General features: G+C 42.0%; 1 protein-coding gene and 2 long non-coding RNA genes across 4 annotated transcripts; all 3 read left to right on the forward strand.

Moving 5' to 3' along the window:
- Nucleotides 1-373: 373 nt before the first annotated feature.
- Nucleotides 374-1,591, forward strand: LOC113016609 (uncharacterized). Its single transcript, XR_003271270.1, has 3 exons — nt 374-405; nt 832-889; nt 1,446-1,591. It is a non-coding gene; the product is annotated as an uncharacterized LOC113016609 (long non-coding RNA).
- Nucleotides 1,592-16,310: 14,719 nt separating this feature from the next.
- LOC113016963 (NACHT, LRR and PYD domains-containing protein 12-like) lies at nt 16,311-59,427 on the forward strand (the record flags this gene model as incomplete). The annotated part of the gene is made up of 10 exons (XM_026160196.1): nt 16,311-16,343; nt 28,451-28,732; nt 37,867-39,637; nt 39,717-39,890; nt 42,267-42,443; nt 44,551-44,727; nt 50,551-50,730; nt 52,838-53,014; nt 55,122-55,298; nt 59,259-59,427. Coding segments are annotated over exons 2-10 (3,276 nt in total), but the record flags the coding sequence as incomplete, so codon positions are not given.
- LOC113016971 (uncharacterized) lies at nt 34,653-36,199 on the forward strand. 2 transcript variants are annotated; one of them, XR_003271341.1, is made up of 3 exons: nt 34,653-35,027; nt 35,112-35,933; nt 36,006-36,199. It is a non-coding gene; the product is annotated as an uncharacterized LOC113016971 (long non-coding RNA). The 2 variants fall into 2 exon arrangements; XR_003271342.1 differs by having other exon boundaries at nt 35,156-35,933.
- Nucleotides 59,428-72,089: the final 12,662 nt, after the last annotated feature.

Below are 72,089 nucleotides of genomic sequence, written 5' to 3' on the forward strand. Positions count from 1 at the left end.
TCAAAATGTATTTATAAAGAAACCTTTAAATAATAGTCATAATTATGCTTATTATAAGAAATATCAAACATTTAAGTGGATTTTCTGTTACACATATTGTGTTAGCCCTGCAATAAACTGGCAGCCTGTCTTTGTCCTGTATCAGCTGGGATAGGCTTCGTCCTCCCGCAACCCTGAATTGGATACATTGTATTCCAATTATGTAATCTGATCATTTACAAACTGAAGGTATCTAATCAAAATGTAAGTAATAATTATAAAATGGGAAAGCAGAAATAAGTGTGACATGAATGTAAATGTGTGAGCTGACAGAGAGGACAGCTACATGTAGTCTGAAAAACCTCCTGTTAAAGGAGGAACCAGTTAGAAGCTGTTTTCAAAGTAGCTGAGCAGATTTCATCTCAAGTAAGCGATTAAGTGTTTGTTCGTTTGTTCTGCCACTTAAAGAGCATTTAAGGACGTCGTTTGAGTGTCCAGTTGAATTAATTCTACTGGCTCTCATGGTCATTTGTTATTATAGACATATTTTTCATGTTCATCCAGCTATTTAGTAAATTCTATCTATTTAGTAATATCCATCAGCTATAAAATGTAATATAAACATAAAAATATCTAAATATCTCCTGTCCTTTATGTTTTAATGATGTAAGTCTGTTATCGTGTTACATTAGCATTCCTCACATATCAATGAGATGCTGTACAGTACAATCCTACTGACACAGCAGAGGGATAACGACGGCTATTCAACATTGTTACACGACACATTCGAGCTGCATGACACAGACAAAGTGACTAAATCATCTTTTTTGTGGTTTATTGTCTTCAAACCAGCAGACAAAGCTGATGGCAGAAGATGTCGGAGAAGAACTTCAGGCCGTGGACTGAAAAGGTATTTTTTTCTTGTTATCAAAAGACATTTGGAGTGGCAGCTTCTACAACTGGTTGTGCTGAAGTAAAGCTTACAGTCTAAGAAATCTCAGTGTTGATATTCAGCACAAAGAGAAAAGAGCCACCAAAAAGCTGTCAGCCACAGATGTGCTAGAAGAGTTAGAAACTCTACTTATGGAGAAACTTTCTAAGTCTAACAGGGGACAGGTACTCCTGCCCAAATAACATGATATAACCCCACATACAGCCCAGCCATAAAGTGAACCAAGTCATTTAGTTAAAGACAGCATGGGACCAAATGCATGTAACCAGCCTGCATCAACCTGGCATTTCTTCCTCCTGAATTAAATGAATGAATGGATGAAAGTTAAATGACTACAAACCTAAAGCCACTCGTTCCCACACTGGAGCTCCCTGACACTGTGTGTTAACCGTATTTAGCTTGTATCAACAGTTGTAACAGGCTAAGCCACCTGAGACACTGCATTGAATTTGTTCCTGTCTTAATGATTTCAGCTGACTGGTTTCAGCTCAGATGTTCTGCTTTTTCCTTTCAGTAGATCAAAGCAGCTCGTGCTCCTTCTGCTTCCAATTTAGAAGAAGAAGAAGAAGGCGAAGGCTTCAGCGAAGTGGCGTTCATGGTCTCAGTGAACAGTCACGGTCACACACTGCATGTGGTTTTAAAAGCAACATGTCTGTTCAGTACAACAATGGAGATGTGTAATATTAGTGCAGCTACGGTTTGTTCTTGAACATCAGTTCTGTTTTCTACTTTGATCACTTAGACCAAAAAAGTGTTGTTTTCAGATTCTTTCTTTTACATCTATAAACTACCTGTTCATTTTTTTTATTACAATTAGTTTCACATGAATGTTAGTGTTTCCTTTATGATCTTTTAATGCTTACACTACACTGTACACGTCTACATTAGAGACATTTCTGTTTCCTGTTTCTGTTGACTCAGAGTTGTGAAATGTTCTTTTATTTGATGCACAATATGAAGTTCATAATTTTCTTACAAATAAAACTCTAATGACAAACATGAACAGCTGTGCTTATTTCTGAGACATGAGTTTTTGAATGTGTTCATATTTAGACAGTGTGCATCTGTCTGCTGAAACTGTGATGGTGAACCTGAGGTGATGGTCAACAGAAGGCAAATATATATCAATATAAAACAATATTGAAGTAATGTCTTTACCCTCTGCAGCGTGTGGACGCTGTGCACTCAATCACCTTATTCACTGTAGTAAACATGCACCGCTAGCTCAAGTGACTGACTGTCTCCATGGTTACATCGTATATTATTAGCTATGTAAACAGCTTCCATAGATACCGCCATAGCTCTCTGCAGCTGTAACACTTTCACACTTTGCAAATCATTTCATGTTTTTGATAGTTATGAAGACAGAATGTGTTTTTAAGGTCATGCTAGGCGGTTGCTATGGTGGTTGCTGTGGACTTGGGTGGACCGCGTCCGATTCCTGTTATTAGCTGTCCGCCACAGGAAGGCTGCGTTCCATTTACAAGTAGTGACAGTCTGCCGCAACTCGAACTCAAACCCCACTTTGTTCTTTAATTATAGGCCTTTTATAGCCGTTCATGACACGCACACACACACATAAAGCACTTTGCCTCACCATGAGAATGCAACTTCACCTAACCTAACCTTAAAGTATCTGATATAGGATAGAAAAATGAAGCAACCAGAGATTTAATGATGAAGACTCTGGGTTCTGTAGTTCACGTTTTACAGTCCTGAATGACTCTTTGCATATGATTTATTGAAGAGGACTTTAGAATGCACTTTACATTTAGACTGTTGCTGTTTCATTTTTTACATTGTTGCCGTGTTATGTCATGAATAAGGTTCACCTGCTGGGGGTTTGATGGATCAGCTGGACAATACAGTCAAAGACAGATTTCATTCATCATATGCAAGAATCCTAGTTGGATTTTTGTTCCCTCAGGGCTCTATCCTGGCCATTTGTGGCCACTTTGCTTTTCGTTTTTCAACCATTTTTGTTCTGTTAATGCCAGTGGAATGAAACTTCCCAAAGGTGTGTATTTTTGTCAGATTTTTTAATTTTCAACATCAGCTCCTTAATAATGTCAATAATATTCACTATACACTAAATAGTTCCTCTTGGTTCTATCGTGGCCATTTGTGGCCAATTGAAACCCATTATAACCACCTTTTTTGATTCCTTGTTACTGACAGTACTATATCATGCAATTTAGGTAAAATTGCTTTCATTCTAAAGTCAACACATGAAAATTGTAGTTTTTAATGTTTTTTACCAAATGACATCATTTACCCATTTTTGGCCAAGCAAGCAATTTCATGTAATATTCTGAGTTTCTAGTAGCAGCCTTTGATGGCCTACCACACTCCAATGGACCAAAATAATGAAACAATTTTGACATAGGTTTGATCTTAAGGATCTAATAGTTTGTGTTTATGCATGACATTGCAGTACAAACATGTATTTGCAAGATAGACTGGAATAAATTCAAACATTACATAGGCTGCAGTGAATTTCTGTGGATGCAGGATATTGAGCTTTGAGGTTCCCAGTCAAACTCAGCTTTGAAGCACATGCTAAAAGCACTTTTACTCTTGTATTTTTCATCAAAAGATACCATACCCAAAATATCAACTCTAGAAATAAAAACAAAAACAAAAAAAAACCCCAATCACAGGACATTTTGCAGAGTTCAAACCTGCAGCTGCAGCTGGAGCGCAAACAACAACAAACACTGTTTGTTAACGTGTCCTGGAGTTTCTGCAGGTGCAGACAGAGCTACTGCTGTAAGTAAGCCTAACAGCTTCCAGATAATGTATTCTGTCAATATGGCAAGAAGGTCATCACTGCTTCAAGCACTGCCTATATGATCTGGTCAGAGAGCAAGGACAGCAGCAGTCATCTGTCCTTGAAGAAAATACATCTGCCCAAGATGAAGAAACCTGCTCTCCAGAAGATGAGGGGACAATCTTCAAAGAGGCTGGCTGCATCACCACTGATGAGTTCTAGCCAGTGCCCGAATCCTCTTCTTTGGGGGAGGATTGGGGTTGGGGGGCATGGAGGTGGAGCCCCCCCCCCCAATGATTGGAGGGCTCCACTCACTCCACTCCAGACCACTGGAGGGCTCCACTCACACCCAGTTCTCAGGAAGTGTTGTTGCTGTGTTTTGGAGTGAAAGTGTTGAGTTCTGTGGTGATGAGCAATAAACGAGCAGTGTTTATCGACAGCTCTCGTGTCGTCTGTGTTTACTTCCACATTGGTGGCGCCGACTCCGCTCTGGATGCATCAGCAGCCGCCAGCCCTCTGCCTCCGGCTGCAGCTACGTTTGCTGTGGCGCTCGAGCTGTCGGACTTTTGGCTTCACGATCCCCCGTCGTGGTTCGTGCACGTGGAGGCCCAGTTCGCCCTTCGTGGCATCTCGGCTGACGACACGAAATATCACCATGTGGTGGCTTCTCTCGACCCGCTAGCCACCCGTCGTGCGTTGATGCTCCTCCGGGATCCACCCACCCGAGAGAAGTACGCCGCCCCTAAAGAGCTGCTTCTTCGGCGCTATGCCCTCACCGACGCAGAGCGAGCCGAGAAGCTCCTCTCCCTCTCAGGCCTGGGTGGTGGTACGGCTCTCGAACTGATGGAGCACATGCTATCCTTTCTCGGACCGGACGACGGGGGATTCCTCTTCGCCCACATTTTCCTCAGACAGCTGCCGGCGGCCGTCTCGTTGGCGCAGTAGGCAGTGTGTCAGTCTCATAATCTGAAGGTGAGAGCCGGCCTCGCCAACTCTCCGCTTCTGGGCACGAAGGATTATCGCTCCCTGGCTGAGGACGCGGATCGTATTCTCTGGCTCAATATTGAGCTCTTTTATTTGGTCATTAAATTGCCTCACTGGCCACTAACACACCATGTGTGACATTGCTTTTGGCCATTCATCTCTTCCCCCCCCCAAAAAAGAAAGAATAAATAAATAAATAAAGTAAAAATAAAGCATTGTGACAGTTACTGTTACTGACCTGCAATGATGATAAAAAACATATTAGGTTTCACCATTTATATGCTAAAACATGTGAACTTTATTACTATTTTTACTATAATAATACATAACCTGACTGGTATTCAAAGGGTATAATATCAGAATTTGAATTATATTTTGGTTTTTATGACTAGAAGCGGTGCTAATTTAAAAAATCAAGTCAATGAAAGTAGAAAAATGTTTTAATATATGAATTTTATAGCATTTTGTAAATGTAAACAGGGGGTGGCCATTTTTGGCCACGAACAAACTGAGAGGGATTTTTTTTTGTTTTTCTCTCACTGCACAAAAAAACAAAGATGCATAAAACTCATTGATACTTTTAATTATTGCTATGCATCTAACCTTCATCATGGTTAGAAAATAAATCAGTTTGCATGTATTATTTAGAAAAAAATGGGGATTTTATGCTTTTATCCCTATGTAAATCATTACAATTATGTGATTTAACTGGTATTTAAAGGGTTAAAATTATGAATTTGATTGAAATTTTGATTTTCATGAACAGCCCTGATGCTAATCTAAAAAATCATGTAAAAAAACTGGACATTTATAGCATTTTGTAAATGTAAACAAGGGGTGGCCACTTTTGGCCACGAACAGTCTGAAAGGGTTTTTTTTATGTTTTTCTGCCACTGCAGAAAAAAACAATGTTGCATAAATGTCATTGATGGTGTTAATTATTACTATGCATCTAACCTTCATCATGGTTAGCAAATAAATCAGATGGCATGTATTATTTAGAAAAAAAACTGGGATTTTATGATTTTCTCTATTTATGAGTTGTTATGATTATGTGTTCTAACTGATATTTAAAGGGTTAAATTTCAGAATTTTAATGAAATTTTGATTTTGATGAACAGCCCTGATGCTAATCTAAAAAATCATGTAAAAAAACTGGACATTTTTCTTAATATATAATAATTTTATAGCATTTTGTAAATGTAAACAAGGGGTGGCCACTTTTGGCCACGAACAAGCTGAAAGGGGTTTTTTATGTTTTTGCTCTCTCTGCACTAAAATAACAATGCATTATAATCAATGTTGATGTGAATCAATTACATGCCCCAGACTCTACTATTAATAATACAAGAAATTTCAGTAGCAATGCAATTATATAAAATTGTGAGATTTGAGGTTGTCGTCCAGCTGGTGCAGTGGACAAACAAACTGGTGTTTAAAGGGTTAAAAAATAAAAAAGTAATAATTATTTTATATTTATGGAAAGAACTGAAGTTACTTAAAAGCTTTATGCAAAAAAAAATGGCAAAAAAACAAAAATAATAAAAAATTACAGACCTAATCTGTAGGTGGCCACTTGTGGCCATGAACAAGCTGAAAGGGTGGTGTTTTTGAACAAGGCCTGAGGGTTATGAAGACAGAATGTGTTTTTAAGGTCATGCTAGGCGGTTGCTATGGTGGTTGCTGTGGACTTGGGTGGACCGCGTCCGATTCCTGTTATTAGCTGTCCGCCACAGGAAGGCTGCGTTCCATTTACAAGTAGTGACAGTCTGCCGCAACTCGAACTCAAACCCCACTTTGTTCTTTAATTATAGGCCTTTTATAGCCGTTCATGACACGCACACACACACATAAAGCACTTTGCCTCACCATGAGAATGCAACTTCACCTAACCTAACCTTAAAGTATCTGATATAGGATAGAAAAATGAAGCAACCAGAGATTTAATGATGAAGACTCTGGGTTCTGTAGTTCACGTTTTACAGTCCTGAATGACTCTTTGCATATGATTTATTGAAGAGGACTTTAGAATGCACTTTACATTTAGACTGTTGCTGTTTCATTTTTTACATTGTTGCCGTGTTATGTCATGAATAAGGTTCACCTGCTGGGGGTTTGATGGATCAGCTGGACAATACAGTCAAAGACAGACTTCATTCATCATATGCAAGAATCCTAGTTGGATTTTTGTTGTCACTCATGTTTTTGAACCAAATATTGAAAACAATTCTGACAGACTGGATACCTGGTCAGGGTGTACATTACCTTGTACTCAAGCATCCCAGGACAGAGCCCTGCCCCACCATGAGCCTGGGTGGATACGTGGTTATAATATAAAAGGACCGATACTGAATATGAATATTTCATGAAAACTGAATTATAATACAAATTAGTAATAAGGGTTTCTCTGCGCCCTTATCTACCCCATACTCAAAGAGCTGCGGGCAGAGAGGGTGACAGGAGAGGATGGCACTGAAGAGAAGATGCTCGGTTTCTGGAGTCTCCTGGTCCTGTCAGTATTAGTAGGATGCATCTGCTGTCTTCTCGTGGATGCTCACCTACCTTGACTCCTTCCAGCCTGGTATGGATTTCCCAACACAGTGGCCCACGTCAGAGACGTTTAATATTGATTACATATGTCTGAATTGCTAACCCTAACCCTAACCCTAGCTCAACAGACCACGATGCCCTGGACTGTCAGTATTATTACATGCTGTGAACATAAGTAGCTTTGATCACAGTTTATGTTGTAAAAGAGAAGGAACATTGGAAAAAAGATCAACATTGTGATATTATTTCTTCCAAACTGACCAGAAACATGCTTGTCAGACTCTCACAGCAAAGGATCAGACTCACTGTGCATGACAGCTCAGGCCAATGATGTCTGTTAGAGTGTCAGTTGTTTAGTGCTTCTGTACAGTTAGGGTCACCGTCTCTATTTCAGAATAATTAATATGCGGAAAACACTAAAAGTTGATTGTCTTCCAATATTCTAGCATAATTAAAAAACTTTGACTTTGTAAGTACATATTATTAGTCCTAATGCCAGCATGATTCTTCATAACTCCTGCTTTGAAATACTGAACTTTGAAATTGACCTGATGAAAGATCATTTACAGTGGCACTCTGTCAGGATCATTCTGACTGTAAGATCACTGTATTAATCTGAATCCTTCTGAAATGTGCTGTGAATGAATGCTGATGCAACTCACTGTGGGAAAGCTGTTAATAAAAGGAATCTGTGACACATGCAACACATTCACAGAGGAAGAGGACACAAAGGGAGGACACGCAGAGGCTGTGTTGAAGTCAGAAATCCAAATCTTTATTAAAAAACAGGCGGCGGTAACAAACAGGAAGACAAGCAGTCCATCAAACAGTCTACAGGGTCAAACATACAGAGAATTCAAACAGCAGTAAAAAATAACTGGACACTGAAAAACTTAAAGCAATGTGTGACGCAATAGAAGGAAGCAGCGCAGTATATTCACTGAATTATCATCAATTACAAAAGAGAAAAACGACGATTTCTAAGGATTATTTTCTTAAATGCAGTTAGAGTGTGGCTGGTAAAGATGGAAACATACAGAATGTAAACTGTGTGAGTTTGTGAACTTTGTTAGTAACAAATGAGGTAAAAACCCAAAACAGACAAAACACAGAAAGAGGCTCTCAGTATTCATTCATAATTAGAAAGAAACATTCTGGTCGTGGATTTTTACAGTCTTAGTTCCGCTCGCTGTCATCATTATAATCATCATGATCAATGGCGAGGTCCTGAGGTGGGTGGGGCTGTCTCTGGTGATGTCACCATGAAGGAACAGCATCTGGCACGTGTTGGTGAAACATCCCAGTACACTGGTGTAGTTTCCTCTCCAGCTGTTTGACATGTGACACTTGAACATTAAGGGGAAGAAGAAGAAACAGTGTTAGGTCAGGTGACCACATGGTTTCTAAAGTAACTGACAGGAAGTAACCAGGCCGTTAGAAATGGATGGCATGTGTTTAGAAATACTGGAGTTGGGTAACTCTACTTACCAAAAGCAGAAGCACACAGATGAAGGATCAGATGCTGAATGTTGCAGGAACATGCTCGTGTGTGGTGGTCATTCAGTGCTGCTCCGGCAGGTTAGACAGTCCAAGACTGATATGCTGCTCCTCCTCCTTTATGCATTCCAAGGAAGAGGGAGGAAGTTACAAACTGATCCTACCACACTTCACGTGTCTCGCTATGAAACCTAACGGATCAATGGTTAAGCTGTTTTGTGCCCTTGGCCTTATCAGCACCTGTAAAGGGAGTTGTTTTCTCAAACTGCTGACGCTGAAGTAAGTTCATCTAGTTTTAGAAACTTTCACTGAACAGTAACAGTGTCACAACTAAGCATATGCATAAGCACTTAAATACTTTAAATGAGAATAACAGAACATTTCTTTTACAGAGGCTAGAGCCTGTCCCAGTAGTCATAGGTAGAGCACACCTGGACAGGTCACCAGTCTGTCAGAGGACTAACACAGAGACAGACATCAGAGTAACAAATCTATTTAAAATTAATGTAAGTTTGCTGCAGCTGTATGTATGAACATGTGTTTCTGTGCTCACAGTCCACCTCTCAGGAACCTGCAGTTCACTTTTAGTCTACTTTAAACAGACCTCACAAAAGGCTGATGTGGCTGGATCAGTAGTCTGATTTAAGTACGATACCTTTGGCCAGGGATTAATCTGGTGCATCGCTTCACTGCAGTCTTACGTATTTTCCCCACACCTGAATAAAAAATACTGATATATACAAATAACAGCTTCAGCTGATGCAGCCTGACTCAATCCTAAATGTTCAGCACACAGAGACACAGAGGTGCCGTTTAAAGTTTAGTGTTAACCTGAGTCACTGATCATTTGCAGTATTACAGAGTCTGGCAGTCTTTGCATGATGCACACTACACTGTAAGTTTCTAGCTGACTCTCAGGTGTGACAGGTGTGCCAGCAGGAAAGAGTAATAATAACCTGCATCCTGATGTTTGTCATGCAGGATTAAAGGAGCCAGGCTTTGTTCACACAGCTAGGATTGTATTTTACACTGACCCTGGGTCAGTATAAGTATCATACAGTTTAAACGAAGCACTGAAACTTTTGTGTTCATACTGGAGTGCAAAATTAAAACCAATGGAAGATGGACAAGAAAAGTTCAAAGCCATCAGGTGCTCAGTTTAGAAAAATTAGAAAAGAAGAGGAGGAGAAATGAGCCAAAGATACAGGTAAGCAGATGTGTGATTGGATAATGGCAGGTCATCCTGAAACAATCAGAATCAGAATACTTTATTAATCCCTAAGGAAATTATGTGGATTACAGTTGCGCCAAAAAGAAATGGTAAAAATAGTAACAGTAACAGACTAAACTCCAAACATTATGTTGCAAATTTTAATATATTTGTGGGGACCAAAATGCCCGTCCCCACAAGTTTGAAGACATTTGTGAGTCTCAGAATGTGGTTTTAGTGTCAGGGACAGTCAGGTCAGGGTTAGGCATTCAGTCTTAATGGTTAGAGTAAAAGGCTGAGGAGAGCATGATGTCAAATAGATGTCCCCACAAGGATATGAAAACACAACCGTGTGTGTGTTACTGTGAATTTGTGAGACAAGTGAAGATTTCAGAATCAGTGAGAAATGTTTCACTTCCTGTTGGTGAAGAAGAGCAGACTCCTCTTCAGCCACAGAAATGAAGAAGCTTTTATTTTGTCAGCCTGACAAACACGAGCTCAGCCACGAGCAGAGGCGACCCTGCAGAGGTGAAGGTCACAGTCAGAATCAGCGCCAGAGAACCGCACAAGGACGGCCTCATTGGTCACGGCTGAGTTCATTATGTGATGGTAACAAGCTGATTATTACAGAACAGGAAACACATGTCTGCTCATCAAACACCAGCTGCTGCTGCTTTTATCAGTCTGACAACAAAACCTCACAAGAAAGAAGTTTTTGTGAGTTTGCAGCGTTCCTCTAAACTGAAAACTAAAACAGCCTGAAAATGGGAACACGCACCCACACTCGAGTCAGGCAGCTTAAATGTGTTTGTCTTCATCTGTAGTTACGTTTCATTGGCTGGAAATGTGCTAACTGGAATCCTTCATGAGTCCAGATGAACAAAAACAAGTGTTTACTGCTCCACGCTGCACGAATCTGAATCAAAATCACTCAGACGCGCCCATGTAGGCATTCCACTAAAACCATGTGACCACCTTCACCTTTAAACCTGTCGTGAATATAATTTTAGATTCTTCACTTTATTTTGAAAGAACAGATTTGCAGGAAGTGCGGCTGCTGCAGAAACTCTTCACTTTTCACTGGCTTTAATCTTGAAGGTTTCTCCAGATGTGGAACATTCATGCTAAACATTCAACATCTGACGACCGTCTCCGTGTAAAACACTGACAAACTCAAACTTTATACGGTAACTGACAGATTTATTCCTCCATTTTCAGGCATTTCACAATGAACTTGGATTAGTTTGATGATTTTATTCACGTTGGTAAATAAAACCAGCCAAGAGGCTGATTCCTGCAGAGGAGGTGTCACGGCTGCCGAGGCGAGCCGTGTGGATATAGAAGGAGGACCCAAGATGCAGGCAGTGGATGAGATACCGGTGGTTTATTTACAGAGGTGTAGTGGCAAACAAACAGTGGGGCATAACAAACAACTAAAGACACCTAAACTGGGAGAACTAAAATAACAGACCTGGGAGCATATGACAACGGATGATGAATAGCAGAGAGACGCAGACGAGGAACAGGACACCGTGGAACACAGGGCAACAGACTGACACAGACTGACACAGACTGACACGGAGGAACACAGACGAACCGGCAACAGGCAGGAGAACACACAGGGCTTAAATACACACACCAGTAATCAGGGGATGAGAGACAGGAGGGCAACACAGCTGGGAGGAATCTGGGCTGACGGGACAGGGGAAACGTAAACTGATCACACTCACATATGACACAGACCTTCACAATAAAACAGGAAACTCAGATACATGGAACCAGACAAGACATTGAACTAAACAGACAGATTCACAAACAGATGGGGAGACACCATAGACAGACAGATACAGACGCAGACTCAGAGGCAGATCGAAAATAACACAGAACTTAAACAATCATCATCTAGAAAATGATAACAAACTAAAAGCGCTGGGTCACCGACCCAGGACCATGACAGGAGGAGGCGTTGTGGAGGAATCTGCAGGTTCTGTCTCTAACACACAACCAGAGCTTCAATCATAACGAGCACATAATAAAACCATGATCCCCCCTGATCGACTCTTTTAGCCTGTTTCCTCTGGATCGAACAGGATCTAACAAACCCCAGCTTCTGCTGGGACACTGGTCATCATGGGAGGAAAAAGATGGCTGCCGTGTTGCCGTTTCCTGTCTTACACCAGGGTTATACTTCCTGTATCAGTGGGTCTGAGTTTTTAATCAGAGGATGAACTTAAAGCTTTCAGTCTGCTCTACAACCCACCACCTATCCACACGTCTGCTAAGTGGACTGGAAATCAGTAAAACTTCTACCAGACTTTAGTAAATATTGCATTAAGATGAGCAGACAGATTTTAATCTCAGCATCGTGCACACAGATTTTTCAGGACACTGGAAGAGTTCCTGCCGTGGATTTAGATGTTAGTGTTGTGTGGATGATCCCATTCTGTCATCTTTGTGTTACTAACACTGATGCTTTTACACTTTAGGACCCTCGAGACCTCTGCTGCTCAGCCGTCCTGATCGCTGCCTCCACTTTAACCAGAGGCTGTAACCTCTGATCATTTCACCTGCACCGACAGTAAAACTCTTCTCCACAACCAAACGTGCCATAAACCCATCACAGCTTCATCATCAGCTCAGTCTCAGCAACATGCAGACGACCGAGCAGCAGAAACTCTGCAGGGAACGTCTGAAGTCTGTTCTTCACTTTTCCCAGCTCACTGTTTATTGAACATGAGACAGAAAAATAACTTCACCTTTAATGTGAAACTTTTATCGCCTGTGACATGTTTGCAGGAAGTTTTCATGCTGTGATTTAGTGTCACAGCCATAAATATCACACAAGGTAAAAACTACAAGTCCCAGCATCCTCTGTGTTTAGGGAGGAGCAGTGAAAGTGAAAGTGTTGATCCTCCATTCAGAGTAGTGATGGGATTTCCGGCTCTTTTTAGAGAACCGGCTCTTTCGGCTCCAAACCGGCTCTTCAGGTTGTTTTGTTGCTTTAATTAATTTATTATTAACAATAATATAAAATTATGCACAAAAGGAATTACTAACGTAAAAAAAAGTGGTTATGGTAGATATATGCGGTGGCCCCTAGAGACAAAACACGTACAAACTCCAAAACACATTTCTAACTGAACTTCCAAAGCAGAGCTACTAGATCACTTAAATTACACAATTGAAATTGTTTGTGTATTTATACATAGGCACTCATATATATTCAAATAATTAAAAAACATTTTCATTTACCTGTTACTACCACACACCAAATCCGGTCATTGGTACTTGCTGGCTTGTGTAGCCACTAGGTAACAAAAGCTCAACACTGCACCCAGCATCCTGGAGCACTTCTGTTGTCTTTTGTACGTGTTTTGAGTTTTTACGTGCTTCTGAGTTTGTACGTGTTTTTACATGTTTTGGAGTTTTTACGTGTTTTGGAGTTTGTACGTGATTTGAAGTTTGTATGTGCTTTGTCTCTAGGGGCCACCATCAATATACTTTTATTTATTCACTCCACATAAAATGTAATAAATAAATCATATAATACAAAAATCAACTATTCACATTTCAACTTTTAACTATTTAAATTTTCAGCTTTTTCCTTTTAAACAAATTTAAAGTGAAACAACACAAAACACTGCAAACCACAACACAATTAAATATAAATTAAAATATGAAAACAAAAAGAACATGCACATTCTCTGTCATATGGACCTGCATGAATAAACTTTCTGAATCCTTTATCATCTGCAACTGAAAATAGTTGTGGATGATTACTATACCTTTCTAATGTGACGTTGTTGGCCCTGGCTCTTTCTCTCTCTCTCCCTCTGGCTCTGTTCCTGTGCTGCTGAGTAGTGATGTGCGGATCGATCCTGAAATATCGATTCCTCCGATACCAGCCATTTATGTTCTAGAATCGATTCTCACATTAAATATCGATATTTTAGTAATTTAGAGTAAATTTGTAGTTTATCATTAACAGGAACACAGTGGAAAGAAACTATAACATTCGGATTGTCTACATTCAAAGGAACTACTTCCTCTTCCGCCTTTCATAGTCATGTGCGAAATACGGCTGTATAAATGTCTCGCAGCCCCTTGGCGTGCGCAGTGTTGCCAACTTAGCGACTTTGTCGCTATATTTAGCGAGTTTTCAGACCCCTTAGCGACTTTTTTTTTCTAAAAAGCAACTAGCGACAAATCTGGCGACTTTTTCTGGTGTTATTGGCGACTTATTTATGACGACTTTTTGACGTGAAAGGGCGTGTTGCTCTTACTCTCAACAAGCAGCGGTGCGGCCGTGGGCACCTCACCCGTGCTAAAGCGCTCACGGGCGGAGGATAGTCCTCCCCCAGCTGCAGGAGACGTTCACACCTGTGCGTCCAAACTGCAACCGCGCATGAGCGAAGCCGCTGCTCCCGCACTGACTGTAATGCAGTCAGTTCTTCTTTTACTGTTATGCTGTTTTGTGGATCACAAGATTTAAAACTACTTATACACACACACACACACACAGTAACTCCACCAGAGCGCCTATTTTGGGTCACTTTTGCCGGTCCAAGCCCGGATAAAGGAGCAGGGTTGGAATTGTGACATTAAAAAACAATAATTGCTAAAAGAAATTTAATTTGTAGTTCTAAATAAATTCTAAATGCATTTCGGACGTTTTTTGCTCACTTTATGTTTCTTCCACGATGTTATTTCTCTCTCCAACAGCGTAGGTTACAATTACATTAGCATGACCAATTATGCAAATTAGGCGATGGCGTAATTTAGCGACTTTTAGGACAACCAATGGCGATTTTCCTTACTGAGGAGTTGGCAACACTGGGCGTGCGCACTCACAACAATGGCTGAGCGTCATGTGCGGACGTATTTTACCTACACAAACAGCTGAGACGTGGTTTGCGATACATGTGGCAAAAAAGTGCTCCAAGAGTGAGGTGTTGTGGCCATATTAGGGAAAAGGGCTGTTGGGGGGGCTAAATACATTTTACAGGGTTTATTTATCGGATAAAATACGTTAAATGTCACCGTTATTATTGGCCGGTCCGGAAACAGCGGGGGTGTCCAAATTCAGAGGCTGCTTCCACCTGAGGACCCGGCCTTCGCGGTCTAAAGAAAGCCGGGTAGTACGTCACAGGCTCCCTCGGTGGAGTGAAACTCTGCTGTCTGCTCCTTGCTATCTAACATATAACCGGGCACTGATGTAATCTCTTGACCGTCTCACACTTCTGTTTAATCATTTTTTGTTTGACGTTTATTCATCTGTATGAAAACCCCGGAGGAACCCTCCTGAGGGATTAATCAATTTCAATTTAATTTAATCTAATCTAATAACTTCAATCTCAGCCAAACCGATTTACTCACGAACAAATAAAACACTGAAAAAGCCAAACAATAACATTTTTAAGTTATCAAAGTGACTTATATATCATGTTTAACCCGAGTAGCAAAAGACCACAGCGGTTTGAAGATGATGCGTCGGTCGGCTCAGATATTTGAAGTTTACACAGCTACATTCTCACCTGAAAATATGTTAAAAGTTTTTTTGCGACCCAGAAAGGGAAATAAGAGTAATATTAAAACTAAATCGCTGCCACCATTGTTGGAAACTGGAATTGGCTGGCCGCGCTATGAATTCTGCAATATGGTTTTGTTGTCCTGGAAAATCAGGAGAAATTCAGGAGAAGGGTGGCTCCGGGAGATTTTCGGGAGGGCACTGAAATTCGGTATTCTCCTGGAAAAATCGGGAGGGTTGGCATGTATGGTTGTGGCAACCTCACTAACCTTGTCAAACACGTCAGAGTAAATCATATCACAGAATATGACGAGCTTATGTTGAGACGAACTGAAGAGAAGGACAGGTGCTGCTAGGGCAAGACAGACGTCTCTCACGGAGTCCTTTAGTGCTGCAGGCAGGCAAGGTGTTCAAATAGCGCACAACTTCAGTTTTTTTATTTCTATATAATGAACCTTACATTATTAAGTGATAAGAACAAGTAATCTGATGTCCTGTAATCATTATGATGCTATAATTTGAGATACAATAAATAAAATACGTTTTTGTACAAAGTATCGGTATCGGATCAGTATCGTCGATACCACCCTGAATATTACTTGGTATCGGATCGGAAAGAAAATCAGTGGTATCGCACATCACTACTGCTGAGCGTAACTACCGCCCCTCCCCCCTCTGCCCAGCGTAGAGCACAAAGCTCGTGTGCAGAGTGAAGCAGAAAAAAAGTGCGAGAGAGAGAGAGAGGGGCTGAGAGAAAGAAAAAAAAACACGGGACGTCGTTCACGTCTAAGATCCGGCTCTAAGAGCCATTTTGTTCGCGAACGACCCATCACTGGTTCAGAGCAGCAGGAGGAGGAAGGTGGAGCTGAGGCAGGTGAGTGTTAACATGAATATGTTTCTTCTTATGACATAAAATAATTCCACGCTGTTCGTGTCTGTGGGTGAAACGTGAGGCCGCTCGGCTCCTCTGAGCGCTGGTTTCCTGTAAGTAGAGAGGAAGTGAGTTTAGCTGAGAGAGCAGGAAGAGAGTGAGAGCTGTGCTGAGGCAGGTGAGTGTTAACACCGCTCTGACATTACTGTGTCTCTGTGGCGGGAACAACAGGCTCCGTCAGTGGAGGCAAAAATAATCAGACTTTGGTTTTTCAAAGGAAACTACTTTATGTTGGGAGAAGCCGCGCGCTCATTTGATAACGGCTTGTCAATCTCAAGTTATTAGCCAATGAGGGTGCAGGTTCACAGTAAGACCCGCGTTATCACGACATTTTTAAAAACTAAAATGCGACAGAAACTCTGGTCGTGTCTGTCCCTACCCGATCAGTACCGGAAACCCGATTGGTACCCCGCATGCGCAAATCTTACATCACTTCCTCTCTTTGCCAACATTGCAACATTCAATATATTTGAATGACACGGTTAGCGCCCAGTTAGCTCTTAGCATTTCTCAACAGCTCTGCCTCCTTTTCAACTACCGGGACATATAAACAATGGATAATCCGTATCCGCAACAAATTTTTGCTTTTCTCCTCAACAGAGAGCGTCCCCCGATTGAACAACAGCGCCGTAAAATAAGAAGAATGGTGCCTAATGACAGAGTTAATAATACAGACTTTATAATTCGTCACGTGAAGATTCAGCAGCCAGATGAAGTGTTTACTGGCAATTGACAGTGATAGCGGACATTATCATCACTTTTCCAACAATCCTCTCCACACAGACAACCATAAACACACTCGATTATCACTAAATCAAATTTAACACACGTTTGTAATGACGCTAATTCAGTTTACAATAGGGTTCATTCTCTCAGCCAGCAGGTGGCGGTATCCTCGTACACTGGGGAGTACACTGCCATTAAACGAACAGAAGAAGAAGAAAACCCCTGCACATGCGCGGTACGGATCGGGTAGACCCGATTTGTACGGTCCGACTTTGCACATGCGCAGTAAGGATCGGGAGTCCCGATCTGTCACTATCTTTTTATTTTTTTGTTTTTGTCTACATTATCCGGTTGTTCAGTGATGACGCGACGAATCCTACTTCCGGGTCTAAAGTAGTCTGCGTTTAATATGGCATTTGTGTTGTTAACATGTTTAATGTTATGTATTTTCTTCTATTTGATCTCAAAAAGCTCCTAAAACAGTCAGCGATCACTGTTGACCTCCCTCGGCTTTTATTACCGCTAATCATTTATTTAAGCTCAGTTTTTAAAACCTTAGGATGTAACTACAGCCCAGCCCATGCAGCAGTATATGAATGACTAACCTCGTATTGTGGATGGATTATCTCAGTTGTTCTCCTGGCTGAAGTTTGGTCCGTTTACAGCATCCTGCCATGCGATTACATTTGTTCCTGACCACCGAGAACACTCACGGTAACTTTTATCAAGTGGAAAAAAAGTTAGATTGTTTATATTATGCTAACATAGCTGTGTCGCTAGCGGTCACGTAGCACATCATTATATACCAGCTAGCCAAACTTCAGTAACCCTACAAACGTCACTGCTGTTTAGCTTTCTGTCTTCATTTATGTTGGAAGTGATAACAGAGCTGTACGTTTTAATTTGTTTCCAAAACCCCGCAGTCAGGACATGCTATATTGTATATATTTAGATAGAAGCTAGCGAGCTAACTCCCTGCTAACTTCTAACTCTGTTAAATGTCATAAATTCCGTTTTCATGGATGCCTGGATGTTAAACTCAATTGTTACACCTGGTAGAGCAGAACGCTGATCATTTTTATTAAAGATGAAAGAATTTAGACAGTTTTTCAACTCTCAGTAATGCCATAGTGATCGTTTGATATATGGACCTGCAGCGGAGTTTAGACCCAGACACGGCTAGTGACGTCAGACTGAACAACCGGATATTAAATGTTTCATTATCGGAAACATTTTAAGAGATACTTGTTATTCTTAACATCTTAACAGGTACTCTGACCTGTAACTATCGTAAAATGCTTCGACCGGAAGTAGACACCTTTCGCGCATGCGGGGTACCGATCGGGTTTCCGGTACGGATCGGGTAGTGACAGTGTCCAAATTCATCGGCTGCATCCTCCTGAGGACCCTGCCTTTGCGGCGTACGTGGGCTGGGTCCTCAGAAGGTCGGATATGCCGGAAGTAAACGGCTGGGGAAATTGGACGGTCTAGCCTTCTGATTAGGCTCACCGCTGTCTCGGTGGAGTTTAATAAACTTGGTCCTCTGCTCCTTGCTATCTGCAATATAACAGGACACTGGAGTAAATTCTCGACCGTCTCATACTTCTGTTTAATCAGTTTTCTGTTTGATGTTTATTCAGCTGTGTAAAAACCAAGGAGGAACCCACCCGGGGGATTAATAAAGTTTTATTTTATCTAATCTAATCTAATAACTTTAATCTCAGCCAAACCGATTTACTCACGAACAAACAAAACACTGAAAAAGTGTAAAGTGTAATACAGGCATGTGCGGGGGGGGGGGGGGGGCTGGAGGGGCTTGAGCACCCGCCCCTTTCCTGATGGGTGCCCAAAGTGCCCTTTTGTTGAGGCAATTTTTAAAAAAAATTTATTTATTTATTTTTATATGTGTGTGCATGCGGAGTCCTGTCTGTGCCCCTCAACAATAATATTTAACTATTAATCACAGTTTTGCTAAATAAAAGGATCTGGCTTGCATCAGTCACATGATCACATTTAACCAATGATCGCCCTTGATGGCAGAACGCGCTGGTTACGAGCCGGGAACGAGCTCACAAAGAGCACGCGCATTTGTTGCGGTCCGGAGCTGTAGGAGAAACTCAAGTTAACTCAGAGACACAGACTGATGCGACAAACCCAGTAAGTAGGTGTACAGCGTACACTGTAGTGTGTAGCACCCAGGAGTATTGGCTTATTACGTACACGTTGGTAAGTTGTCTTGTGGTAATTTGACGAACTGAAACAAACGAGCGTGCTGTGTGTGCAACAGCGTGACAAACATTACCTGTCCTTTTATTAACTGCACATGTAGTGCTGGTCATAGCTGCTAGCTACCTGTGTAAGGCTGTCATGGGTCTGTAGCTCTGTCACCGTTTTAGGGAACATATTTAGTTTTAAAGCAAGTTACAGAGCATTTCCTGCCTTTCTGGGGGGATTATATTTCACTAACGATCTAATATGCATGTCCACATAATTATTATTATAATTATAATATATTAAAAACACACGCTGTATTAAAAAAAAACATACATTAAGAAACAGATTATATTAGATTTATGTTTTAAATAAGACAAAAATTGGATGTTACAGCAGTAACATTATTGTATCTCTACAGTTTAAACATGTAATAAGCTTTGCCCTGCACAGAGTGGATAGTGAAACAAATGGAATCATCATAAATACATTATTTCATATTTATTACTTCCCCCTCCTCATTGCTTTATTATTGTAGCTCTAGTAATAAATAATAATGTAAGGATGCCCACAGTATATACAGTATTCTGAAGAAGGTCTAAAATGTCACTGTGTGTGCGTGCATGTGTGTGTTTTATTTAGATGGATTTAAAAAAAAAAAATATTACTCATGATATAACATTGTCCAGACATGGCTGGTAAGGACATGAGGAGGAAACAGTAGGAGCTGTGTGGGGCTACTAAAGGCAGGGCTATAACATTTTTCTGTCATCATTTTATTATAGATTAAGTGCAAGAGTTGTTAGGTGTGGATAATTTGATTATAGTTTATTGCAATAGCAAGTTGTGCCTTGTTCTCAGATAGACAGCAAGTGGAGAGTGATATACGAAATGATGGAAGGAAGAAGAGAAGCAAAGAGTGATTCACAGGCAGAGCCTAATTTATTTCTCACAGTTTTTTGTTGCCTTATGGTTCCAAGCGCTGTCACCAATCTTTGCATTTTGTTATTATCTCATGACACTTGTTTAATCAGCTACCATCTCTCCTGTGGACTTTTTAATGTCTACAGTCTCAGATCAACACAGCCCTGCCCTCCAGCACTATCAGCAGCAGGAGCAGCAGAAACACCTCAACAGCAACATTGTACCCATCAGGTAAAACATCGGCTACGTTTGCTTTGCCTTGTCGCCACCTCACAACAGTGATATAGTATGATGCGATCCCATATTAGATTGTTGATGAATGTGTGTTGTTGTTATTCAGCCTGGTTCAATGTGCCCCTCTTTAACTTTGAGCACCCGCCCCTTTAAACGTCTCTGCACGGCCCTGGACTTATATATCATGTTTAACCTGAGTAGCGAAAGTCCGCGGTGATCCGAAAATGATGTGCCGGGAGTTGTGCCGTTCTCGGCGGCTTCAGCGTCTCCGAAAACGTCGAAGCACTTTTGCAAATATGCGGTATCTTGATAAACCGAGCAGATATTTGATGTTTACACAGCTACTTTCTCGCCTGAAAATATGTTAAAAGTTTATTTTGTGACCCAGAAAGATTAGTATGAGTAATTTTAAAACTTAGTAGCGGCTGCCAAATTGAGGAACTGGATTTGATGGTCATGAAAATGGCATTAAACAAGTCCCCAGGGACAGATGGACTCACTACTAATTTTTATCAATTCTTCTGGAAGGACCTAAGAACTTTATTGTTTGATGCATTAAAGGAATCGATAGAGAAAAAAGAACTGATGCCAAGCATGAAACAAGGGTTGATAACCCTGATCCCTAAATCGGGTAAGGATAAAAGAATTCTAGACAATTTAAGACCCATCACCTTACTAAACACTGACTATAAGATCCTGTCTGGAGCTGTAGCTGAGAGGCTAAAGAAAGGCATCTCAAACATTATCAGTGAAACACAATCAGGTTTGTTGAAAGGAAGACTAATTCATAACAATATTGGGCTGGTTTTGGACCTCCTTGAGTACAGTGAAATAATCCAAGAGAGAGGATACATCCTGTTCTTGGATTTTTACAAAGCATTTGACTCAGTTGAACATACGTTCATATTAAAAACTCTGCAGTCTTTTGGTTTTGGACAGGAATTTATCAATGTTATAGAGATGTTATATAATGACATTAACAGCTCTGTTTTGCTAGAACATGGTACATGTTCAAGGTTTGAGGTTAATAGAGGGATAAGGCAGGGATGTAGCAGCTCACCACTTCTGTTCATCATGGTTGCTGAGCTGTTGTCTATTTTGATTAAAAACAGTCACATTGAGGGGTTAACTGTGATGGGTGAACAGATAATAATCAGTCAGCTCGCAGATGATACCACCCTGTTTCTAAAAAATGAGGACCAGATTCCTTTAGCCTTACAGGTGATCAACCACTTCTCCAAAGCTTCTGGCCTGCAGCTGAATATTAATGAATAAGAAATTCTAGCTCTGCATGAGTGGCCCCTGCAAGCAATAAATAATATACAGATAAAAAAAGAGGTGAAGTATCTGGGCATTGTAATTTGCAAGGATAAGACATCAACAGAAAATAAGAATATCTGTACCAATATAGAAAAGTGTAAGTCAATTTTAAACAGGTGGCTGCAAAGGGACATAACTCTGTTTGGGAGAACCTTGCTAACCAAAATGGACAGTCTGTCCAGACTAATCTATCCAGCCTTTTCTCTGCCCATACCTCCAAAACTAATTAAATCTATAAATAATCTTAATTTTAGGTTCATATGGAGGAACAAATGTCAATATATAAAGAAAAATGATATGATTAAGAATTATGAAGAGGGAGGGGCTAATGCCATTGACTTTGATGTTATGAATGGTGTACTAAAACTGAAATGGTTAAGATCTTTCATTAGGAACAAAAATTCCTTTTGGAACATTATTCCCAGTGTGATTTTTTGGCAAAATGGGTGGAATAGACTTTTTGTTACATTGTGACTTTGATTGCAGTTCGTTACCTGTTAAACTCTCAGCTTTCCATCAGCAGGTCCTTCTCTGCTGGAAGATCTAAAGGGATTTGGGCTGTAGCTCATTTTATGGATGATAATGGGGTCTTATTAAAACATGAGACGTTTTGTGAGAAATTTGATGTAAGATGTACTGCTAAGAGATATAAATCCCTAGTGAAAGCCATCCCAGTCCCTTTGAGATCAATGATAAAAGAAGATATTGTGCACTCTAAAATTTCTCCTGGACTGAGGCAGCTCTGCATAGCTGGAGTTGAATTTGGTGACAGCAGGTTTACAAACAAGGTGATCAGGAATATTTTGATCAACGAAATTTGCCCTAATCTGGTTAAAAGAAATTATATCCTTAAAGAATTTGAGACCATGGAGGTTAAGGCGATAAGAAAAAAGTATATTTCACTTCCTCTTTCCCCTAAAGTAAAAGAGGTTCACTTTAAAATCATTAATGAGGTTTATCCAACCAATGAATTCTTAAGACAGAAATGTAACTTAGATGTGAACGCCTGCACATTTTGTGAAAATGATATTGAAAGTCTGGATCACTTGTTTTTCAACTGTGAATCAGTGCACTCCTTCTGGACTGACATGTGGAGCTGGCTACAGTCCAGGAGAATCCAGTTACCACATTTGACGGTGACAGTAATAAAATTTAGAATACTTGCTGAGAATGCAGATTTTGACCTGTTGATTAGGACGTTTTTGTTAATGGGAAAATTTTTTCTTCACAAATGCAGATACTTTAAAGCTAAACCATTTATAAACAGAAGGCTGAATGACTTTAAACTCTGGGCTAAATCGCTGAAACTTGTGAATAACAAGAAAGCTCATAAACTTGTTGTTTTATTTAACGAGTTTAGTCTATGTTAAAAAAAAAGAAACCTCCCTATTTTATAATCATGACTGCCCTTTTTTGCTCATGGTATTTTTTGCCTTTGGTTCAAATCCTTCAATGACTGTTCTATATTTTTGTACTAACTATTTTAGCTTTGTGTTTATTGTTTTTTTTATGGGTTTTTTTTTTTGCTATAATGCTCAACCGAGGATGTTACATATTCGGATTAATGATGGTGCCTTGTATGTTATACTGTTGTTTGTAAATAAAGTTTGTAAACAAACAAACAAACAAACAAAAACTTAGTAGCAGCTGTGTCCCAATTCAGGGTCTGCACGCTTGAGGTACGCGCACTACGTACGGTGCGTACTATAAGTACAAAAAGTGCGGAAGTGAGAGGCTTGTGAAATGGGACAGTCTAGCCTGCCTCGCGCTGTTCAGGTTGCCTAGCAACCATGATACTAACCGCGAGAAATGTTACATACAGCTTTGTGTGACAGAAATGAAGGAGAAAAATGTTTTGTTGGTCATTCATTTTTGTCATGACATCACTTTGATTAGTTGAGTATCTTGAGTATCTATCTAAGTGCTGCGTTTGACACTGTGCATCACTGCATTTTATTGGATAGGCTTGAACATTTTATTGGAATTACAGGAAATGTTTTATCATGGCTGAAATCTCACCTGTTTGGGAGGTCTCAGACTGTTAGTTTTAAAAACGATCTCTCTGAGACCTGTGCAGTGAGGCATGGGGTCCCTCAGGGCTCCATACTGGGACCATTGCTGTTTTCTATGTACCTGCTGCCTCTTGGTGTTCTTTTACATTCTTTTAATGTAACCTTTCATTGTTACGCTGATGACCTGCAGCTTTATGTTCCTTTAACCATTGGAAATTGTGCTGAAGTCTCTAAACTAGAATGTTGTTTATCTGCAATTAAGGGCTGGTTATCGGACAATTTCTTGCTCCTAAATACTGATAAGACAGAGGTGATGGTCATTGGGCCACACAAATTTCAGCACTTGTCCCAAAATTAGATCTTGAGAATTGATGACAGTGTCATGAATTGCAGGAACAAGGTAAAAAACTTGGGTGTGTGGTTCGACATGGTGAAAGAGATAACAAAGACCGCCTTTTATCATTAGAGGAACATCGCCAGAATCAGACAAGTTTTGTCAAGCGACACTGCAGAGGTTCTTGTCCATGCATTTGTGTCTTCCCGTATTGATTATTGCAATGCTCTTCTTTCTGGCCTACCAAAGAAACGTTTTAGAGAACTGCAGATGGTGCAAAATGCAGCTGCTCGCATTTTAACAAGAACTGGGAAATTTGAGCACATTACCCTGTTCTGAGATGTCTTCACTGGCTACCTTGTCAGGTTCGAGCAGATTTTAAGGTTTTGCTGCTCACCTACAAGGCTTTAAAAGGATTGGCACCTTCATACCTCTCCGACCTTTTAACCCTTTATGTTCCATCTCGTGCTCTCCGATCTCAGGACTCTGGTCTTCTAAAAGTTCTTAGAGCCAGAAAAAAGACAATTGGAGAGCTTTTTCTTTTCATGCCCCGTTTCTGTGGAACAACCTCCCACAAGATATTCGGCAGGCTGCTCTGTGGAGGTTTTTAAAACCAAGTTGAAGACACATTTGTTCACCCGATCCTACATGTCTTAATTCTATGGCTTTTAGTTTTTACATTTTTATTGTTTTTAACTTGTATTGTGTCTTTTACCTGTATTGCTATGTATCGCTTTTATTTAATTTATCTCTTTAGTTGTACAGCACTTTGTTTGAAAGCGCTTTATAAATAAAGTTATTATTATTATTACAAGGTCCACGTTTACTGGAACATCTGCTACAGATATGGGAGAATATTTGATTTCTATTGTAGACAGAAGCCACGGGTGTGTTCAGTCAAAGGTTTAGAATAAACTTTGGTCTATAAATGTGTTTCATGATTTATTTTTAACTCCAACTGCTTATTTGTACTATGCTTTCATTTCAGAGTGCAATGAAAAATAAAAAGGATATTTTCAATAAAACTGTCACGATCCTGGGTCTGTGACTCAGTGTTTTCTGTTTTGTATTGTTAATCTTTGATTTCATGATGTGTCTTTGTTTATTCTTACGTTTTGGTTCTGTGTTTTGTTGTACCTCTAAGTTCAGTCTTTGTATTTCCTGCTTTGTTGTGAAGGTCCGTGTCTCATGTCAGTGTGTTTAGTTTGCGTTTCTTCTGTCTCGTCTTGTCAATCACTCCCAGCTGTGTCCTCCTTCTGTGTCTCATTCCCTCGTTATCCCTCTGTGTATTTAAGCCTTGTGTTTGCCTCTGTTAGTTGCTGGTTCGTCTGTGTATCTGTCAGGGTCCTGGGTCTCCTGATCTAGTGTTTTCAGGTCTTTGTGATTTTTGTATTATGTCAGTTTAGTTTGTGAGTTATTCTATGCTTCCTAGGTTTTGATTCCCTGCCCCCCTTGTTTCTCTGTGCACTCTGTTCTGTAGTGATGGGCAGATGAAGCTTCATGAAGCACTGAAGCTTTTCATCCAGTTGGTTCACCCCAGCGCAAAGCTTCTTGAAGCTTCATTTGCTCTAGTAGGACACCTACTGGACGTAAAAATATTAGTTGGCATGAATTTGAAGAGTGTGGCCTTTTGCACACAGCCTGTAAATGTCAACAACAAAAGGAGTGTGTAAAGCATCTATATTGTATTGATGCAGTATACTGTGTATATTTATGCTGGCTGTATGGAAAATGATCATTTGGAAATGCTTAAAATGGAAATGATCATTTACTATGAGGTGAGGTGAGGTTGGGGTGTGGACAGTAGTTGTGCTTTTGTAACGTTGAGGTATGGACAGCTACACACTGAGGCGTCAGTCCTGCCTGTTCACATTTTATTCTGTAAAAACTAAATTTTCACTGCTTTTATGGCCTTTTTAGTGGGGAGAACATAGCTAGGATTTAACGATTTAACAAATCTTTTAAATCCTTTGTCCTCCACAATGCTAAATGGCTGGGAGTCCTCGATCACCATGCTAACCAGGTCTTCATCTATTTGAGATTGTTCTCCTTAGGGCTGCTCGATTATGGCAAAAATGATAATCACAATTATTTTCACTGAAATTGAGATCTCGATTATTTGACGATATTTATTTAACAATAACAATGTATTGAATAATGACTTTAAAAATTGTCAAAAAATAATATAAAACAGTGTGCAAATACTGATAACAGTGCAAATGTCTGCAATATAAAAAATAAATGAAAAATGTAAACATCTATGTTTAGTGAACTTTGCAGTGTTGCTCTGTGGTGCAGCTACACTGTAGCAAAGTTTACACACTGTGTCTACTTGATCCACGTCTGACTCCGCGAACCCATAATGTTTCCACACCACTGAAGTTTTTTTTACCTCTCTTTTCAACCAACAGCAGTCACTCTCCTCTCCAAATAACTTCTGCTTAGCTTTCCGAGCTTCCCTCGGGTCCTCTTAATCAGCGGTCCCCGCGATTAAGCAGTACCGGTCCGTGAGTCATTTGGTACCGGGCTGCGAGAGTTGAGGCTCAGGTGTTAAATGTATAGTTTTCAGGGTTTTTATCGGTTTTCAGCGTTATTTTGTTATCGTTTTTATCGTTTACTCGGTTTTCCTGGGTCTTTTCACGTGTGTTATGAATAAATTTTATTTTTTTCGGTACCGGTACTAGTTTTATTTTGTTGTATTTATCCGCGACACCTTAAAGGCCGGTCCGTGAAAATATTGTCGGGCATAAACCGGTCCATGGCGCAAAACAGGTTGAAGACCGCTGCTCTTAATTGTTGTGACACGTGTTTGAAATGCAGAGAGGTGCGCTCGATTTGCCACACTGAGCAGCGCGAGAGTAAAGCACGAGGGAGGGGCTAATAATCGGCTCAGTCATTTTTAATGATCGTTGAAAGCCCAGATCGTAATTGTGATTAAAATTTGATTAATTGAGCAGCCCTAGTTCTCCTGAGGAAAGACAATAAAGACAAAGCACAAATATAAATAGCACACACGTAACTTATTACAGCTGTATAATATTGTTATATCATTTAGTAACATTACTGCATGCTATATTATCATGGCATTTGATGGCTCACCTGGTCTTGCTCCACAATCGGTGTTCCCCTTATTCTCATGCAAAGCTCTGTAGTGCCTAAGCATGGATGAGGTGTTGTTGTTATATCCCAGCTCCCTGGCACATAGCAAACACTTCACCTTGTACAAAAGTACAGACAGCTTCACATAGGTTTTATTGCACCATCAGTATTATGAAAATACATCTTCTGTAGAAATTTACATACCTTGTTGGGAGGAATAAGATCAAAATGTTCCCACACAGGGGAGGACATCCTCCTCTTCTTAGCTGGCTCCATTCTCTCCTGACTTTCTCTCCTCACTCTCATAAACCTCCAAACTGTCTCCAAACTCTCACTAACCGCAGCTCTCCATCAAACACCCACATTTTGAATGAAGTCTGAGGGGTTTATATCGCTGTCATAGCTCGCGGCAAAGTTCGAACCACTTCATGAACCAGTCACGTGGTACAGCCGGGCAGCGAGGCGTCGGACGTCATCATTTTCAGCTCCTCCCATAAATGAAGCAAGCTTCGATACGCGCATCGCGGAAACGCCCCCTCCATTACTCGACACAAGCTTCGAAGCCTCGATACAGAACGTCACATCACTACTGTTCTGTGTTTAGTCTTCTCTGTCCATTTGTTCTGTCCCTGTGTTGTTGCCTTCTGTGTCATCCTCTGTGTAACTGTCTATATAGTGATGTGTTGTGGTGCTTTGCTCCCACCCCTTGTGTTCCGTGTTTTCGTCTTCCCTTCGTGTATTTCTTCATATTCATGTACTGTTAGTTTTCCCGGTTTAGGTTTTTGCTTAGTTACCATGCTCACCTTTGCCATTTCTGTTTGTATCACCGTGTGATGAATAAACTCACTTGCATCTGAGCTGCCTGCATAAAGGGTCCTTTAATAATTTACACATGGCTCGCAAACCGTGACAAAAACACTGGAAAAATTGGGGTGTTCAAAAACGTTTGACGGGTAGTGTATATATATTTAGTTTATATATTTTCTTTATTTATAATAGTTTGTTTTATATTGTAGCAAAGTGTTACTTGGATACTTCTCTATGTGCTTCTTCATGTGCAATTTTGTTGCATTCTTAGAAATTTATTGGTAGTAGTGATGAACTGCTGTTAGAATCAAGTTAAATTCTGATAAATCAGACAATTACCTCTCCAGCTGTTGTTACAGTCTTTGTTTATCGGCTCCTTACAGGGTAAAAGATGACGACACCTAAAGAAATCCTTCTGGGGACTTTGAAGGATTTGGGACGTGAAGATTTTGAAGAATTTAAGTGGCATCTGAAGAACGGGTCTGTAGAAGGTTTACCAGCAATCCCAGAGAGTGAACTGGAGAATGCAGAGAGGACAAACATAGTGGATCTGATGTTTGATACCTACTCTATCAACACTTTTGAAGTCGCTAAAAATCTTTTGGGGAGGTTAAGCAGGAATGATCTGTTGGAGAATTTAAATAAAACCATCCCAGAACCCAAAGGTAAGTCAGGGAATGACTAAACAAAAAACCCATAAACAATAAAAACATTAGTTAACATTACACAGGTGCTATAAGCATCCATATAAATAATAACTCCAAAACACTTGCCAACACTTTCAGGAGTGAGAGACTGCAGAAAGCCAACAGTTTGTGTTTTATGCATCTGCACAAATAACCTCCTGTGTACACATGAATATCTGCTCTTTGGGTTGGTTTGATTAAAATGGGACCAGCAGCAGGTTTTCTGCCCATTTTACAGATTTATATTGTCAGATTGGTTTTAGAGCTGTTTTATCAACATAAATGAGGCGACAACAACAGTTTGTTCATATTTGTGACGTGTCCCAAAGTGCTTTTTCTTAAATCTATTTACCAGTTGAAGGTAAAGTTAAAAAAATGGCTGCCATTTCTTTCTGCTGTTTGGAGACCCAAACAAAAAAATGGCCAGACAGTAAATGCTTTTTATTATGGTTGATAAACAGGACACTAAGGTGATTGGTCAAAGGTTGGAGGAAAGCCACAGTTCTCCTTATTTGACTGAAATCTCAGCTCATGTTTTTTCTTCTGCGGCTTTCTGGGAGATTCCACTTCAGCCTTCTGCTGGAAACGCTCCCATTACCATACTTCCTTTAGGCAGCATCATTAGAAGACATAGCATACATTTACACTGCTATGCTGATGACACCCAGCTCTATCTGTCCATGAAGCCAGATAACACACACCGATTAGTTAAACTGCAGGAATGTCTTAAAGACATAAAGACCTGGACGGCCGCTAACTTTCTGCTTCTTAATTCAGGTAAAACTGAGGTTATTGTACTGGGCCCTGAAAATCCTAGAAATATGGTATCTATTTTATTGGAATTACAGGAAATGTTTTATCATGGCTGAAATCTCACCTGTTTGGGAGGTCTCAGACTGTTAGTTTTAAAAACGATCTCTCCGAGACTTGTGCAGTGAGGCATGGGGTCCCTCAGGGCTCCATACTGGGACCATTGCTGTTTTCTATGTACCTGCTGCCTCTTGGTGTTCTTTTACATTCTTTTAATGTAACCTTTCATTGTTACGCTGATGACCTGCAGCTTTATGTTCCTTTAACCATTGGAAATTGTGCTGAAGTCTCTAAACTAGAATGTTGTTTATCTGCAATTAAGGGCTGGTTATCGGACAATTTCTTGCTCCTAAATACTGATAAGACAGAGTTGATGGTCATTGGGCCACACAAATTTCAGCACTTGTCCCAAAATTAGATCTTGAGAATTGATGACAGTGTCATAAATTGCAGAAACAAGGTAAAAAACTTGGGTGTGTGGTTCGACATGGTGCTCTCCTTTGGATCTCATGTGAAAGAGATAACAAAGACCGCCTTTTATCATTAGAGGAACATCAGCCAGAATCAGACAAGTTTTGTCAAGCGACACTGCAGAGGTTCTTGTCCATGCATTTGTGTCTTCCCGTATTGATTATTGCAATGCTCTTCTTTCTGGCCTACCAAAGAAAAGTTTTAGAGGTCTGCAGATGGTGCAAAATGCAGCTGCTCGCATTTTAACAAGAACTGGGAAATTTGAGCACATTACCCTGTTCTGAGATGTCTTCACTGGCTACCTTGTCAGGTTCGAGCAGATTTTAAGTTCCTGCTGCTCACCTACAAGGCTTTAAACGGATTGGCACCTTCATACCTCTCCGACCTTTTACACCTTTATGTTCCATCTCGTGCTCTCCAATCTCAGGACTCTGGTCTTCTAAAAGTTCTTAGAGCCAGAAAAAAGACAATTGGAGAGCTTTTTCTTTTCATGCCCCGTTTCTGTGGAACAACCTCCCACAAGATATTCGGCAGGCTGCTCTGTGGAGGTTTTTAAAACCAAGTTGACACATTTGTTCACCCGATCCTACATGTCTTAATTCTATGGCTTTTAGTTTTTACATTTTTATTGTTTTTAACTTCTATCTTAGAAATATGGTATCTAACCAGATTCTTACTCTGGATGGCATTACCTTGGCCTCCAGTAACACTGTGAGGAACCTTGTAGTCATTTTTGACCAGGACATGTTTCAATGCACATATTAAACAAACATGTAAGACTTCATTCTTACATTTGTGCAACATCTCTAAAGTTAGAAATATCCTGTCTCAGAGAGACTCTGAAAAACTAGTTCATGCATTTATTAATTCCAGGCTGGACGACTGTAATTCATTATTATCAGGAAGTCCTAAAAACTCGCTGAAAAGCCTTCAGTTAATCCAAAATGCTGCAGCAAGAGTCCTGACAGGGACTAGAAAGAGAGAGCAGATTTCTCCTGTATCGACTTCCTGTTAAATCCAGAATTCAAAATCCTGCTCCTCACATACAAGGTCTTAAGTAATCAGGCCCCATCTTACCTTAATGACCTTCTAGTACCATATCCCCCTATTAGAGCACTTCGCTTTCGCTCTGCAGGCCTACTTGTTGTTCACAGAGTATTTAAAAGTAGAATGGGAGGGAGAGCCTTCAGTTTTCAGGACCCAAAAAGATAGTTGGGGTTTTTTTCTGTTGTATTATTGTAGGTTCTTTATCTTACAATATAAAGCACATTGGGGTGACTCTTGTTGTTATTTGGAGGAATTAAAAAGAAAACTTTTATACTTGAAATTCTTTCATTTATTCTAAATATTTATTCATTACTGGCTCCATAGTGTTGTTTATGTAATATGTGAAATGTTGCTAGTATTGATTTGGTGCTGTATAAATAAACATAATTAAATCAAATATGTCTCTATAAAACCTGCCCTCAGTTGTAACCCAAGTGTCAGGGCTCAATGGCTCATGAAAAGAAATGGAGTCAAGCACAGAACCAAAAAACGGAGGCTGAGTGACTTTTAACAGAAATGTATTTTACTAGATTTCTTGACGGAGAAAGCTGAATCACGGCTAAATTCAACAGCAAGCGAGGTATTATGAGAAGTGCAGAGCTGAGGCCAGAACATAAGCTGAGGCAGGTCAAAGGAACAACAGGGGCAGAAATGGGCGAATAGAAACTATCCAGGATCACTGGAACAAAGGAGATAACAGGGCCGTGCAGAGAGGTTTAAAGGGGTGGGTGCTCAAAGTTAAAAAGGGGCACATTAACAACAACACACATTCATCAAGAATCTAATATGGGCAACAAGGCAAAGCAAACGTCGCCGATGTTTTACCTGATGGGTACATGGTAAATGGCCTGCATTTGTATAGCGCTTTTCTAGTCCTTAAGGACCCCAAAGCACTTTACACTACATTCAGTCACCCATTCACACACAGGCGATAGCAAGCTACATTGTAGCCACAGCTGCCCTGGGGCGCACTGACAGAGGCGAGGCTGCCGGACACTGGCGCCACCGGGCCCTCTGACCACCACCAGTAGGCAAACATGGGGTTGGTATCTTGCCCAAGGATATTTGGCATGCAGCCAGGAGGCAGCCTGGGATCGAACCACCGACCTTCTGATTAGTGGCTGACCTGCTCTGCCACCTGAGCTACAGCCACAGTACAATGTTGCTGTTGAGGTGTTTCTGCTGCTCCTGCTGCTGATAGTGCTGGAGGGCAGAGCTGTGTTGATCTGAGACTGTAGACATTAAAAAGTCCACAGGAGAGATGGTAGCTGATTAAACAAGTGTCATGAGATAATAACAAAATGCAAAGATTGGTGACAGCGCTTGGAACCATAAGGCAACAAAAAACTGTGAGAAATAATTTAGGCTCTGCCTGTGAATCACTCTTCGCTTCTCTTCTTCCTTCCATCCCATCATTTCATATATCACTCTCCACTTGCTGTCTATCTGAGAACAAGGCACAACTTGCTATTGCAATAAACTATAATCTAATTATCCACACCTAACAACTCTTGCACTTAATCTATAATAAAATGATGACAGAAAAATGTTATAGCACTGCCTTTAGTAGCCTCACACAGCTCCTACTGTTTCCTCCTCATGTCCTTACCAGCCATGTCTGGACAATGTTATATCATGAGTAATATTTTTTTTAAAAATCCATATACATAAAACACACACATGCACGCACACACAATGACATTTTAGACCTTCTTCAGAATACTGTATATACTATGGGCATCATGGTGCTGATCCAGAATCCTTACATTATTATTTATTACTAGAGCTACAATAATAAAGCAATGAGGAGGGGGAAGTAATAAATATGAAATAATGTATTTATGATGATTCCATTTGTTTCACTATCCACTCTGTGCAGGGGGAAAGCTTATTACATGTTTAAACTGTAGAGATACAATAATTTTACTGCTGTAAAATCCAAATTTTGTCTTATTTAAAATATAAATCTAATATAATCTGTATCTTAATGTATGTTCTTTAAAATACAGCGTGTTTTTAATATATTATAATTATAATAATGCATAATTATGTGGACATGTATATTAGATCGTTTTTTAGTGAAATATAATCCCCCCAGAAAGGCAGGAAATGCTCTGTAACTTACTTTAAAACTAAATATGTTCACTAAAACGGTGACAGAGCTACAGACCTATGACAGCCTTACACAGGTAGCCAGCAGCTATGACCAGCACTACTTGTGCAGTTAATAAAAGGACAGGTAATGTTTGTCGCGCTGTTGCACACACAGCACGCCCGTTTGTTTCAGTTCGTCAGCTGCAACAAGACAACTTACCAACGTGTACGTAATAAGCTGATACTCCTGGGTGCTACACACTACAGTGTACGCTGTACACCTACTTACTGGGTTTGTCGCATCAGTCTGTGTCTCTGAGTTAACTTGTGTTTCTCTTACAGCTCCGGACCGCAACAAATGCGCGTGCTCTTTGTGAGCTCGTTCCCGGCTCGTAACCAGCGCGTTCTGCCATCGAGGGCGATCATTGGTTAATGTGGTCATGTGACTGATGCAAGCCAGATCCTCTTATTTAGCAAAACTGTGATTAATAGTTAAATATTATTGTTGAAGGGCACAGACAGGACTCCGCACACACACACACATTAAAAAAAAAATAATAATAGTTTTTTTAAAAAAAAATGCCTCAACAAAAGGGCACTTTGGGCACCCATCAGGAAAGGGGCGGGTGCTCAAGCCCCTCTAGCCCCCCCTTCTGCACGTGCCTGGGAGATAATAATCAGAGTGGTCCACAGTGTAGTGAATGAGTCCAAGATTTAAAAACTAAGAGGTGTTACGTGGCTGCAGGGGGAGATCAGCTGGAGGAGGAGATGAATTAAATCTGGGTACAGAGTGAGATGTGGGTGCACAGGGAGGCAGGCAGGTGAGGATGGCAGTTTGCAAGAGTGAGTTTTCCCAGCAGTGGCAGGCCAGAATCCTGAGGCGTGATGTGAGTGAAGTTGGACCCCCCCACCTTCTTCAAATCCAACAAAAGTGGTATCAAACGTTTGTGCTACGTTTATGCTGGTTTGTGCTGCAAAATTTTTGTTTGTGCCGCTATCATTTTAAAGATATTAATAAAAATTTCTAGAGGTCATCAGAGGTCAACCAGCCCCCCCCATATTAATGGAATCAAACAAAATTGGTGTCAGTCAGTTGTGCTATGTTTGTGCTGGTTTGTGCTGCTAAAATTGTCGTTTGTGCTGCTTCTGTTTTAAAGATATTAATGTAAAGGTAAAGGTCAAAAGGACAGCCAGCCCCCCCATATTAATGGAAACAAACAAAATTGATGTCAAACGTTTGTGCTGGTTTGTGCTGGTTTGTGCTGCAAAAATGTTTGTTTGTGCTGCTATCATTTGAAAATTTTTAAATAAAATAACGTCTTGATGCGTGCTTAATCATCCAGGTAAGTAAATCCCAAAAGGTTGATTCTGTTCATCTGGACATTTTCAGTTGGAGAAACGTTTCGTCACTCATCCAAGTGACTTCTTCAGTCTCAGCTGACTGCAGGTTTCCCCAACCTTATAAACACTACATTTGCATAGTGAAGGAAACTAGCACCACTGAATGAACAATGGGCTGAGGGGTTAGTTCCATGATTGTTAGTATGCAAATTCTTATGACCATTGATCAATGACAACTAATCAAAGCCTACTGATTAATGGCCATGAGTACCATTCACAGAAAGTGGGGAATGGCTACAATCACAGCATTGTAGGATGGCGAACGATGTACCCTTGGGCCCCCCTTCTCGATTCAGAGATGGTCAGCATCCTGACAGCCCGATGGACAAAGCTGTCTCTCAGTCTGTGTGTTCTGGCCCGGAGGCTCTTCAGTATCCTTCCTGATGGCAGCAAACTGAAGACGCTGCTGAAGGGATGAGTGGAGTCACCTGTAATGGAGAGGACCTTCCAGGTGAGGCAGGTGCAGCTGCTCTCACTACCCGTAGTCATTTTTTCCTGCAGAACCTAGTGCAGGAGTCATACTTGTGCTTCTCAGTTTGCAGAGGAAGTAGAGTCGCTGTTGGTCTTCTCCACATTCAGGGACAGGTTGTTGTTGCTGCACCACTCTGCCAGATGGTTAACTTCACCCCTGTAGTAGATCTCGTCGTGGGTCAGCAGAGTGAAGAGAAGGGGGCTCAACACACTAACTGACTAACCGTTCAAAGCACTTCATAATGATGGAGGTGAGTTTGACAGGACGGTAGTCCTTAAAGCAGGAGGTAGATGACTTCTTGGGTACAGTAATGATGGTGGAGGCCTTGAGGCATGTGGGAACGGCGGTACTGATTTTGGCAAGGGATCTCCACACACTGTCTGGGGATTGTGTCACCACGGTCTGCAGAGTGGGCTTGTAGTCTGTGATGGTTTGTATTCCTTGCCACTGCCTCAAGTATCTCTGCTGTCGCTGAAGCTTTGCTGTAGCTGATGCCACGTGACAGGTTTGCCCTTGCTGTTCTTTGGCTCACCTAATTCCCGGCTCTGAAGGCTTGCATTTTGCAACCTTAGGAGCATTTAAACCTGACCTGTGAGCCATGGTTTCTGATTGGCCCAGACAGTGATAGGCCTGGTGTCACGACCTGCAGGATCGGCAAGGTGCTGATCAGAATCTCTCCACTCCTAGCCATCCTTCTCTTCTCTTTTTCCCTCTCTCTCCCCCTCTCTCCTTCTCTGCCCTGTTGTGCAGGGGTGGAACTCATGGCGGCTTCACGCCCTCGGTCCACGCCTTCCTGGATTGGGAACACCTGGGCCTCATCAGACCAGCTGGTATATTAGAAGGAGGAGATCAGCTGTTCAACACTGGATTGTTGTGAAGGCTCTAGTCAGTACACGTCTAGCTCAAGTTTCCTGTGCCTCCGTCTCAGAGACTTAACGAGTGTTTCTTTGTTCCTAGATTCCCCGTGTGGAGTGTGGAGGGAGCGACTGGTTGCTAGCGGAGAAGAGAGAGGTTGAACTGAGCGCGTGTGTGATTTTCCCCGTTTTCCCTGGAGCCCTGCCCCTCACGTCTTCTATATAGCACTAACCCCGCACTGTCTGTACATACACTTGGTGAAGATCTGTAAATAAACCGTCTCTGTTTAAACGCTACTCATGAGTCCTGCGAGTGGATCCTCTAAGCAACCCGTGACACCTGGTCTCTGTGACATCATCGATGCATTTTGGGATGTAGGCAGTAACAATTTCTGTATATTCCTTAAAGTCTGTAGTGTTGTCGTGTGTAGCTGCCTGTGGTGGAAAAGCAGTCTTGCAGTGCCTCTGAGGACCCTTCTGGCCACACCTGTACCTGCTTACGAACTGGTTTGGTGACTTTGTCCAGGGGCCTGTGGGAACCCATGGCACACCTAGGTTTCTGCCTGTACTGACCCTTATGCAAAATAGGTGGAATTAAGACACAGTTCCAAAAGCAAACACAACTGATCAGTGCTGAGAGTGGTCTTGTTGCTGAGGTTGGGGTGATCCTGTAATCTTATGAACGACCTCCAACGCTTCTATGACTGGGATGCAAGTGAAGACAGATGTAACATCTCTCTCTCACTGTACACGTACTGTTTATAAAATTAGGGAAACATAACCTGCACAAACAAAGTAATTTGCAGGACAAATGTTTGACATCAATTTTGTTCGATTTGAAGAAGGTAGGGGGGCCAATTTCACTCACATGTGTTTATAAGGTTGGGGAAACCTGCAGTCAGCTGAGACTGAAGAAGTCACTTGGATGAGTGACGAAACGTTTCTCCAACTGAAAATGTCCAGATGAACAGAATCAACCTTTTGGGATTTACTTACCTGGATGATTAAGCACGCATCAAGACGTTATTTTATTAAAAATTTTAAAATGTTAGCAGCACAAACAAACATTTTTGCAGCACAAACCAGCACAAACGTTTAACATCAATTTTGTTTGATTCCATTAATATGGGGGGGCTGGTTGACCTCCGATGACCTCTAGAATTTTTTATTAATATCTTTAAAATGATAGCGGCACAAACAAAAAATTTTGCAGCACAAACCAGCACAAACGTAGCACAAACGTAGCACAAACGTTTGACATCAATTTTGTTTGATTTGGGTAATGTGGGGGGGCTGGTTGACCTTTTGACCTTTACCTTTTCATTAATATCTTTAAAACAGAAGCAGCACAAACGACAATTTTAGCAGCACAAAGCAGCACAAACATAGCACAACTGATTGACACCAATTTTGTTTGATTCCATTAATATGGGGGGGCTGGTTGACCTTTGATGACCTCTAGAAATTTTTATTAATATCTTTAAAATGATAGCAGCACAAACAAAATTTTTTGCAGCACAAACGTAGCACAAACGTTTGATACCACTTTTGTTGGATTTGAAGAAGGTGGGGGGGGGCCAACTTCACTCACATTGAGGCGTGACTTATGGCGAGAGTTGGAAGATGTATCCAGGTGCCGACTAGGGAACAGGAAAAGAGGGTTACGCGAAACAAGCTGAGGAGCACAAAACAAAATGTGAGGCAGAGAACTGACTGTGCTAAGCAGACAATCTGGAGAAGGTTCATTGTGAGTGCTGCTCATAGATACTGCCGGAGTAATTAGCAATAGGTGAGGAGCAGGGAGGAGCGAGGAGGGCTCCACCCAGGGGAGGAGAGCTGATGCTGTGGAAAGTTACTCAGACTCACCCGGATCATGACACCAAGAGTCCAGTGAACTGAACACATAACCACAGTAACCAGAATGCAGTTTTCTCATTTGTGTCATTTGCTGTTTATTCATGCAGAGATTCTCACTGAGTGTCAGCTCAAACTCAAGTCAGACCTGAAACAGAAGTTCCAGTGTGTGCTCGAGGGGATTTCTACAACAGAAAACCCGACCCTCCTGAGTCAGATCTACACAGAGCTCTACATCACAGGGGGAGGGACTGCAGAGGTTAATGATGAACATGAGGTCAGACAGATTGAAACAGCATCCAGGAAACCGGACAGACCAGAAACAACCATCAGACAAGAAGACATCTTTAAACTCCCACCTGGAAGAGATAAACCAATCAGAACAGTGCTGACAATGGGAGTGGCTGGCATTGGGAAAACAGTCCTAACACAGAAGTTCACTCTGGACTGGGCTGAAGACAAAGCCAACCAGGACATCCAGTTCATGTTTCCATTCACTTTCAGAGAGCTGAATCTGCTGAAAGAGGAAAAGTTCAGCTTGGTGGAACTTGTTCATCACTTCTTCACTGAAACCAAAAAAGCAGGAATCTACATCTTTGAAGACTTCCAGGTTGTGTTCATCCTTGATGGTCTGGATGAGTGTCGACCTCCTCTGAACTTCCACAAAACTACAATCCTGACTGACCCTAGAAAGTCCACCTCAGTGGATGTGCTGCTGATAAACCTCATCAGGGGGAAACTGCTTCCCTCTGCTCGCCTCTGGATAACCACACGACCTGCAGCAGCCAATCAGATCCCTCCTGACTGTGTTGGCGTGGTGACAGAGGTCAGAGGGTTCACTGACCCACAGAAGGAGGAGTACTTCAGGAAGAGATTCAGAGATGAGGAGCAGGCCAGCAGCATCATCTCCCACATCAAGACATCACGAAGCCTCCACATCATGTGCCACATCCCAGTCTTCTGCTGGATCACTGCTACAGTTCTGGAGTTTGTCATGAAGACCAAAGAGAGCGAAGATCTGCCTAAGACTCTCACAGAGCTCTACCTACGCCTTGTGCTATTTCACCTAAAAACGAAGGACATCAAGTATGATGGAGGAGCTGAGACAGAGTCGTGCAGGAAGATCATTGAGTCTCTGGGAAAACTGGCCTTTGATCAGCTGCAGAAAGGAAACCTGATCTTCTATGAATCAGACCTGACAGAGTGTGGCATCGATATCAGAGCAGCCTCAGTGTACTCAGGAGTGTTCACACAGATCTTTAAAGCTGATGAGTGCCACATGTTCAACAACGTTGTTTACTGTTTCGTCCATCTGAGCATTCAGGAGTTCTTTGCTGCTCTTCATGTCTATCTGACCTTCATCAACTCTGGAGTCAACCTGCTTAAGAAACAATCTCCTCGCTTTAAAATCTTCCAGAAAACACTTACTGTAAAAGACTTCTACCAGAGTGCTGTGGACAAAGCCTTAGAGAGTCCAAATGGACACCTGGACTTGTTCCTCCGCTTCCTCCTGGGTCTTTCACTGCAGACCAATCAGGATCTCCTATGCATGCTGACACAGACAGGAAGTAGCTCACAGACCAATCAGGAAACAGTTCACTACATCAAGAAGAAGCTCAGTGGAAAACTGTCTGCAGAGAAAAGCATCAACCTGTTCCACTGTCTGAATGAACTGGATGATCGTTCTCTAGTGGAGGAGATCCAACAGTCCCTGAGATCAGGACGTCTCTCCACAGATCAACTGTCTCCTGCTCAGTGGTCGGCTCTGGTCTTCATCTTACTGTCATCAGATCTGGATGGGTTCGACCTGGAGAAATACTCCCGTTCAGAGGAGGCATTGTTGAAGCTGCTGCCAGTGGTCAAAGCATCCAAGAAAGTGCTGTAAGTGAATCTATGAACAAATATGTTTAATAATGCTAGATGAATAAAAGAATATGTCTCCATTGTTATTCTTCCTCAGACTGAGAGATTGTAAACTCTCAAAAAGAAGCTTTGAAGCTTTGTCTGAAATTCTCAGCTCCCCATCCAATCATCTGAGAGAGCTGGACCTGAGCTTGAACAAGCTGCAGGATTCAGAATTGGATTTGCTGTGTGTTGGACTAAAGAGTCCTGACTGTAAACTTGAAACTCTCAGGTAAGGATACAGACGTTTTGACACTTTTTGACTCTTAAATCTGTAAGTTTATCTTGATGCGGACGTTCAAAGTCAGCACAATTTTCCTTTTAAGTTCCTGAGTTTATATTTTTGACTGTCAGGTTGTCTGGACAGATGTTTTTATTTTATTTTATTTTTTTACTTGTCCCTAAAGTCAGAACTAAACCCACATGTAGATGACTTTCTGTTACTGGAGCAGCCTTCCTGAAGACAGCAGTGTGTTTTCATGCTTTTAAAGCCAAACTCACCTTTCAGACCTGGCTTTCATTTATTATCTATTTTTGTTTGTTTATTATATATTTATTTCTACTGTTTAACTACTGCTCACATCTGTTATCCTCCTTTTTAATTGTTCATTTCTTTTTACCCAGTGTTTCTATATTGCACTTTGTATTTGTCATCTATATTTATCATGCACTACTTTGCTCATTTATTGTTTGCTTTTAATGTTATTAAATTCCGGTCCTTTGGTATTCTTTACGGCCAAAAAGACACGGCTCAAAAGTGGTCTTTTTACTTTAAAAAATTATCTTTATTTTACATATCCGGATATGGAGACCTGAACACACAACCCCAGGTCTGAAGCACAAAACAGGAAGCCTAGTCATTTATATAGACGTCACACACACTTTAAGTTTCGATCAAACACTCTGCTTAGTTTCACTTTTTGCCTGCAAAAGCATGTAATTTCCTGTCAGTCCTGTCGGCACAGAGTGTACTCAGAGTTGGGCCTTTCTTATAAAGCAATATAATCAGCATATAAGTATTTAAGATTATAAATTTAAACCTCAACAATGTTCTTACCTGGTCTCTGGTTTGTTTGTTTGTTTATTTGTTTGTTTGTTTGTTTGTTTGTTTGTTTGTTTGTTTGTTTGTTTGGTTGGTTGGTTGGTTGGTTGGTTTGCTCAGTTCTGTTTTTCTGAGGTTTTTAAGTTATTAAATTTGTAACTGTAGTGATTTGTGTGTGTGACAGAGAGGCACTGCCAGGGATTTTTGACACAAGTTGTTCTTGTAAAATCAGTCTGTGAAGGTTCTCAGACATCCAGGTCACCGTAGTCTAAGGAGCTTGGAAAGAAAAGCGTCTGGACTTCTTTAAGTTTCCTTGAAGATGTTTCACCTCTTATGAGAGAAGCGTCTTCAGTTCTAAGGGTCAAATGGTGGAGTGGGGCAGTCAGTGAAAGGGCAATGGTGGTGGCTCAGGGTTTGTATGTTTGGGGGGTTCAGAGGGAAAAGATGAATGCAGGTCTGGAGTTGGTGTGTGAGAGCAGGGAGTGAATTCTGATCAAACATGAGTGTCATGAAGCCTGTTTGCAGTTATTTGCACTGTTTTCCACTCTGGATGTTGTTTCTGTTCAGCTGTGAGTATAAAAGGCTTCATTCTACAACCTGTTTGTGTTAGTTGTTCAATAGAAACATTATTTTGTGCTGATGTTGCACTTCTTTTATTCACAACCAAAGAGTTTTTGAAGTCTGCATCAAACTGATTTAAAATACTTTTGAATATTACTTTAAATACTTTAGATTTAAAATTCTGATAAAAGTTTAAATACAAAGATCACTATATTCTAATGTTTTGGCTGCAGTGTGTTTTTGCAGACAGGTATAACAGAGCAGCTTTAGTGTTTAGATTGTTTAAACTTGAGTATGAATTTATACAAAATGCAGCAAGAGATTAAAAAAAACGTTTGATTATAAAATCGACTATATTGGATTCATATCGATATCGGACATGAAAAGTGGCATCGTTCCATCTCTACTTTGATTAGAGACACAGCTCTGTGTTTTCCAATTTGTCATTTTGAAAATTTCCATTTCTTCACTGTTGAAAAGCAGAAATAAGACTTTCCTGTCAGAGGTCATTTTTTAAAAATGAGGTGAATCAACCATGAAAACCATGAACCAACATGTGAACATGAGCTGATGCTGCTGAAGTGAAGTAAAGTTACAGAGCTTTGATTAGGTAATGAGTCCTAATGAGTCCAAGTCTTCTGCTGAATCAGCAGAAGACTTGGACTCATTTGATTCCAGCTTTGATATCATTGATTTCAATATGTCCATTTCTTTCACACTTCACCTTTAAAAGTGAAGCCATGTGGTTCCTGGAAGGAAAAACACGACTTTTTCAAGTCTTTGTCCTGTTTTTATGAGAAATGTTCGACTTTAATGTGAAACATTCAGAGTTTTTTCTCTTGTTGTGTTTGTTTGAAGCTGCTTCCTGTTGGCTTCAGCTGTTTGGAGTTTCCATTTTCTAAACTTCTACATTCTGAAGCTTCTTCAGCTCTGAACAGATGATGAAACACTGAATGATTTCAAGCACTTTGTCTAATAAACTTACATCTTACATTCTTTATACAGATTGGTGGGCTGTGGTTTGTCAGAGATCAGCTGTGATTATCTGGCAGCAGCACTGAAGTCCAACCCCTCCCATCTGAGACAGCTGGACCTGAGCATCAACAACAAGCTGCAGGATCCAGGAGTGAAGCATCTGTGTGGTTTCCTGGAGAGTCCAGGATGTAAACTTGAAACTCTGGGGTCAGTCAGCATGTTTTAGTTGTGCTGAGATGAATATGATGTGAAAGTTGTGCTGACACTAAACTGCAGACATCAGGCTGATATTATACTGATCCACACTGAGGATCTTCATGGTAAAGTCTGTTTTCTTCTTCTCTGGTTTAGTCCATTGACTGCAGCAGAACAATGTTCACATTTCAAACAGTGATGCTCAACGTATGGCCCACGGCCCACACGCGGCCTGCCCACCTTTGCTGATTCAGAGAGAGGGGACCCTGATTAACTGTGTAGCTTCTTCCTCACAGTTCTAAGTATCAGACACAACAATGAATAATCCACAGCTGACTGTCTTTAGCAGGTCAAAGGTCACGGCACACAGCAGACAGTCAGAAATATTCTAACTCTGATCATTTATCAGTTGTGACACTGTGAGACTTGATCAGAGGTGTGATCATCACAGCAGAGGCCTTTGTGTCAAAGTCACTGAGGATCAAACAGAAACACATGAAGCAGATTTTCCTCTTCTGGCTTTTTATAGCAGATAACCTTCAAAATATTCTGCAGTCGATCAAAAACTGAAGCAAACCATGAAGCAACATGTGAACATGAGCTGATGCTGCTGAAGTGAAGCAAAGTTACAGAGGTTTGATTACAGACACAGCTGAGAGTTTGTAATCTGTCATCATTTTAAAAAGTTTCCATGGAACAGCAGAAATGAGGCTTTACTGTCAGAGGCCGACAGCACTGAACACAACAGCAGACTGGTGGCTAATAAACAGTGAATGATGCAGAAACAGATGTTTGAAGCTGTTCTTGGAGTACACTGAGAGAGAGAGAGCTGTGCAGGCAGGAACAGCCAAAGTCAGAGAGAATTCATGAGCATATTTATCAAACGTGAAGCAGAGTTTGGATCTTCTTTTGCTGCTGCTTCACTCAGTTTTGGTTGGAGACAGATGAAACCTGCAGCTTCAGGATCTGTGAGCTGTCCACTTTCAGCCCCGACGGCGTGTCCGTGTACGTGCCGTCGAGTGAACGATCCACGCTCTGTGTTTCCATCTTTGTGTGTTTAGCTGCTCTCATTTACTGTTTTAGCTGTTTGCTGCTTGTTGAAATAGTTTGTGAGCTTTAACCTGAGATTCTGGCAAAATACATTTATATTAAACATCGATTCAGGATTGAATGAATCAACATCGTTTTATTCAAATTAAAACCATTTAAATGGGAACATGAATTTTTTACAGCCGCCTCTAATGCTGGGTAATGTCAGCTGGTCCATGTGCAGCTGGCTGTGAGGCTCAGGGAGCGTCTACAAAGTGCAACACTGAAAGAACATCATCCATAAATATTGAGTAAGAACTGGACTCTCATACAGCGAGACTCAAATGCCTTTAAACATCAGCTTATCCTGCTGATCCAAGTCCAACACTGAGTTTGTAAAAACATGTTTGTCAATCATTTTGTTTGGTTTCTGAGGAAAATGATTCATTAACTTGCTGCTAATACACAACATTTCATCATATTTCCTCATAACCCTCTTTTGTCTGACCATTTGATCCCATTTGAATTTGCAATAAAGGATCCTCAGAGTTTGGTGACAATAATGACAGTAGATGTTTGTGTGAAAGTGCTGGAAGCAAATGAGTGTGTGATGTTCTTTCAGTGTTGCACTTTGTAGACGCTCCCTGAGCACTGGTCTCACAGCCAGCTGCACATAGAGACCAGTGTTGTTAGTCCAGGTCAGAAGATGACTTGTTAGAATGAAAATGAGCTTGTAGTTTGTCTGCTTTAATAATGTGACTGGAAAAAGGTGTTGGACTTCAAATATGTCCATTTCTGTCACACTTCACCTTTAAAAGTGAAGCCATGTGGTTCCTGGAAGGAAAAACACGACTTTTTCAAGTCTTTGTCCTGTTTTTATGAGAAATGTACGACTTTAATGTGAAACATTCAGAGTTTTTTCTCTTGTTGTGTTTGTTTGAAGCTGCTTCCTGTTGGCTTCAGCTGTTTGGAGTTTCCATTTTCTAAACTTCTACATTCTGAAGCTTCTTCAGCTCTGAACAGATGATGAAACACTGAATGATTTCAAGCACTTTGTCTAATAAACTTACATTTTTCATTCTTTATACAGATTGAGGAGCTGTGGTTTGTCAAAGATCAGCTGTGATTATCTGGCAGCAGCACTGAAGTCCAACCCCTCCAATCTGAGAGAGCTGGACCTGAGCGACAACTACAACCTGCAGGATCCAGGAGTGAAGCATCTGTGTGGTTTCCTGGAGAGTCCAGGATGTAAACTTGAAACTCTGAGGTCAGTCAGCATGTTTTAGTTGTGCTGAGATGAATATAATGTGAAAGTTGTGCTGACACTAAACTGCAGACATCAGGCTGATATTATACTGATCCACACTGAGGATCTTCATGGTAAAGTCTGTTTTCTTCTTCTCTGGTTTAGTCCATTGACTACAGCAGAACAATGTTCACATTTCAAACAGTGATACTCAACGTATGGCCCGTGGCCCACACGCGGCCTGCCCACCTTTACTGATTCAGAGAGCTGTGTTTGTGTGGGCGGGGCTCAGACAGCTCCGCCCACTCAGTTTGTTCCCTCCTGATTCATCTGCATGTGTTCTGCTTCACACTGCTCACCTCCACCAAAGACTTCACAAACATCTTCTTTCTTTGAGTCCAGTTTGTCCCACAAACACTTCCAAATCTCCTCCTCTGAGATTCTGCAGCTTCTTGCAGTGTGACTCAGCTGACTTCTGACAGACCACAGACTGGCACAGCATCCACATGTGTCTCCTTTCAAACAGGCTCTTGATGTTTCCTCCCACATCATTCTGGCCTCTCAGTCTCCTTTGTTCTCCAGCTCTGTAGCTCCATCTGATGAAGCTTCAGTTTTCCATGTTGGTAACAGTAAACTACAGCCTCTGCTGTCAGCTGGGTAACTAAACAGAGCTGCAGCACGTCTCTGCGGTGGTGCTACATCCAGCCTGCAGACGGCCGTCTACATGTTGTAGTGGTTTACACTCACACGACGTGCGGCGAAGTTGATGGAGTAAAGGTTAGAGTGAAAGAAGCTGAGGATGGGGTGTCAATGTGGAGCGATGAGGTGACCACCCTGCAGTCTACAGTAGAGAGTATGAAGGAGGAGCTGTCTGACCTGAAGGATAAATGTGATGAAGGCAGGAAGCGGAGAGCTAACATCCACATCATAGGGATCCCAAAGGGCCTGGACTCGAGCTCCTCCACGGCCGTATCCGTGCTACTACGTGAAGTGCTGGGTATGGATAAAGACGTTATTGTCGACCGCTCACACAGGAGCCCTATCCTGAGAAAGCCAGCTGGTAACCCGCACGCCGTCATAGCCGAGCGTCACTACTACCAGGATTGTGTGGCTACGCCGTGCCAGGGCCCAAGCCCCGCTTGAGTTTAACGGACAACCTATTGCAATATTACGACTGGGCGATATGACCCAAAGTTCATATCTCGATATTCTTTAGCTGGGTGGCGATGTACGATATATATCTCGATATTTTTGAAGCCAGAAAGTTCGAACAAAAAGAGAGTTCTTAGTCAAAGCTGTGTCCCAAATCTCACACAGGCACATTTATTAACATACAGCGTAGATGTACATGAAACAATTACTCAGGAATAAATGATCAGCATTTATTAAATAATAATGCTCCATAAATAAAAGAAAACAATGTTGTTTTTGTGCATAACAAAAAGCTCACAATCGTGCAGTCAAAATGTAAACAGACGCTGAGCATAATAACAAGCAGCTGCTCTGTTCCCAGGTTCTACTGCGTGACTGACAGCCTGGAGTTTGAAATCCTCTTTGTAACCGAGTCAGGAGTGGACAAACATCTTGAGAAAGTTGAGGGTAAACAGGAATGTTTCCTCTGGATGAGTCCGACTCTACCAGAGGAAAAGGGGAAAGATGCAGAGAAGACAGCGCGAATGTAACAGGTGCCCTTTATGGTCCTTATACACACTCAATACAGTAATATTACGTTGAAGCAGAGTACGTATCACTCCGCGAGGCTCCTCGTAGCTGTAATGCTCCAACAATCCATCAAGCGGTGCAGCCTCGTAGCTGAGCAAAGTCGTACCAAAACATCTTTTGAAAGGTTTCTGAGCGCCGTGTACCACATAAAATCGGTTCGAGGTCAGTAAGCACAACCAGAATTCATCCATAAGCCGCACTGTCGATTTATGAGAAAATTACAGGATTTTAAGTGCAGAAAATATAGTTTATGGTTTTCCTTTGATCTTAGCAAATATCTACGCCTCTAATTGGGACGATCACAGATTTTTCACTAATGTCTTTGCGCGGCTCCCCAATATGTCATCACACAATATCATCTTTGAGGGAGACCTAAACTGCTCATTATCTGCTATGGACCACAGTTCACACAAAAGTACACTTAGTCCAAAGTCAGCATGCGTCATTCAGAGCTTTCTTGATCATTATGGGCTGGCTGATGTATGGAGATTTCATAATCCTGCTTCACATCAATACTCTTTTTTTTCTAATGTCCATAAAACATATATTTGTATAGAAAAACGTCTCCCTTTAGTTACAGAATGTGATTATAAGACTCTGGTGATTTCTCCTCTTGTTTTTTCAATGTGTATTCCTGATGCCTGCTCCAACTATCAGCCATGGAGATTCAACTCAGTGTTGTTAGCAGATGAAGAGTTTGTCAGTTACAAAAGGTCTCAAAGAGATTTTTTTTCTATCAATCAGACCCCAGAGATGTCATCATCAGTCATTTGGGAATCTCTAAAAGCATCTGAGAGGCCAAATAATTTCATTTTGTGCCAAACAGAATAGAATAGAATAGAATTAGAATAGAATTCAACTTTATTGTCATTGCACATGCACAGGTACAGGGCAACGAAATGCAGTTTGCATCCATCCAGAAGTGCTTTAGTGACATAGATATATTAGCAATATATATTAGCAATAATATAGATATGTGAGTATATTACAGAAATGGGTCTATTATGGTATGTTATAATGTACACGGTATGAAGTATGTTGTGAATATTCTATAACTATAAGTATGTACAGGCTGTAGTGAGTACAAGCTATGTACAGAATATGAACAGGATATAAATATGAAAAACTATACAGAATATGAAATAAATAACTTTACAGAATCTGGGATATACAGCTATACAGAAATGGGAACTATGCAAGTTGTAAACAGTTGTAGAATTAAAGATTATCGAATGTACAGAATGATTATTTACACAGAGCTATACAGTAGTGCAGTTAAGATAAGTGAGATATGTAGATAGTTTCTACAGAGGCTGTATAAAGTGCTGGTGGTTGTGAGTGGTGGTTCAGTCCATGTTATTATTGCGTGTTTGAGGGTACAGTTGTCCATTGTGGGTGTGTGTATGTTCAGTCCATGAGTTTAACGTGGGTCAGATGTCAGGAGGCAGAGTTCAGGAGTCTGACAGCTGTGGGGAAGAAGCTGTTCCGGTACCTGGTGGTCTTAGTTCGGAGGCTCCTGTAGCGCCTCCCGGAGGGCAGGAGGGTGAAGAGTCCATGTGATGGGTGACTGGGGTCTTTGATGATTTTCCCAGCCCTTTTCAGACACCGCTTCCTGTAGATGTCCTTTATGGCAGGAAGTGGTGCTCCGGCGATGCGCTGGGCAGTTTTCACGACCCTCTGCAATGCCTTCCGGTCCGAGGCAGAGCAGTTCCCGTACCAGACTGTTATACAGTTGGTCAGGATGCTCTCGATGGTGCAACGATAGAAGTTCACCAGGATGTCTGAGGACAGGTGGTTCTTCCTCAGAGTCCTCAAGAAGAAGAGGCGCTGGTGAGCCTTCTTGACCAGCTTGGAGCAGTTGGTCGTCCAGATGAGATCCTCGGAGATGTGGACTCCCAGGAACTTGAAGCTGCTCACACGCTCCACAGCTGTCCCCTTAATGTGGATGGGTGGATGTGGGTCAGCATTCCTCCTGTAGTCCACGATGAGCTCCTTGGTCTTCTCAGTGTTAAGCAGCAGGTTGTTTCTGTCGCACCACTCAGCCAGACGATCCACCTCCTCCCTGTAGGCGGCCTCATCGTTGTCACTGATGAGGCCAATCACCGTGGTGTCATCTGCAAACTTAATGATGGTGTTGGAACCATCAGCAGGTCTGCAGTCGTGGGTGAAGAGGGAGTAGAGGAAAGGGCTCATCACACAGCCTTGTGGTATACCGGTGTTCATTGTGATGGTAGATGAGCAGTGGTTATCCAGCCGGACATGTTGGGGGCGGTTGGAATAAAATAGGGACCGAGCGCCTCTCTCAGTTAGCTGATGAAATGACTAAACTACATGCTGTGTACAGCCACTCTCCTGAGCCTGTATTATATACACAGCGGTTACAATGACAAACTGAATACAATCTCATATCTACAAAACAAGCTTAGTCAAAGTTGCAGCTACGCTTATGAACATGGAGAAAAAACAGGCGAGTTATCAGCTCACCAGCTACGACTAAGAACAGCTAACCAACTATCCTTGAGATCTACAATGACCAGGGAATAAGGTCTACAGACAACCAAACTATCCTTGAGATCCACAATGATTTCAATAAGGTGTTTTATATTCCCTCCTTGGGAGAAGATGCGATCGCTAGTCTGGAGGAACCTGTCTCTAATGTTGGAATTGAAACGGCCGTACGGAGCATGCAGTCTGGAAAATCTGCTGCCCCGACGGGTATCCATCTGATTTTTTCATAAAGTTTTCTGACCGACTGAATTCACTGTTAAAATCAACTTTTGAAGAATCCTTCCTCTCACAGTCGTTGCCTCCAACAATGCATCAAGCAGTGATGTGTTTAATTGTAAAACAGGAAAAAGACCATTTAGATTGTCGTTCATGTCGTTTAATATCTTTGTTCAACACAGACACCAAGATCCTGGCTCAAGTGTTGGCCCGTCGCTTACACAAGTATTTGTCCTCCATTATTTCACCAGACGGGCTTTATTAGGCACTCTTTTTTGAACATTAGAGCTCTATTAAATATCATTTATACCCATGTTAAAGGTGATACATTGGAAACTGTAATTTGGCTTGACGCAGAAAAGGCGTTGGATCAAGTGAGATGGGATTTTTTTTTATACGCTTAAAAAATGTGGCTTTAATTTTGTATCTTGGATAAAAGTATTGTATTGCTCCCCTCTAACAGCCGTCCGGACTAACAATAATCTGCCCCCCAGGACAGGGATGCCCTCTGTCTCCTTTTTGCCATTGAACCGCTAGCTGTTGCTCTGAGACAATGTGTTGGTGTTGAGGGAAAACATCGAGGGGGTATCGAACATGAAGTCTCTCTTTATGCCGACGACATGATTTTATTTATTTCCAACCCATCGAACAGCCTCCGCAAACTTTTGGATAGACTTACAATAATAATAATAATAATACGTTTTATTTATAGGCGCCTTTAAGAGCCTCAAGGTCACCTTAATGCATACTTAAGGAATTTGGGACAATTTCTGGATATAAAGTGAATTTTGGGAAGAGCGAGGAAAAGTCTATCTGTACGACAACTGGGGAGTTTTGTGTATTTTAGCCCCTTTTAAACCCAGCTATAACAAGTTTAAGTACTCGGGCATCTGGGTGACAAGAAAACCACAAAGACTTGTATAAAACTATCTTCCTTTATTGTCGAAGCTTAAAGAGGATTTTGGAAAATGTGAGTTTTGCCCCTTTATATTTATGGTGGGGATGCAGAACAAGGAGCAAAGATGAATGTGATGCTGAATCAGCAGAAGACTTGGACTCATTTGATTCCAGCTTTGATATCATTGATTTCAATATGTCCATTTCTGTCACACTTCACCTTTAAAAGTGAAGCCATGTGGTTCCTGGAAGGAAAAACACGACTTTTTCAAGTCTTTGTCCTGTTTTTATGAGAAATGTACGACTTTAATGTGAAACATTCAGAGTTTTTTCTCTTGTTGTGTTTGTTTGAAGCTGCTTCCTGTTGGCTTCAGCTGTTTGGAGTTTCCATTTTCTAAACTTCTACATTCTGAACCTTCTTCAGCTCTGAACAGATGATGAAACACTGAATGATTTCAAGCACTTTGTCTAATAAACTTACATCTTTCATTCTTTATACAGATTGATGAGCTGTGGTTTGTCAGAGATCAGCTGTGATTATCTGGCAGCAGCGCTGAAGTCCAACCCCTCGTATCCCACAGAGCTGGACCTGAGTGGAACCTACAGCAACCTGCAGGATCCAGGAGTGAAGCATCTGTGTGATTTGCTGGAGAATCCACGATGTCGATTTGAAACTCTGAGGTCAGTCAGCATGTTTTAGTTGTGCTGAGATGAATATGATGTGAAAGTTGTGCTGACACTAAACTGCAGACATCAGGCTGATATTATACTGATCCACACTGAGGATCTTCATGGTAAAGTCTGTTTTCTTCTTCTCTGGTTTAGTCCATTGACTGCAGCAGAACAATGTTCACATTTCAAACAGCGATACTCAACGTATGGCCCGCGGCCCACACGCGGCCTGCCCACCTTTCCTGATTCAGAGAGAGGGGACCCTGATTAACTGTGTAGCTTCTTCCTCACAGTTCTAAGTATCAGACACAACAATGAATAATCCACAGCTGACTGTCTTTAGCAGGTCAAAGGTCACGGCACACAGCAGACAGTCAGAAATATTCTAACTCTGATCATTTATCAGTTGTGACACTGTGAGACTTGATCAGAGGTGTGATCATCACAGCAGAGGCCTTTGTGTCAAAGTCACTGAGGATCAAACAGAAACACATGAAGCAGATTTTCCTCTTCTGGCTTTTTATAGCAGATAACCTTCAAAATATTCTGCAGTCGATCAAAAACTGAAGCAAACCATGAAGCAACATGTGAACATGAGCTGATGCTGCTGAAGTGAAGCAAAGTTACAGAGGTTTGATTACAGACACAGCTGAGAGTTTGTAATCTGTCATCATTTTAAAAAGTTTCCATGGAACAGCAGAAATGAGGCTTTACTGTCAGAGGCCGACAGCACTGAACACAACAGCAGACTGGTGGCTAATAAACAGTGAATGATGCAGAAACAGATGTTTGAAGCTGTTCTTGGAGTACACTGAGAGAGAGAGAGCTGTGCAGGCAGGAACAGCCAAAGTCAGAGAGAATTCATGAGCATATTGATCAAACGTGAAGCAGAGTTTGGATCTTCTTTTGCTGCTGCTTCACTCAGTTTTGGTTGGAGACAGATGAAACCTGCAGCTTCAGGATCTGTGAGCTGTCCACTTTCAGCCCCGACGGCGTGTCCGTGTACGTGCCGTCGAGTGAACGATCCACGCTCTGTGTTTCCATCTTTGTGTGTTTAGCTGCTCTCATTTACTGTTTTATCTGTTTGCTGCTTGTTGAAATAGTTTGTGAGCTTTAACCTGAGATTCTGGCAAAATACATTTATATTAAACATCGATTCAGGATTGAATGAATCAACATCGTTTTATTCAAATTAAAACCATTTAAATGGGAACATGAATTTTTTACAGCCGCCTCTAATGCTGGGTAATGTCAGCTGGTCCATGTGCAGCTGGCTGTGAGGCTCAGGGAGCGTCTACAAAGTGCAACACTGAAAGAACATCATCCATAAATATTGAGTAAGAACTGGACTCTCATACAGCGAGACTCAAATGCCTTTAAACATCAGCTTATCCTGCTGATCCAAGTCCAACACTGAGTTTGTAAAAACATGTTTGTCAATCATTTTGTTTGGTTTCTGAGGAAAAAGATTCAATAACTTGCTGCTAATACACAACATTTCATCATATTTCCTCATAACCCTCTTTTGTCTGACCATTTGATCCCATTTGAATTTGCAATAAAGGATCCACAGAGTTTGGTGACAATAATGACAGTAGATGTTTGTGTGAAAGTGCTGGAAGCAAATGAGTGTGTGATGTTCTTTCAGTGTTGCACTTTGTAGACGCTCCCTGAGCACTGGTCTCACAGCCAGCTGCACATAGAGACCAGTGTTGTTAGTCCAGGTCAGAAGATGACTTGTTGGAATGAAAATGAGCTTGTAGTTTGTCTGCTTTAATAATGTGACTGGAAAAAGGTGTTGGACTTCAAATATGTCCATTTCTGTCACACTTCACCTTTAAAAGTGAAGCCATGTGGTTCCTGGAAGGAAAAACACGACTTTTTCAAGTCTTTGTCCTGTTTTTATGAGAAATGTACGACTTTAATGTGAAACATTCAGAGTTTTTTCTCTTGTTGTGTTTGTTTGAAGCTGCTTCCTGTTGGCTTCAGCTGTTTGGAGTTTCCATTTTCTAAACTTCTACATTCTGAACCTTCTTCAGCTCTGAACAGATGATGAAACACTGAATGATTTCAAGCACTTTGTCTAATAAACTTACATCTTTCATTCTTTATACAGATTGAGGTACTGTGGTTTGTCAGAGATCAGCTGTGATTATCTGGCAGCAGCACTGAAGTCCAACCCCTCCCATCTGAGAGAGCTGGACCTGAGAAACAACAACAACCTGCAGGATCCAGGAGTGAAGCATCTGTGTGGTTTCCTGGAGAGTCCAGGATGTAAACTTGAAACTCTGAGGTCAGTCAGCATGTTTTAGTTGTGCTGAGATGAATATGATGTGAAAGTTGTGCTGACACTAAACTGCAGACATCAGGCTGATATTATACTGATCCACACTGAGGATCTTCATGGTAAAGTCTGTTTTCTTCTTCTCTGGTTTAGTCCATTGACTGCAGCAGAACAATGTTCACATTTCAAACAGTGATACTCAACGTATGGCCCGCGGCCCACACGCGGCCTGCCCACCTTTCCTGATTCAGAGAGAGGGGACCCTGATTAACTGTGTAGCTTCTTCCTCACAGTTCTAAGTATCAGACACAACAATGAATAATCCACAGCTGACTGTCTTTAGCAGGTCAAAGGTCACGGCACACAGCAGACAGTCAGAAATATTCTAACTCTGATCATTTATCAGTTGTGACACTGTGAGACTTGATCAGAGGTGTGATCATCACAGCAGAGGCCTTTGTGTCAAAGTCACTGAGGATCAAACAGAAACACATGAAGCAGATTTTCCTCTTCTGGCTTTTTATAGCAGATAACCTTCAAAATATTCTGCAGTCGATCAAAAACTGAAGCAAACCATGAAGCAACATGTGAACATGAGCTGATGCTGCTGAAGTGAAGCAAAGTTACAGAGGTTTGATTACAGACACAGCTGAGAGTTTGTAATCTGTCATCATTTTAAAAAGTTTCCATGGAACAGCAGAAATGAGGCTTTACTGTCAGAGGCCGACAGCACTGAACACAACAGCAGACTGGTGGCTAATAAACAGTGAATGATGCAGAAACAGATGTTTGAAGCTGTTCTTGGAGTACACTGAGAGAGAGAGAGCTGTGCAGGCAGGAACAGCCAAAGTCAGAGAGAATTCATGAGCATATTGATCAAACGTGAAGCAGAGTTTGGATCTTCTTTTGCTGCTGCTTCACTCAGTTTTGGTTGGAGACAGATGAAACCTGCAGCTTCAGGATCTGTGAGCTGTCCACTTTCAGCCCCGACGGCGTGTCCGTGTACGTGCCGTCGAGTGAACGATCCACGCTCTGTGTTTCCATCTTTGTGTGTTTAGCTGCTCTCATTTACTGTTTTATCTGTTTGCTGCTTGTTGAAATAGTTTGTGAGCTTTAACCTGAGATTCTGGCAAAATACATTTATATTAAACATCGATTCAGGATTGAATGAATCAACATCGTTTTATTCAAATTAAAACCATTTAAATGGGAACATGAATTTTTTACAGCCGCCTCTAATGCTGGGTAATGTCAGCTGGTCCATGTGCAGCTGGCTGTGAGGCTCAGGGAGCGTCTACAAAGTGCAACACTGAAAGAACATCATCCATAAATATTGAGTAAGAACTGGACTCTCATACAGCGAGACTCAAATGCCTTTAAACATCAGCTTATCCTGCTGATCCAAGTCCAACACTGAGTTTGTAAAAACATGTTTGTCAATCATTTTGTTTGGTTTCTGAGGAAAATGATTCAATAACTTGCTGCTAATACACAACATTTCATCATATTTCCTCATAACCCTCTTTTGTCTGACCATTTGATCCCATTTGAATTTGCAATAAAGGATCCACAGAGTTTGGTGACAATAATGACAGTAGATGTTTGTGTGAAAGTGCTGGAAGCAAATGAGTGTGTGATGTTCTTTCAGTGTTGCACTTTGTAGACGCTCCCTGAGCACTGGTCTCACAGCCAGCTGCACATAGAGACCAGTGTTGTTAGTCCAGGTCAGAAGATGACTTGTTGGAATGAAAATGAGCTTGTAGTTTGTCTGCTTTAATAATGTGACTGGAAAAAGGTGTTGGACTTCAAATATGTCCATTTCTGTCACACTTCACCTTTAAAAGTGAAGCCATGTGGTTCCTGGAAGGAAAAACACGACTTTTTCAAGTCTTTGTCCTGTTTTTATGAGAAATGTACGACTTTAATGTGAAACATTCAGAGTTTTTTCTCTTGTTGTGTTTGTTTGAAGCTGCTTCCTGTTGGCTTCAGCTGTTTGGAGTTTCCATTTTCTAAACTTCTACATTCTGAACCTTCTTCAGCTCTGAACAGATGATGAAACACTGAATGATTTCAAGCACTTTGTCTAATAAACTTACATCTTTCATTCTTTATACAGATTGGAGCGCTGTGGTTTGTCAGAGATCAGCTGTGATTATCTGGCAGCAGCACTGAAGTCCAACCCCTCCCATCTGAGACAGCTGGACCTGAGCTTCAACAGCAACCTGAAGGATCCAGGAGTGAAGCATCTGTGTGGTTTCCTGGAGAGTCCAGGATGTAAACTTGAAACTCTGAGGTCAGTCAGCATGTTTTAGTTGTGCTGAGATGAATATGATGTGAAAGTTGTGCTGACACTAAACTGCAGACATCAGGCTGATATTATACTGATCCACACTGAGGATCTTCATGGTAAAGTCTGTTTTCTTCTTCTCTGGTTTAGTCCATTGACTGCAGCAGAACAATGTTCACATTTCAAACCTTCAAAGAAGAAGAAAAATCCTCCACTGGAAAATTCACTGTGAAACTCTCAAACTCTTCATTGCACCTTAAAGTCTGTCTGACACTGAAATCCAAAGCAAAATGTGCGTTTGCTTTACAGACAGCAGTCCAACACAAACATACACACATCATCCAAAACACAGTCCAACATCCAAATCTCCTCCACTGCCAGCATGAATGATGGGAAAGAGAAGGAGGAACACTCTGACATTCAGGGTTAGAATGAGTTTCATCAAGCAGACTGTGAAGATCAAAGCTGCATTAGAAAGCTTACATGAATGAATGAGTGGACAGAAGTGGACAGAGATCATCTGAAGCACTTCAAAGGCTTTAAATCAGCACATTTCTCTTTATTCTTTATCAACTCTGTTAGTTTCTCTCAGTTTTCTGTGGAATGAAGCTAACAGCAGGCTAATAAGATGCTGACCAATAGGTTTCTATTAAAGGTTGTAATTTGTATATGAAAAAGTGCTTTGGCTCAGCAGGGATCAGCTTACAGGTAGAATACAGCTGCTGGATGGGATTAGCATGTCATAGCTATCTACCAAACTGCTAACTGGGGGATTTCAGGCCATCTATGGATCATTTTTGCTAACTGTTTATTCAGCTTAGGCTCACAGGGCTGCAGCCTGTGCCCTAGCTGTCATAGGGCAAGAGGCGTGGTCCACCTGCACAGGTGAGCAGTCCATCACAGGGCCAACAGAGAGCGACAGAGAAGCACTCCCTCACATCCACACCTACAGCCAATGTAGAAGCACCAATGAACCTAAGCAGCATTTCATTGGACTGTGGGAGAACATCCAACCTCCACAGAAAGGCCCAGCTGACCAACAAGCTTCAACCTACAACCTTCTTGCTCTAAGGCACTAGTGCTAACCACTTTTGCCCATTTCAGCCCAAATCCTGCATCTTCCTGTTTCTGACTCCAGGCCAGCTCCACTAACACTTTCTCATCAGACACTGCCACCTAGTGGAGGAAGTCTTAGTTCCATTTGAAGCTTCAGATTACAGTTAGTTCCTTTACAAAGAGGTGGAGGTGGTGGGGCCACAGCACCATCATCACTGAGTGCCATAGGACACTTAACCTTTGTTTCCATATGCTGGGAACTTCCTGTTGTTCCAAGGAGGACTGGAAAATGTGTGAAAATCTCCCAGTCACTTCCTCACAGCACACTTCAATCATTTCCCTCCCACAGCATCAGGACCAGGGCTTTTTCTCTCTTTGGTCCCACTAAGAGATTTCCACACAAACACCTCATCAGTGGGACTCTCAGAGCTACCAGCCCTTTGCTACAATCACAAAGCTCTTCATTGAAATCAATGATATCAAAGCTGGAATCAAATGAGTCCAAGTCTTCTGCTGATTCAGCATCACATTCATCTTTGCTCCTTGTTCTGCATCCCCACCATGGACTTCATTCCTTTCCAAGCCAGCCTTGAGTGTCCTTTATTCAGCTCATCCTCTGCTTTACTTTTACACCTGATTTTAGCTGCTTTATCTCTCTTTCAACAGGTTTCTGTGCCTCAATCTTTTTCTTCTCTCCCTCATAACAAGACAGCTTCTTCTGCCTGAGAACATGTTGGAGTGATTTACTAATCCAGGGCTGCTTATTGGGGAAAATACTTCCTGTTTCCAAAGTAATCCCCATTTTTCCCAGAAAGAAATGTCAGTAGAAATCGATGATCTAAGTGAGAACATGAGCCTTTAAAAAGTCCCAGTGGGTGCAGTCAAAGCAGTCCCTCAGTCCCAGTATAGAGTCTTTGGTCCAGACTGGAACAACTGTGTGCCCAGTTTGAGCTCTCTTCAGTGCTGTGACCTGACAGACCCAGAGGGGCCATCACATCACATTTAGAAGCTCCCCTGATGGAGCCACAACACATGTCCAATACTTAGTCTGTCTTGTTGGACCAAGGGCGTAGATTTGGTTTTGCCATTGTTGGGGACGAATAATTCAACCACCGAACTCTGCCCTGTTTCTTTTTTTTTTCCCTTTTTGTTTTGGCTTCTTAATAAAAAGAGGAGAAATATACTTGCCTACATATGCTATTCTACGTGCTTTTAAACCATTTAAAATCACAATTCATAGTTTTATATGTGAATTATATAATGTTAAATTACTATTAAACAAATGACTGACTAAAGTATTTTAGGCTTTAGTTTACTTCAGCCATAATCCATATAAATCAGGTATCATACAAAAATAAAAATAGAGTCATGACAATAAAAGAATATGACTTTAAGGACTTAACAACATTACTTCAGTTATAACACCAACATCTGTTATATTTTGGCACTAAGGGAACACTGAATGACCTGGTGGGTTTTGTCCATAAAACTACTCGTCTAAGATTACCACAGAGTAAAAGATCTCTCAGCAAAATTATGCAACATTTTAGGCACTATTGCTCCGATCAAATCAGTGAGCTGAGATTTTTTATTCTAAACATGAACTACTGTTACAGCAACAGACATGGACTACTGGCGTCCCACACAACTCAACGTCCACTATGTGAAGCAGCCACACACAGGCCTGCTCCTCTCATTAACTGAGATAAACTGCTGGCATATTGGTTTTGCATCTATACTGTCCAGTCTCTCCTGGTGGACACACAGCAGCATTGTTTAATCTCATTTGAGTCACTGTTGACCTTACCCATGTTTTTAGTCTTCTGAGAGCACTGAGGCTTCTTTCAGCCTCAGTACCTGCGTTTTATCCTCAGATTACAATTATTATTCTGTGCTTGATGTGCCTCACCTTTGGCCCTGGCTCCTCCCCTCTGACTGCACTAGGACATATTGCCACCTGATAAAATAACACATTGATTCGTGCCATATAAAAAGTGAGACATGTCAATTCAGATTCTTTGTCAAACATACACTAATGAATCAATTTACATCAGCAGCCTAACAATTGTCATGATAATAAATACTAGTTAATCTATAGCACCAAATCATCAGTCAGTCACCTGTGACCTCGCCTCTCCACCTGTCTGAGCTACAACATGGCAGAGCTGCCTCTGTCACCTGATGAATAACAGTGAGACATTCCACATACATGCAGTCACACATGTGCTTCAAATACAGTCATGAACCAACAAGTCATCATCCAATTCCACCTGTGATCTTGTGTCACCATTGCTCTCTGAGCTTTGTGTTGGTTCTTCTGTCACCTGACAAATAGGACAAACATGACAATAAGAATAAAATGTGGAGCTGCTTCAGTGTGTCTGTCACTTTGTGCAGATCTTGACTGATCAGTAATGTTTGTAGGGTGAGTGCATTTTTAAAACAATTTGTGCAAACTGCACTACAAGGTGGATATTTGCAAAATAATGACTACCTCATGACATTTTGTCGCAAAAATTAACCCTATGAATATGTCAGCACCATTAGGATGAAATTATTGTGTCACCAACATTTTAATGTTAGACGTATAATTTTAACAGCCTCTGTGAACTAATAACTAAAACAAATCTGCGCCCTTGTGTTGGACCAACTGGAAGAAATGATTCAAGGACTTAGTCACAGAACAGAGATTCAAATCTCCAAAATCCAACTGGCTGCATCAGGACATATAGTCTGAAACTCTGCACAGTTTCCTGTTTGAAGCTGCTTCCTGTTGGCTTCAGCTGTTTGGAGTTTCCATTTTCTAAACTTCTACATTCTGAACCTTCTTCAGCTCTGAACAGATGATGAAACACTGAATGATTTCAAGCACTTTGTCTAATAAACTTACATCTTTCATTCTTTATACAGATTGATGGACTGTGGTTTGTCAGAGATCAGCTGTGATTATCTGGCAGCAGCACTGAAGTCCAACCCCTCCCATCTGAGAGAGCTGGACCTGGACTTCAACAACCTGACATATCCAGATGTGAAGCAGCTGTCTGATCTTCAGCAGAGTCCAGACTACAGACTGGAGACTCTGAGGTCAGTAGAGTGATGGAGTGAGTGGGTGGTGCTGTCAGCAGTATTGTACTAAACACAGTCAGTATGAAACAAAGATCCAGTGTTTCCTGTAAAGCTGCAGCTTCTCAGTGAAGCTGTGAGAGGAGAACGGTGACAGGCTTCAGGATTGGACACAAACACTTCCTGTTTCTCACCTTTATGGTCACCATAGTAACGGCTGACACGCTCTGATCAAACGCTGTCAACAGCCAATCAGCTCTCTGAACAAAGCAGCACGCAGACCAATGACTGCATTGATTTCCAAGTTTAAAGCAGTGAAGAACACAGTCTGTAGGTGAGGAAGAATTTAGTGAGAGCAGATGTTTGGATGGAATTCCTCCAGTTAACAGCTGGAACCGTCCATCTGGATTGTTGGGCTTGTTGTTGGGGTTCTGTTAAGATTCAAAAATTGAGAAAGGGTACAAGGGGTGATCGAAAAATAACCACACTGGTCCGGCCGGGTGAAGTCAAACGAAGATTTTAATTCACACGTGGGAAGATCACTGGAAACAGCAATTGATCTTCAACTTACTAAAGCACAAACAATTATTTTATAACATCAGGGTTTGTTTACTGACGCCCCTTCATGCGTCACAGATACATTTTATACATACGTCAAATCAACACCACAATGACCTTTTACACAGAACATCATCGTCTATTTTCATGGCTGGCACTTCCTGTGTACCTTTCAGTTCTTATCCTATTCCTCTTTCTTGCCGAGACACCAAGAAACGGTTCCTCTTTTACCAAGACAATTTTGCAGTTACAGCCAAACATCCTCTAAATAAATCTAATTTAAAGTGTGTGAGTCACGACCTCACTCAGCCTCAATGTCACCTCTCGCACTTCTGACCTTTTACCAGACCAGAGGCTCACTGAGACTATGTGTATGTCTTCTACTAAATAAATGTTTTAATCAAGAACCCCTACTAAAAGCTTAATACAAGAATATGAACATATAAAAGATAATAAAATAAACTGATATAAGTGTTTTGTAAGCATGTATTGCAATTCCTTCTATGTTCTAGTTTTCCCTCAGCATGTATCACCTGAACAGTCACGTCAGTGAGGCTTAAGACCTTTAAAGAACCTGAACATCAACTCAAATAAGCACAGATATGCAATATGTATAAAATAGTTATAACTGCACCTGAAATACAAAGTTAACATCATCATAAACATCTTAAGGCCATCTTAAAGCTATCTGTTACATTGTTAAAGCAATGATCATACTGCAGATTATATTATGCTGGTAAAATACTTTTTGTTCATCCCCACAATCCCCCTTTCGACCTCTGGCACACCAGAGGTCGATACATAGGTTGTTGTTCACTCCTCAGTCCACTCGGCTACCTCCAGATCCATCATCGGCATCATGGACATAGGGGCCACCGCCCCAGGGTCCACTGCCTTTACAATCACTTTCTCTACCAACCTTCGGGCACAAGGAATGAGACAACAACCACAGGTCACCAAAATACCCACCAATACAGATAGAGACAACATAATTGACAGAACAAGCCCCTTCCACTTTCCGAACACTGAGGTCATCCAGCTCTCCAGCGGGTTGTCAATTCCCGAGTGGTCATGCATGGTCCTAGAGAGACTCTTTAGCCCCTCCAAGGCTCGCGTCACCGAGCCATCTGGGGCAGTGTTATTCGGGATAAAAGTACAACACTGATCTCCGAACATCGCACAAACCCCCCCTTTTTCCGCCAATAACATATCAAGGGCCATTCTATTTTGGACTCCCATTTATGAGGTCGGACCCATTTGCTCCGCTAACCCTTCCATCCCGTCTCTGGTAAGGTTAGAGAGCCTCAGCAAATTATAGTGAACATAATTGATTCTGTCTACATTTTTGTTCGGGGTCACTGGAAAAAGAGCAGAAATTATTGGAAGATTCTCAAAACCCGCAGCTATTTGGTCTACGAGTTTATATTCATTCGGAACTCCTCTGGGGACCCCTATTGAGTCAATCCAGGTTGGCGAGTTCAGCCTAGGGTCATAAGCGTGTGTTCCCTCAATCCCGCTTTTGGACAGGATATGTCTCTTCCGCCTAGCTGCCAATGTGCGTGTGTTGTGCTGTGGAATGTTTTTTACCTGATTTCCAATTAGCATAAGAGGTGCTCCTAGTCTCACCATCGCGCACGTCCCCACACTTCCCAGAGGAACACGAGCCAAAAGAGTCTTGTGCCCACAATAATAATAAAGTCCACTTCTAGCCCAAGTCCCAATTAAAGTGTTGGGATCACTTACATTGTTTGTGGTTCTTCCCGTCTGGGTAACAGCGCACCAACTTGGGTCGATTTCCCCCACGTTATATATTACTTTATCTGTGGAGAACTTAAAACACGTATAATTACCTTTTTTCGGCAAAAATGGTCCTACCTTTGTCCGCTTATCAACTGGAGGAAACAAACTGGATAACACAGTACAGTCTCCAGTACTCACCGCTCCTCTAGTCATTCGCAACATGCAATCATAACCCCACTTGTCCTCCGGATGGAGTGGAGCGGGCTCTGTGAACAACCGTGGTCTAGCAGAGGCACAAGCAAACCAATTGGATACCTCTTGTTCCCTAGCATTTAGAGCCATCCAGTCCAGCCAGAGATTACTGTCACTGAACCCAGTGGCGCGCTCAATTAAATCCTGAGGCTTCAGTCTAGTGTAGTCCACCGCCAGGACTCGTCTATCCTTTAGTTCCTGTTCCTCTGGTACCACATATGACGACCCATTTCCCCTTTTTCCTGTAGAATTTACAACAGCGTTTATTTGGTTGTTAATCATGTGTATTTCCTTTTCTTCTCTAACTGGCTCTACGGGATTTACGGGATTGGCCTTTTCAAGAAAGTTAATTTTAATTAACCCCTTCGGGTCAGTTCCCACAGTCTCCACACCCAAGACTAAATACAAAGAGTTTTTACGCCGCCAGTTGCCCAGTGACATAGTCAAAGGATTCTTAGATGGACTATAATCTCTTTGGAGTTTTAACACGTTCTCTGACCCTTGTCCTGACGTTTCCCCATTTTCCCCAGTGTAACCCTTCACCTGATTCCAGTTCCGACACCAGTTTGCAAAGGGCCTACTCCCTCTTTCACAATGTGTACTTACTGCATAATCCCAACAAACCCACACATTATATCCTCTCCAACTACTATCTGCTCCTTCACACTTTAAAACATCGCATAAGTCAAAGGTGAATGAAGTTGTGGACCCATTAACATAGTTCAACTCTAAACCACCATATATACTCAGGCACTCATCCCTTTTTCCCGAAACCTCGCGTTTTGATCTCCTTTTTAGCCCTGTTTCAATAAACGATTTCTCTTTTGGTGCTGGATTCAGCTGGCCCCAGTGTTCAGACAGTTCGCGGGGGCCTCCCCGCAAAATATAAACAAGCAAACATAGGGCCATTATCAATATCATCACAGTCATCAAACTAACAATCACAAGCAACATTTTAATCAGTCCTTTCTCCTCACGAATCTCCGGTTCGCGGGATGGCATTGTGTTATGTATATTTGTACTTAGCATAAATTTTAAAACTTCGTTTCTGTTTTCCTCTTTCCCTTTTTACTCTTTTTATTTGAACCACCCCTTTTCAAACTCTCAATTTGTTACCACTCCTTTCTGTAGGCGCGGCGATCTCCTCCTAGGCTGCTCTTCTTTCTTCGGCCTTCCAGGTGGACTACTGGTCGGCCCGTTACACAGGTGAAGAGGTTTATTCTGCCTCTGTTTCTTGACACCTGCGTTCTTTGAAGACGAATTTTCCTCCACCAAGCTCTCGTGTGCGGGTGCACACTGCGACCAGTGGTACCAGGTGTCGCCTTTCCCTTTCAGCTGGACTGCTGTAGCCGTCCGGGCGGTCACCTCATACGGACCAGTCCAGCGGGGCTCCTTCCACTTTCGCTTAATGACCTTCAGCCACACTGCCTTTGCGTCCGGGACCTCTCCGTTCCCCGTGGGTCTCTCACAAGTGACCTGTTTTGTAAAGCTGGACACAAGAGCCTTCAACTCATTAAAATATTCTGCATGAGACCTGTTGCTTGTCCTGGGCTGCTCCACCGGGACCACTGTCCAGGGTGCTGGAAACTGTCTCCCAGTCAGCAGCTCATAAGGGGTGAAACCTGTGGATTGGTTAACAGAACATCTTATGGTCATCAAAGCAATGGGCAGGGCTGCGACCCAATTTAGCCCTGTCTGCGCACAGATTTTAGCCAGCTTGTTTTTCAAATTTAGGTTCATCCTCTCTACCTTTCCTTGAGATTGAGGATGATAGACCGTCCCGAACTTATGTTGCACTCCCAACATCCTCTCTACCTCTTGCAAATCTTTGTTCTTGAAGTGAGTACCATTGTCTGACCTAATTCTCTTGGGAAACCCATGCCTTGGAATGTAATGATTGATTAAGCACTTAATCACGCTTTTCGCGTCTTCACATTTGGTCGCCCATGCTTCGGGCCATCCAGTCAGAACATCCACACACACCAACAAATACCTCACCCCACCTGGGCCTGTATCAATCATGTCGGTATAATCAATCACGACCTCTTCTCCTGGCCTTTCTGGCATGAGAAACTTACCAGCTTCAGGTTTTACTGCTGGCTTTGGGTTGTGTGCCCCACAAATTAGGCACGTTCTGGCCTTTTCCAGTATCATCCTTCTCAAATCAGGATGCCACCATCGGCACAAATTTCTCTCCATCTGTTTCACTCCCACGTGACCAAGCCCGTGAGCCTCATTCACCTTCTGTTCCGCCATTTTGGCCGTTAAAGCGGGACGCCCATCTGGCCCCCTCCACAAACCGCCATCTTGCCAGGCTCCTTTGTTTTCCCACACCCCCTTTTCCTCTGGGGATGTCTCCTCCTGAGCCTGTCTAACTTCTTCCATGCTGTTAGTGCTAACCTCCTCTTCTGGGGTTACCTGCACCAGTTGTCTCTGTCCTTTGTAGCCCGCTGCTTCCTTTGCGGCTTCATCAGCTTTCTGATTTCCTCTTGCCACCATACTGTCTGCTTGTGAGTGGCCTTTGCATTTTATAATACTTACCTCGTCTGGGTCCTCCAGGGCCTTTTCCAGTTCCTCCATTTCCTTTTTGTGACAGATGGGTGCATTAGTGGCCGTTCTGAACCCGGCTCTCTTCCACTGAGCCAGTTCCACATGAGCTGCTCCAAACGCATATGCTGAGTCAGTGTAGATGTTCACTCTCATGTTTTTAGCCAACCTCAGGGCTCGAGTTAGGGCTATCACTTCAGCTCTCTGGGCCGACTGTTGTCCCTCAATTTTTCCTGCTTCTTTCACCTGAAACTCAGTTCCTACTCTACAGACTACTGCATAGCCCGCTTTCAATCCTTCTTCATCTCTGTGGCAGCATCCATCTGTGAACCAATCCTCAGCTCCATATATGGGCTCTGCCTTCAGGTCTTCCCTGATTTTTCCTTCAACTTGGGCTTTCTTAATACAGTCATGTGGTTCTCCTGACCCCATTAGGTCTGCCATATTTATTCCTTCATGTGTGAATATCAAATTTGGCGCCTCTAAAATTTTGCTCAACCTTTGTTGCGTCAGTGGAGTCATTGTGAACACCTGTGAGTTCACATAGGCCACTACACTGTGTGTAGTAAGCACTTTCAGTGGGTGTTCCCTCACTATGTGTGCTGTTTTCTGAATTATCTTTGCTACTCCTGCTGCGTGTTGTGTGCATGTGGGATGCCTTGCTTCTGTTGAATTTAATCTTATGCTAACATACATAAGTACATCCCTACCTCCCCCTTTTTTCTGAAACAACACACCATTCACAACTCCCTTTGTTTCTGAAACATCAAGATAAAATGCCTCATCATAGTTAGGTGTGGCCAGATCTGTGGCTCTTGACAAATCCTGTTTTAGCGAAATGAACGCTGTCTCTGTGTCCGGCGTCCAAGGCAATTCAGCCTTCAGATTTCGAACACCAACTTTCTTGATCAGGTCCCTTAAAGGGGCCGTTTTACCCGCATAGTTCGGAATGAACTGCCTGCTGTAACCTGTCAAGCCAAGAAAGGAAAGCAACTCCTTCACAGTTCTTGGTTTTGGATGTGTCAGAATTTGGTCTCTGTGTGTGTTCATTAACCCCACTGATCTGTGTGCGATCACCCGGCCCAGGAATGTTACCTCTGGCCAGACCAACTGCAGTTTTTCTTTGCTCACTTTGAAGCCACACTCCGCCAATCTGTTCAACACCACGAGCGATGCTGCCGTACAGGCCGCTGCTGACGGGGCTGCAATAAGAAGATCATCAACATACTGTATTAATGTACAGCCCTCTGGCAGTTGACATGGGGACAATGCCTCTTTCAACACCTGATTGAAAATTCCTGGTGAGAGTGCAAAGCCTTGTGGTAGGCGTGTGTACCTAAATTTCCGGCCTCTGTATGTGAACGAGAAAATGTCTCTGAGTGACTCGTGCAGTGGGAGACAAAAGAATGCATTCGCTAGGTCAATACATGTGAACCACTTTTGGTCCCCCGTAATTTCGGTCAGAGCCGTGTAGGGATTTGGTACAGGCACAGTGTCAGTCCTCAGGATGGCATTTATTGCTCTCAAATCATGTGCCATACGGTACTTCCCTGTCCCATGTTTTTCCACTGGCAAAATAGGTGTGTTCCAAAATGACCATGAGGGCTCAAGCACTCCTGCCTTCCACAGTCCTTCAATGGTTTCAGCTATACCTTCTTCTGCTTCAGTTTTGTGCTTATATTGTGGTCTGTTAATTGGTATGTCAGACTTCAGCTGGAACAGGACAGGCGAACAGTTAGCTAAACCTACATCTGTGGGCCCTGCAGACCACAAAGTATCAGGCAATTTTGAGAGCTCAGCTACTGCATCAGGATGATCCATTCTTTCCCTGCCATGTATTCTGGAGATTTCTTTATGTTCTAAGATCACTGCATCGTTGGACAAACAAGTTATGCGATATATTTTACATTTCGGTGCATACCAAACATTTGGAATTTGGGTGCTTTGCCAGCATGCGTTATCCAGCGCCCGCTTGACCATTGGTCCCAGATCTCTTGGCCCATGACCCTCGTGGACCGCCAATGTAATGTGAGGGGCTGAATCCTCTCCCACATTGTACCAAGGCAGTTGTTCATCAGTAAATTTCACAGCCGCGGCCACACCTTCTGGTCCAACATAAATGTTATGTGTTTGCACATTCCACGTCTGTCCCTCAAGATCAGACTGGAACTGTCCCCCAATTCCCTACGGGTTGACGCTGCCTTGGTGCATTGGCGGGCCAACGGTCATCAGGGTAGAGACCCGGATCCTGATCTGACCAGTCAGGCACAGGATCGGGCTGAGGCCTTGCCACCATTATAGTCTTATTTAGTTCTTTCGGTTCTTTTTTCTTCGCATTATATTTTTCGCGAGCCTCACCCAGCTGCAGCCTAAGCAGCTGCGCCTGTGCTTCATCTAACTCTTTCTTTTGTTTGTTCGTCAAATCCTGTTCCTGCTGAAGTCTGTGGGTCACATGTCTCTCCCACTGCACCGAGTCTGCAACGGCAAAATCTGGGTTCTTTTCCAAGTCAACTGCAACCTGGTTGGGCAGCCCTGCCAGCACTGCCGAACGAAACCACGCTCTACTTTCACCCTCCTTCCCCGGATGTATTCCTGTTTCTAACAACCATTGTTCCTTTGCTTTAGCTAAAAATTCTCTGGGTGTGTTTTTGGGATCCCAAATAATTTTTGGAATGGCTCCAGAGTTAGGAGTTGGATACTTCTCCCGAACTGCATCTGCTAAGTCACTCTGCACCTCATGGTATTGCAGGTCATTTGCATATCTGGTTGTTTGAGCTATCTGCTCTACATCTGCTAACCCACCACCCAGCATACAACGTCCGGCCAAAGCGCGAAAATCGCCCAGCGCTAATTCTTCTCCTTCGGTCAACGCGCCCAGCCTTCTCAACCAGCTAGCTCCTCCCTCAGTTATTGGTGGAAGTTGTTTAACCAATGCTTCCAAATCTCTCACCTTATAGGCGCGATAAACTGGTTCGTTCTTTGGACCTGCTATTAGAGGCAGATTTAAACCAGGGTCAGGAGCTCCTTGTTCAAAACTCACTTTTCTACTCTTCCTCGACTTTCCTTTTCCCTTTGAGCTCCTAAATATGGGCTGTCTCTGTGCTTGGTCTCTCTTCACACTTCTTTTCCTCAAAATTAGGCTTGTACTTGGTTGGGGCTCAGGTCCTCCATCTTCGTCCTCCTCATCGTCCTCTTCTTCTGATGACGTCGCACGGTCTTCATTCTCCTCTTCTGGCCCTCCCTGCATTACTCTCTGCTTTATAACCTCCAATACCGTTAATGCCTCTATTAACGCACGTGGGGGCTCATGCATTTGTCCATACACTTCTCCTTCCCAATGTTCTCCCTTGGTTATCACTCCTTGTGGTATTTTGTCCTTCATTCTAGGGGTCCTTTTGGCCTCCCCGTCCTGCTTTGGCTGTTCCACTGTAGACACTTCGGCCCATATGATGTTTCCACTATCCACCAAACTGGGAGGCGAGGTCGAGCCTTCATCTGCAGCTGAGGCTATCATTGTCCCTCCCATATTTTGGGACTGACATTCCACTGCCCTTATCCCTTCTTCGGGGATATTCAGGGGAGTAGTAGTATATTCAACATCTGCTATTCCGCCAAGGACAACTCCAGTCTGTCCATCAGGACCACGAACTTGTCCCCCTCCAAGGGTCATTACAGGCATGACATATGGTGGTGGTGGTGCACAACGTGCCAATTCAGCCCAAGGATATAGTTTCGGTGTGTAATACCTGTTAGCCTCTTCTACCTTCGGAGTCAAGTCCTTCACTTGGTCCTCTAGCTTTTTATTTTCCTCCTTCAGATGTTTCAAAGACTCCATTATACTCACCATGTCTCCTGATTTTCCTGTGTCATCCTCCTCCTCAGTCATCCAGGAAGAGGCTGCCCTCCACAGGAGCAGCCACTTACAGCACCTGGCATGAGTTTCTTTTAGATCCTTAATTTCTCCTCTGGCTTTCCTGTTCACTGAATGTCCCTTGGACTCCTCTTCAAATTGTTTCAATTTCTGTTCACATCTCTCTCCTTCAGTTTTTAACACCAGGCTCAGAGCTATTTTATCACCCAGCCCTTTCTGTTGGGATGTAATAAGTTTGCTTACCTCAACCTCCATCGCTTGGCACTCCTTCTCTGCTGATTTTAATGCTCCAGGGGAAGCCAAACGAATAGCTTTCTTAAGCTGTTCAAGCTGATCCTTCAGAGGTTTGCATCCCCTTTTCCCACTAGGTGTCGCACCCGAGCTGTCAGCCATTCTCTGAAACACAGACTTACCTCTTCCAATGGCGTTGGTCGACTCCACCTTCTTGGTCTAGGTCACCCAGACACGCTTAACTTTCGGTTTCAGTCTTCGTCTCGCTGTTCTCGCAACCACTGGCTCCTCTCCCCCTGCTCGGTGACACACAAAGTTTAACCCAGCACTTTAGACGCTGTCCTCGCGTTCTCAAGCGTTGACACTCAATCAAAATTATTCGCCCTCAAAGTGTTAATATATGACACCAGCAACCCTTATGCGCAACGCGCTCACCTCCGTATACTTACCTCTCCAATAGTTCCTCGGATTAGTGTTTTTTCTTTTTTTTCATTTATTTTAAACCCATTAACGGCGCTGCGCGTCCCTTATATACTTTACAGCAACACACCCTCAAGCGTCCCGTACTAATAAATCTAAAACCAAGAAATCACCTTTATGTCATTATGTCAAAGCTTTCTCCATTTTGCGCAGCCTGCCACATGTTTAACAAAAAAAATCGCTGCCCGAGAAGGCTCCCACATATCAAGGTGGTCGTTCTCACAAATTTCCAGCAGACCCTCAAATAAACAAAAACAACGACCCAGGCAGGCTTCCAGTTCAGCCTCCTCAATTTCTATGCACACCGAAAACTCATGGGGAGATTCTTCTGTCTCCCCGTGTCCTACACAATTCACCTCCAAATGATCCCCTACAATTGAAATTTCAGTGTGGAATGACGCAGAGATTAACATTCCCTTATTTATTTACTATATGTAACCTGAATTTCTCTCTCTCTTATCAAATAACAAAGGTTATCTTTAAAATTTGTTATTGAACTACTAATTAAGTTGCTTTTTATGGCATCAGTGATAAACTGCCCCTAAAAAGTCCACTTTATTGCGTGCTCATTGAGTTACTCCTATCAAAGCTATTTAACAAGTTCAATTTACACATACTCATTAATCTGTCACGCTTATTAGTGGCTCATGGTTGCTTAAAGCCTATGTCTGACTTGACCACAGAGTTAGAGCATCATTCAATCCTCTCAGGATGACCACTCCACTTACTCTGCATCCAGTCAGCTCATGAATTAACAACCCTTGCAGACTGTAACCCTTTTATTTTTTGTTTATGCCTTCAAATCCACCTTAAATCTTCTTACCTAAACGTTGGTTTTAAACACAAACAATTCTTATATTCTATTTTGACGCTGTCACCATTCATATATTTACAATGTTATTATTTACTAAGCCAGCATTTTAATCGCAGACATTTATCCACATTTGCAAACAATAGTTATAGAGCTGAATAACACACAGAACCGAAAGCAGCCGAGGCAGCTCATGCGCTCTGCATCAGCTGCCTCATTTGCATGCACACACACTCTTCATCTAAGAATAGCAGCAGGCAGTCAGTGCATTACTGACTCGACACACAGAGATCTCTCACACCAAATTTTCTTATTCTATATTACAACGACGTCTTATATTTACAACCACTGTCAGATCTGTCAGCTTTAGCGCCTACACAATTTAGACAAATTTAAAATAATCGCCCAGCGGATAAACTCCCTGAGTTTTTTGCGACCAATTAACCAGTATCAAGACTTTAACTGTTTCTGGCCTCATTTCTAAAATCCCTAACTCAATTTAAAAGTGTCCAACACCCAAGGTCCAACCTTTGCTGCCCAAAAAAGCGCAGATACCGTTCCAAACGGTAAGGAGACTCTAACTCCTAGCTATTTTGGAGGTTCCCAAGTTCTCCCCGGTTGCCAACCGTACTAACCCTATTCGCCGATAGGTCAGGGCCAAGCGTCCTTGGCCGGGAGGGAGCGTTACCTCCGAGAACTGCGCTTCCTAGCAGACTCGAACTGCCGTTCTAGAATAATTTATAATACTTTGAAACAACAATCAACACCCGAAACAAGTGTATAACTGAGGCAGGTGCAACCTAGTGGTCAAATGGAGACTCCAACTCACAAAATGACCGCTCAGGTCCACTCTTATGACCAAATTTGGACTCTAACCAACACAATAACCAATTCCCTACCAAACTACTTGAGACTCTAACTCGATTTCTCTGGGACTTCAACCCAGTATTTAACTACTTGAGACTCTAACTCGATTTCTTTGGGACTTCAACCCAGTATTTAAACTTTTCCTGGCAGACTCTAACTGCTTTAGCAGACTTTACTGCTTTCATTTCTTCATTCTTCTTAGCAGAACTCTAACTGCTTCAACTCATGAGATTTTTCATCAAAATCAAAACAGACATGCACCAGTAATTTCAGTGAGCGGACTTTTAATTTTCACAGCCCAATTTGACACACTTTGGAAATAATTCAACAGGTAGTGTCTTACCTTTTTAAATATGATGCGCCGACGTGCGTCCACTCACTTTTGACCACTGGCCAAGTCTGCCCGTCTGACCACCTCGGACCACCGCTCACACCTCCACTTTTCTCCCTTACTCAACCACCGGACGAAGCCCCCAAATGTTAAGATTCAAAAATTGAGAAAGGGTACAAGGGGTGATCGAAAAATAACCACACTGGTCCGGCCGGGTGAAGTCAAATGAAGATTTTAATTCACACGTGGGAAGATCACTGGAAACAGCAATTGATCTTCAACTTACTAAAGCACAAACAATTATTTTATAACATCAGGGTTTGTTTACTGACGCCCCTTCATGCATCACAGATACATTTTATACATACGTCAAATCAACACCACAATGACCTTTTACACAGAACATCATCGTCTATTTTCATGGCTGGCACTTCCTGTGTACCTTTCAGTTCTTATCCTATTCCTCTTTCTTGCCGAGACACCAAGAAACGGTTCCTCTTTTACCAAGACAATTTTGCAGTTACAGCCAAACATCCTCTAAATAAATCTAATTTAAAGTGTGTGAGTCACGACCTCACTCAGCCTCGATGTCACCTCTCGCACTTCTGACCTTTTACCAGACCAGAGGCTCACTGAGACTATGTGTATGTCTTCTACTAAATAAATGTTTTAATCAAGAACCCCTACTAAAAGCTTAATACAAGAATATGAACATATAAAAGATAATAAAATAAACTGATATAAGTGTTTTGTAAGCATGTATTGCAATTCCTTCTATGTTCTAGTTTTCCCTCAGCATGTATCACCTGAACAGTCACGTCAGTGAGGCTTAAGACCTTTAAAGAACCTGAACATCAACTCAAATAAGCACAGATATGCAATATGTATAAAATAGTTATAACTGCACCTGAAATACAAAGTTAACATCATCATAAACATCTTAAGGCCATCTTAAAGCTATCTGTTACATTGTTAAAGCAATGATCATAC

Source organism: Astatotilapia calliptera, chromosome 23, assembly GCF_900246225.1.
Source record: "Astatotilapia calliptera chromosome 23, fAstCal1.2, whole genome shotgun sequence".
In the NCBI taxonomy this organism is placed as follows: domain Eukaryota; kingdom Metazoa; phylum Chordata; class Actinopteri; order Cichliformes; family Cichlidae; genus Astatotilapia; species Astatotilapia calliptera.